We start from the raw sequence: 72089 nt of genomic DNA, 5'->3' as shown, positions 1-72089 counted from the left end.
CTGAAAGTTGACTTCAAAGCACACAATAAGACCTCACACAAGACCTGAGAGACACCAGTGAAGGGTCTCAGGTGGGTTGCATGAGGCCTGTTTGGTCCTGCAGGTAGCTCGGCTCAGCCTATACAGACATGACACGGCGTGTCAAACAGCACCCTCTCCTGATAACTTCTCCAGGATGGAACAGTGGCAACTATACTTGGGGACAAGGGGAAGATTGCTTGCTCTGCCATCTTGGGAATCCTTTTGAACTAAACCTGTTTCTTAGCTTAGTTGCTGGGAAGCACTCCTGTGTGAGTAGTCAAACCAAAGAAAATTAGAGGCTAGGCCTGGAGGGGCAGGATATACCGTTTCAATATTCTCTTCCTCTGGGCTGGTTCTGCAGTTAGAAGCAGAGCCAGGCCAACAATCAAGGTCTGAAGCCCAGTCTCATCTGCCTTGGTCTTCTTGGCAATCAGAGGGAACCACAGCAGGGAAAAAATGCGCCTGAAGAATGAGCAAGTGTGTGAGGGGAGTTTATTCAAGCCAGCAGAGCTCTTATTTTGTTGCCATCAGAATCACCCAGGGGCCTTTCAAACATCCTAATGACCAAGGCCATCCCTATGCTCTCTTGGGGTAAAGTTCAGACGTCTGTGTTTTTTAAAACCCTCCAGGTGATACCTGGGAGAAGGCAAGTTTGCAAACCAGCATCTCAGGACCTCTGGGTCCACTGGAAAGGCAGAGGCTGGAAGAAGACTTGGTGTCGGCCTCATCAGCTCCAGCCCTCTGGAAGCTAGCCAAGTCTATCAGCACCCCTCACCCCAAGGCTGACACGCATCTGTTGACACATATCCCACCTGTTTCTGTTGCCTAGGGGGTGGAATGCTCCTGGGAGTGATTTTCTAAGAGCACCAATTTCTCTATGCATTAACCAAAAGCCTATAGACATACCAGCCGAGGCTATTCTGTTTCGAGACAAAGGACTTCAGTAAGAAGAGTCTAGAATTAGTCTCTGCTCAGTTCACAAGGACAAAGAGCAACTGTTGCGCCACCATCAGTGTGATCCTTCCATGCCAACGGTCTGGTAAAGGCTGGGTTTAATTGTTTCTAAGGAGAACAGGAAATATTTATTTAGGATTAGTGGCAGCTGCTCCAGTGGTACAGCTGGGGACGGCGGAAGATATAATTAAGAAAATTGTGTGAGGGAGGTCTGGAAAGGCACCAGAAGGTACAGGAGCCTTGGTAGAGGTTGTTTGTATAGGCTTTTTGTGTGGGGGCATTTGAGTGTTAATAGGCACTTAGAAGAAAAAGATAAATACACAGTCTAATTAGCAGCTGACTTCAGGTTGCAAGATCAAATACAGGTATAATCCCATTATAGCCTACACCACAGGTCCTCAAAATTGTTTTGGTGAGTGAAATTGCATCATAACGAGCACATGTTGGAAACCATCATATCTCTCAGGTTTTCCTCACAGGGGTCCCTAGAATCACCTAGAATGTTCTTCTAAAACAGAAGCATTTGGGAAGGGAGTGGCAGGTGAGTTTACAATCACGGAAAAGACAGCAGAATTGTCCACAGTAAAAGAAGTGAGCCGTGTAAGTCATGAGCAGAAGTCATCATCCTATTTGTTCTCTAGAAGTGTAAATTTTGAATCGCTTTGGCATGATAAAAAGCAAGAACAATTACCCTGTGCAAATGTTCTGTGTCCTTAAGCCAGTGGGCTTGGTCAAAGCTCTAATTCCTCATTCTGTTGAAGGCCCCAGATTCTTCTTTCAGGCCTGAGTAGCCACATGCCACCCACCTTGCCCACATCCCTACGAAAGAACTGTCCTACTTTCGGGTTCCACCCCACATTGTACGGATACCACACATTTATTTCATTCTGTCCGGGGTCACGTAGAGTTTGTCTTACTTCCCTCCCTCCCCAACCAGGTTATAAGTAATAAAAAAGCAGAGAATTTGTTTTAGCCATCCGTCATGGGACTGTGTTCATAGCCAATAAAGACTGAGTGTTCATGAATTTCAATTGTTGTAGCCCAGATTCTCTCCAGAGAAAACATTTTTTCTAACTGTAAGATTGCCTCCCTCCTTAGTCTTTCAACAATGCTAGGATCAGAATGGCTTTTAGATGTGCCCACCAAGAAAAAGTTAGCTACGGAGGCACCTGGATGGCTCAGTCGGTTAAACGTCTCCCTTCAGCTCAGGTCATGATCTCAGGGTCCTGGGATCAAGCGCCACATCGGGCTCCCTGCGGGGAGTCTGCTTCGCTCTCTCCCCCCTGTTCTCACTCTCTTTTTCTCCCTCTCTTTCTCATGCTTTCACTCTCAAATAAACAAAATCTTTAAAAAAAAAAAAAAAGAAAAAGTTAGCTATAATATGCAAATGTGCTTCTTTTCAAAAGATGTTAGCATTTTATAGGACCTCAGCGAAAAATGGTCCAGTGCAGGTGAGTGAGTTGCTCAAGGAGTCACAGCAGGTTAGATCAGACGAGACCCACCACTGGGACTCAGATCCCAGGACCTCCAGCCTCTGCTAGGTGTCCTTTACCGAGGCTACCGGTTATGTCAGAGGCATTCTGCAAAGGCGCTCACTAGTATTCTGTTGCTCAGTAAATGCTTATGTGTCACTTGAGTTATATTTCAGAAAGAACTCATTCTCCATTCTAACTGAAATGTCATTATCATCGGTCTCTAACCTTTCAACTCTGTTAATCATCAACGGTAAGCTCTATCAGATGTACCAGAGCCCCTCCTCCTCTGATACAACCACTAACCACAGGCAGGCAATCCCAATTTACATTAATTACAATTAAATGAAATTTAAAATTTCATTCCTAAGTTGCCAAAGCCACATTCCAGTGGTCTATAGTTGCATGTGGCTAGTGGCTACCATGCTGGGCAGCACAGACATAGTATCCCATGAGCACAGAAAGTCACTAGTGGAGCGAGTCACTGAGAGGGACCCCATGATGAATGAAAGAAGGATCTTCATAATGTGAACAAACACCAACAAATCCATCTGCTTTAAGTCAGAATTCTGGTACTGGGGCACCCAGATGGCTCAGGCAATTGAGCATTGGACTCTTGATTTTGGATCAGGTCGTGATCTTAGGGACCTGAGATTGGGCCCTGCATTGGGTTCCATGCTCAGTATGGAGCCAGCCTGGGATTCTTTCTCTCCTTCTCCCTCTGCTCCTATTCTCATGTGCTCATGCTCTCTCTCTCAAAAATAAATAAAAATAAGTCAGAATTCTGCTACTGGGTTTTCTTCAACTTGGCAACTGTGTGCAGTTATCAGAGAATTTCTATAAAGTTAAATTTTAGGTTCAGCACATATCTGATATAGATCGAATTTTATCACTGGAAGACTTTGAGAGTTAACTAGCAAATGCTCAGAACTCTCCTTCGGTCTAGAAAACCATTATTCCTTGTCATCACCAAACACTCCATGAGACCAAAATAGGTACTTCCTGAAGCACTTGGCACAGGTTTTTGGTGTAAGGAGCCTCCCATTCCAAAGCTTTACAGCCAGGAAAAAGTTATTAGTCAAAGCCACTATTTTTTGACTTCTCTTTAAAGCCAGGTTCGTACAGGGTGCTTCACACTGTACGGCTTTTAATCCTCTCAGCAACTCCCTGAGATAAGCATTATCATCCATTTTTTATAGTAAAGACAGTGAGCTTGGGAGTGATTAAATTGCTTGCTCATTTTAGGGTTGACCAACCATCCCAGGGGGCAAAAGACTGGGATTTTCCAGTGTGCAAGTCTTCCAGTGCTATAACGGAGAAGTCCTTGATAAACTGAGATGGTTGGTCAGCCTATCAAGTTATAAAACTAGTAATCTCACAACAAAAATCAAGCTGAAGCCTGTCTAGATCTAAAATCCAAGTGCGGAGACACCTAGAAAAAATTTGCATGGGATTGTATGATAAAGATTTCCTTCTCTTGTCCCTCATATTCTTGTCCTAATTCCTTCCTCTGTTTCTACTTGGCATTGGATTAGAAAGCAATTTGAAATTTTAGTCCATGTGATCAGATTTTCTTTTTGTTAATTCCCAGTTTTCTTCCTACATAAATTAAGCTTTGTGTTGACATTCCAGTTATTAAAACAATCCCACAGAGTTTCGGGAGTTTGTTTACTGGCTTGGCACCTCCTCCGATACAATCTAACACATCTGATGCATTCCCTTATAGGATTTAAGAGAGTCCCTTTAAAAGAGTCTGGTGAACACATTTGACATTTCGCTTTTCCTCAAGAGTCTTTGCCTGTTCTGCCTCCAGGAAAAGATAAATGAGCTACCCCAGTGCTCCTCGAGGTATGGCCATCACCTGCATCACCTGCATCACATTTCTGAGCTCCACCCCAGACCTGGAGAATCAGAATCTCTAGGAGTGCAGACCAGCAATCTGTGTTTTAACAAGTTCTCCAGGAGATCCATATACCCTTTAAAGTTTGCGAATCACCAGGCTATACTAGATCAGTGGTTCTCAAATGTTACCTAACGTTAGAATCACCTGGAGAGCTTTTAAAATTGCTAATGCCCGTGCCACACCCAGACCAATAAAATCAGTCTGGGTTGGAAACCCAACAATAAGCATTTTTATTTTTTTAATTTTTTGTTTAAATTCAATTAACTAACGTGGAGTGTATTATTAGTTTCAGAGGTGGAGTTTAGTGATTCATCAGTTGCAGACAACACCCAGTGCTCATTCCATCAAGTGCCTTCCCTTTTTTTTATATATATATATAAAGATTTTATTTATTTATTCAGGAGAGACACAGAGAGAAAGGCAGAGATGTAGACAGAGGGAGACACAGGCTCCCTGCTCCCTAAGGGTAGCCTGATGCGGGACTCCATCCCAGGACCCTGGATCATGCCCTGAGCCGAAGGCAGATGCTCAACCACTGAGCCACCCAGGTGTCCCATCATCAAGTGCCCTCCTTAATGCCCATACCCAGTTACACCATCCCCCCACCCACCTCCCCTTCAGCAACTCTCAGTTTGTTTCCTAAAGTTAAAAGTCTCCGATGGTTTGTTTTCCTCTCTGATTTCATCCTATTTTATTTTTCCTTTTCCAGATGATTCCAATGTGCAGCCCAGGTTGAGAATCCACAAAGGGGGGGATGGAAGCACACTGCCTTCTGTAATTTTTAGAATAACTTCCTCCCTATGCAAAATAATACAGTGATACTTGGAATGATTTCTAACATTTTCTAAATACATCATTTTGGAGAATGATAATGAACAAAGAAACTAATAGCAAATTTTTTTTTTTTTTAATTTTGAATGGAAAAAAAAAATCTCCTTCAGGACTGGCTTGTGGTAAACGCCCAAACACAAATCGTGTATTCATGACAAGTTGCAGTCCTTTCAACAAGTGAATAAGCCAATACTGCCATAGGCAGGATTGTATTTTCTTCCTAAGGTCAAATGAGATGGCAAGAATAAGTTGGCAATCAAAGAAATGACTTTTTGATATCTGTTTTCTATTACTCTCATTATGGAAAGTGATGATAGTCCACTTGCTATTAACGTCTCTACAACTCTGTGATTTGTGGCCAAATACTGAAGTTTACTTGATGGTGTAGTGAGTCTTAGCATGGCCAAAATGATGGGAGATAAAGGAAAAGTGTTGACACGGGGCATTTTTGAACACTGGGAGCATGGCTCTCCTTTCTGGCAGCTGTAAGGGATGGTGTAACCCTGATAGCCCATGGCTGTGTTTGTAAGCCCAACCCCGTTCGTTCATCAGGATTTGGCTAATTTAGCACCTGGCCAATTTATTCATCCCATCCATTTGCCTGAAGTTAAATTTGATGAAAACGAATTTAATCAGATCTGCCCAATTGACCAGGTTGCTGTTGTTTTTACTCAAAAGATAATGTGTTTCTTATTATAACCTGAGGGATGATGCAAAAGTCACCAAAATGAAATGCCCTAATGGAGGAGGCACGCTCTATGGTAACACCGCCACCTCGCGATGGCCTTTGGATGAGAAAGCCGTTTTCATCTGGCAAACAAGTGGGAGTCATGGGCCTGGTCGCCTCTTTTAAAGACAAGAAGCTGTGGGAACCCTGTGAACTCCAGGCTGCTTTGACAAATGGTTCTTCTTGTCCTAGAACCAAAAGCTCTTGTTCATAAGAGGGGGTGGGGGGGGTATCCCACCAAAGGGGGTTAGATCAACTGGCAACAGAGGCAGAGCCGAGGTGCCCATGATCAGATAAAGTAAAGAAAAGCCATGAGAATTCAGCAATAATGCTCCAAAGAGAATAGCATGCTGTCCAGCTTTAAAGGCTACACGTTCCAAAACAGCCAGGGCAGTACCACATCCTATGACTTAATACTTCATAAATAGGAAAAGGAGTAATATAAGTGGCCTGGAGGTACTCTAACACATAGTGCTTCTTCTTTTCTTCTTGCCAAGGAAAGCTATCGTATTCTAGAGTGGTATGTACTTGCCCCTCTTGAGACCTCCTTCTATCCAGTGCTTTCCCAAGCACAGGATTTCTGCCACTGCTGGAACATAAGAGAATTTTAGGGACACCGCACTTTAAATATGAGCTCAGGATAAACCCTGGGAAGAAGTACATAGGCCCCCGGCTCACCTTCTTTGCCCACTTCAAGTCCTGTCCTACATTGATTGCAAGGGGTCTCTGGTCTGTGCGCCCCAAACCCCACATATCCAAGCACTAAATACATCCTTCCTACTGAACAGCTTTCCCTTGCTCATCCCACACACCCAGGGGCCAGTACATCAGCAGCAGCACAGCCCATGTTCAAGAGGACAAGCTTGGGTGTCTGGAGTGAGGAGTAAATGTCTGAAGATCTAGGAGAACTCGTCCCCAGGAGAACAGGGGCCACTATTCCCATGGGTTGAGCACAATTGGAGGAGCGCCAAGGCAGGGCCCTCTTACAAAATGGGGCCCAGAGCAGGGGCACTGTTGCTTTTGCCAAGGGTACACCCTCTGCTCTATCCTCATCAAGCAATCTTCAAGACCCTCATTGAGCATCTCAAAGGGCAGAGCGATCTTCACTTCCTAAAGTGCTTCGGTATTTAGTACGGATCACAATTTCAAAAAAGCTGCAAGAGCCAGGAAGTTAACATAAATGAGTGAAGGAGGCTGATGTAGGTCCAAAGAAGGTTGTGGGGAATGCGGTGAGCTGGAAAGAACAAGTTCTTTCCAAAGGAAACAGCCTCCAGCTGGGGCTGGGGGTGGGAGAGTTTGGGCTCCAAGTCTCTGAATCTTTCAGAGTTTCAGTAACAACAACAATAACAACAACAACAACAACAACAGGCCACCAATGTAAGATCTTGTACAACTCCTTGATCCTAAATGTTGGCAACCTATTCAGATTTTGTCTTAAACACTCTGGGGGGGGGTCCCACAAGCCACAAGCCACGTCTGCCTCGTGGTTTTTAATGGACGGGCTACTGGTTTGCCACCTCTGAATAAAAGCCTTCTTCATTAGATTGCATTGACATCTGCTTCCTGGGGGATCCCTGGGTGGCTCAGCGGTTTAGCACCTGCCTTCAGCCCAGGGTGTGATCCTGAAGTCCCAGGATCAAGGCCTACGTTGGGCTCTCTGCATGGAGCCTGCTTCTCTCTCTGCCTTTCTCTGTGTGTCTCATGAATAAATAAAATAAAATCTTAAAAAAAAAAAAAAGAAATCTTCTTCCTTGGGAAGCCATGATTTACCCTTGGCTTCCCAAGGAAGCAAGGCAGTGACCAAGATTTAGCCTTCTCCAAAGGCCATGTTTTGAAGCTAAACCTCACTTCCCCCAAATACCTCTTCTTTGTGCGACCACCTTCTGGGTCCCATGGAAGGCCACAGCCACCCACCTCTGGAAGCCCCGCCCTCCTCTGTTTACCTAAGTGGGCAACGCAGCAAGGGAAATGCTTCAACAACGGTTGCTTTTGCTTGCGAGTAACCATTTTTCTTAGGTTTGCACGCCTGGCTTCAGAAGAGGAAATGATGACTCAGTCCCTGAACTTCTTGTACAAGGCGGGTGATTTCAGTAAGTGGATGGAAGGCTGACACTGTTAACAGCATTCTTGATTAGTCGGAGAGTATAAAATGAGGTGTGTATTTGATCTACTGTCGGAGTAGCAGATGGAACACAGCAACCATGACATGGTCGAGGTAGGACTTAATGGATCATCCTGAAGTGCCTGGGACTGATTAGCCGTGGTACAGCTACATGCAGTTTTTAATTGATTGATTTGAGTTTGTGGTCAGAAAATGACTGTCGGCTCCAGCTTATCTATAATTATCGGTAATCAGAACCAGACTTCTCTCTCCTTAATAGGCCAGGGCTCCTCCAGCATGCTTGACTTTTCTACTTTTCAGACTACAAGCACTACCTAATAGCTTTCACTGCCATAACATGATACCTGCTGACCGTCAGGGAAAAAGACTCTGGGGGAATGAGCATAAAGGTAACAGGAACGCAGCTCATTCATTAGCTTCATAGCTTGACTATTTTGCGTTCAAGACAGTTTTAAATTAATGAGAGGTCTCTGATTCACAATTTAGCCAGTCTACTGGAGGCAAAACCAAGTGAAGGATTAAAACAAGAATTCCAGTAACTCTGGCCAAAATCTCATTTTTAACATAAAAAATTATCTTGATGCTAATTAGGGACTGGAACTATTTATAGGAGGCAGGGTCTCCCTATCCTGGATAGGGCACCACTAACTTTCCGACAGATCACCCAAATCAGAAACCTAGAAATGATTCTAGACCGCTTCTCCTGCTCACAGCCCCCAGCCCCCCAGTCCCACCCCCACCCCCGCCACAGCCCATCAATAATTAAGGCCATCGAATCTGCGTGACTTTAGAACACTTGTGTCTCAGAGCCACAGAGACCTCGGTTCAGGTTCTGACACTATCACTTATGAGTTACAAGGCCTTGAGCAAGTTATTCTCCCTTCTTGGCCACATTTCCCTCCAGTCTAATATAGAAATAATATACTTTCTTTAAGGGAGATTAATAATTAAATGAGGCGGTATATATACACCAAATGCTATGAATGTGTTTAATGCTCTATTTAAAATATTATTATTGACGTATTATGTCTATATCCCCACCAATACAATCTAAATCCTGGAGAGCAAATCTCATGCCTACATGAATGAAGAGGAGGGAGGGGAGGGGAAAAAGGAGGGGGTCGGGGAGGAGGGGATGGGAAACGGGGAGGGACGTGATCCTGGGGGGGGCGAGGAGGGGGCAGAGATGGGGACATTTGTGAAGGTGGTGCCCACCACCTTCATTGGCTCTGAAATTGTGAATTCCCCTTGCTTTGGTGCTGGGCCCAGCTGTTTAGGGGCAATATCTGCACCAGCGGTGCCACCACTTACGAAAGCTATGGGACGCCTCTGCTAAAGGCCCTGCTACTATCTGCTAAAGCAGAGCGATTAACCACTGTGCAAAATTAGTTTTTGCTTTTGATCTCTTAATGCTCTGTTACTTCGATCTCAAAGATGGAGTATCTAACTCTCTCCAAACCTCCCTGAAATTTTTGTGGGAAGACAGTTCCTTTGGCCTTTTCTGTCTTGTTTTGTTTTTACTTAGAAGGTGACTCTTCTACCACTCTAAGGGAAAGTCATTAACCCCGTTTTAGAAATGAGAAAACCCAGCCCAGGAGAGATTACAAAAAAAACTTGCTCCAAGTCACACAGCACAGCTAGGATTCCTTGACCTCAAAGGCCTAGTAATTTCACCATAGAAATGGTCCCTTCAGGGGCCCCTGGGTGGCTCAGTTGCTTAAGCATCTGCCTTCAGCTCAGGTCAGGGTCTGATCCCAGGGTCTTGGGATTGAGTCCTGCTTCTCCCTCTCCCTCTGCCCCTCTCCCTGCTCATTCTCTCTCTCTCTCTCTCTCTCAAATAAATAAATAAAAATCTAAAAAAAAAAAAGGAATTGTTTCTTCAATTCTTCCTTATGAATCCATCATTACAGATGCTGTTTTCTCTCTGTGTTATCTTATTCCTGAGGGAAGAAGAGCAAATGCTGGCATGACCTTCTGAGGAATCAGAAGGTAGATTCAATCATTCTACTCTCAGCAAGAGGCAAAAAAAGAGATTAATAGGAATGTCCACCATACCACTGGTACTTACTATATGCTCTTCCCTTTGAGTGGCTCTGAGGTGCTCAAAATGCAAGAAGAAAACAGCCTGGGCCCAGGACAAAGACATGAATTGGAGTTCTGGCTCCTTTCTTCCTTCCTATCATTCCATATCAAATTTTCCTTAGTGGGCCAGACCCTGTTTTAGACCTGGAGATAGAACAATAAACAGAGCAAAGTTTCCACTCTCAAGCAGCTCACATTCTTGTAGGAAAAGAGAGAAAATAAACAAAGGAAGAAATAGATAAATAAATGTCAGGTGGTAATAAATACCATGAAAAAAAAATAAAGCAGGGTAAAGGGTAAAGAGTTAAGGACTGTGCTATCATAAATAGGGTCGCCAGGGAAGGGTGGAGGGGAGGTGACATTTAAGCAAGAATGGGAATGAAGTGACAAATTCCAGGCGGAGTAGACATCTCAGGTGCAAAGGCCCTGAGGTTGGGACACTTTAGGTATGTGTGGAGAGTGGCACTGAGTACAGGGAACAAGGGAGAGAGATGGGGGAGAAGGAAGTGGAGTGGAAATTGGGGTGATTGGGAAAGTGGGGGCAGGGAGAAGCAGTAGATCACAGAAGGCCTTACAAGACATAGTGATTACATTGGATTTTCACTCAGAGGGATTTGTTGGTGAAGGGTTTAAGCAGCAGAATGCTTAACACAGTCTGCCTTATGTTTTTTAAAGGCTCACTTTGGCCACAATATAAGGACTAAGATTAGAGACTAGGGCAGCTCCAACAGAGGCGATGGCGATGGCCATCAAGTGATGGCCATGAAGGTGTCAATGGCTGGCTCTTCTTTGAAGAGAGTCATGGGGCAGCTGGACTAGCTTCAGTGAGATACTTAGCCTCTCCTGGCTTCAGCTCCCTCATCGGTAACATGAAGATAACAATACCAACCTCATGAAAGCACTATGCGGATGGAATACGATCATCTATAGAAGTGTATCTGCTGTTGGTTTCCTTTGTTATTTGGGACAAAGTCTGCAACATTATGGAAAACTCCATTGCCCAGATACTCAGCCCAAGACGTGAGATACAGCACCTTGTGTTCAGAGTAACAAAAACAATTTTGAGTCTCTAGCAAGATTATAGACACGTCTATCTCCTTCTTCAAATAAGAAAACAATGATTGCTATAAAGAGGTCTCCCAGGTTTTACAGTCCACGCTAGGACCATGGCACATGAAAAATTATAAAATGATGAGCCAAGTGAACAAGGAGAGAATCGTGAGAGTTTTATTCATGGAATAAAAACTGGAAATATTTGTGAAAATATCTTAATAGTGATTATACTTGGTAGTGACACTGCAGAGAATTTTTCATTTGCTTTGTGTTTTTCTGTGTTTTCCAAAACAACAGAGTCCGAAGGGTATTTTAAGAGCAATTGCTCCTATATCCAGTTAGTAAGAAGGGTTAGAATGTCGGAGATAAAAAGTGAGAAAAATAAGTTATGATGCAATTATAAGTGAGGGAAGGGCTCAAAAGAATGGACATTTTGTGGACATTAATTGTGCATGGGACACACCGAGTAGCTATTTAATTTATGTAAATTAATTTAATTATCTCTGTCCTGCCCTAATTACAGGCAGGATCAAAATGATATTGTTGCAGCACCTGGTGGCTCAGTCGGCTAAGCGTCTGCCTTTGGCTTAAGTCATGACTCCAGGGTCCTGGGATGGAGCCCCGCATCAGGCTCTCAGCAGGGAATCTGCTTCTCCCTCTTCCTTTGCCTGCTGCTCCCCCTGCTTGTGCTCTCTCTGTGTGTCAAATAAATAAAATCTTTAAAAAACAAAACAACACACCAAAATGACAAAGTTTAGGAATGTATGGTTGAGTACAGGAAAGGGATCCGATATAGTGCAGGATTCAAGTGAAGATACACATCCCAACAAGCTCTGGAGGAACCAGGCTTGGGCTCCAGTTGTCCTCCCTTAGGGAACAGAGCCAGGATGTGCTTCTTTCTAGATCAAGGACCACTGATGTGTGCATGGAACACACCCACACAGTGAACCCAAAGGGAGTCCCAGCCTGGACTTCGTATACCCTGCTGGTCACACAGGCTTAGTCCTGATGTGTGACCAGCCCATCCGCAGAGCCTTCAGGGCCTGACTGAGATCAGGGACAAATCATCAGTGTCACTGCTACCAAAAAAAAAATGCTGACAAGTGGGTACAAACTTTCCTGGGTGGCTCCTTAGGTATGTGGTTACAAGGCAGTGCTATTGATCTGATCATTTCATGCCTTGGCTCCCTGGAGTCCCACTTCTTCCCCTTGAAGGCAACATGCACCCCTGCGTTCCATCTGTTTCTCCCTCTGTGGATATGTCAGGATCATTAGATCCTGCACGTGTGAGGACAGGACAAAGAAAAGTGGTCGGCCCTGTAAAGGATCTGTAAGGTAAGCGTTGAGCCACTACTACGTTGGATCACTTCATACAGAAGTCTGGTCAGTATGACGCTAAGAGCCTCCACCTCTAACCTTTGCTGCCTTGCCAAATATCTCATCTGGTCATCATATCTTGGCATGAGGATGCTGCAGAGCAATAGAGAGGAGCAAACTATCCTGCCACACAAATAAGGAAGAGGAGACTGCGAAGGTTTAAGTGACCTGCCTCATTCCTGACCCTACTGAATTCTAACCTATTAAAGTCTTCTCTCCTTCTAGAACTTCCCATGTCTAATCTAAATCAAATGCATACATTTCACCACCTCTCTCTCTCTCGCTCTCTCTCTCTCTCTCCCTCTCTTTCACCCTCTGATTTCAAGACAATGACCAGGCCCCTGACCCACTCATACAACACTTTTGTGCAAATCATGGAAGTTATCCCATCCTCTCTGTAGATGAGGCCCCAGTGAGTCTGGAGCTCAGCCTCTGTTCAGCCGTGGGCGCGAAGCCCTGCTGCTGGTGATAGCCTGACCACGGTATCTGAGGTTCCTTCCCATGGCTGGATAACCCAGATGGCTCCCAGCAGGCCGAAATTTCCACCTAAATATCTTGTCGACATTTTAAATTAGGTATTATCCTCTTGCTTAAACCTTTTTCCATTTTGTCTGTTCCCATCAGCGGCGCTCTCAGACACCTCTGCTCTCAGCTTTGGAATCAATATTTATTCTAGCTGGCTTGTCTTCATCCTCACATCCAGGTTGACACCAAATCTTTCCAATTCTCTTTTGAAAAATAACTTAAGTATATTTTTTCCCTCCAACTACAACCCTCTGTTAGCCTGTGGATTTCATTCCTAGACTCCTGTAACAGATTCCCAGTCTGTTTTATATTTTAGCCTCTTACACGTCCAGATCTTCCAACACAGCAACAAGAATCATATTTCTTGGCCACCACTTTCAATCATGTTAATCCCTTTCTCAGAATACTGCATCTGCTAAAAATAAAATAAAAAATAAAAAATTCCCAGGCTTTTATAATGCTTGACTAGTTTTAACCCTACAAAAATGCCCCCAGTCATATAACACTGTAGCTTGGGTTGTCCAGCCACAGACCTGAGACCAAGTTTAGTGTTCTGTGTGTAGAGTGTTCCCTTGGGACCAACACCTGTAGAAGAGAGGGAGAGAGCGGGCTTGAGCACAAGGAGATACAAGTTGTGATCCAGACCCAGAGACCTGACAGGCTTAGCCAACCCCACAGGGAGCTCTGGAGCCTGTCAGACTTATCCTGCTCAGGGCTAAAATGGCTGGGCCTTTACCTCTTCCCTCCATCAGTCATTATCAGGGTCCACCTGAGGGATGGCTGACCCCTGAAGATGCTGAGACCTAGAGGCTATCTGCTGAAGATACCAACAGCTGGAGACAAAACCTCCCAGAAAGGAGCCTGGGGTGCACATCTCCATGTCCACCACAGCGTATCCTTTGTGCCACTTGGTTCCACTTCTTCATATACACTGAGAGAACAGTCTTCCCACTGTTCCACCAAGTGTCTCTTCCTGGGGAAAGCCAAGAAGAGGAGAGTCATTGGGATAAAGGATAGTCCCTGCTCCTGAATCTGGTCTTCAGATTGTCTTCTTTAGGTGCAACTGATGTTCATCATCTCTTTTCCTCTACCAGCCTAGATTCTTCTCTACCGAGGCCACACCTCTACTGGCATTATGGCTTATCCGGTGGCATGCCCTAGACCCTCATATCTGCCGGATCTGGACCCTCACTCACCATGCCCTCAACAGCCAAGGGCTGCTGCACTTCTCCACTTACCATCACACCTGGACATGGTACAGTAGACACCCAAGTAGAATCACCTGGGTGTCATCCTCCCTATAGCACTGCCCCCTATGCTGATCAGAGCCAGCTACTTTGCCAAGATGAGGACCCTACTTCTCATCCATTGGTCCCTGAAAACAAGGAACCCAAAGTGTCCAGATAGCAGCTGTAGAATATCACGAAATGAGACCCTTGCTGTACCCTCACAGAAGTGTCCCCTTTGGAAGAAAGGTACTTCTAACCCTTCAGAACATGGAAATATGGGTATGGAAAGCACAACGTAGCGGGACTTTCCTTCTCTACTGAAATGCTCACTTTAGTTCCCTGACTCACCACGGTTCATTCTCCATTGCAAACAAAAGTAGGTATTTACGCCTTCTGTTCCTGATTTACCTACCTTTGGGTGCTTCTATTTGATGTTTCTCCATTTTGAGCTACCTTTCTACATTCTTCATTCATTAACACTTCTCCCCCTTTCATTCATTATTACAATCGAGTCTTGAGCAACACGGATTCATACTGTGTGGGTCCAGTCACATGCTGACTTTTAAAAATAAATACAGTATAGTACAACTATTTTCTCTGCCTCATGATTTTCTTAATAATATCTTCTTTTCTTTATCTTACTTTAAGAATACTGTATATAACACATATACAAAAATAGGTGTTAATTTGTTGTTTATATTATTGGTAAGCTTCTGGTTTGACAGTAGACTATCAGTAGCTAAGTGTATTGGGAAACAAAAGTTATATGTAGATTTTCAACTACAAGGGTCACAGAGTCTGGTGCCCCAACCCCTGTGTTGTCCAAGGGTCGACTGTATTGTTATTATTGCTATATGAATGTGAGTGTGGAAAGTACAACATAACAGGACTTTTTCCTTCTCTACTAAAATGCTCACTTTAGTGCACTGACTCACTGACCACCATTATAGGACTTGGCCTTCTGCTCCTAGTGATGTGGTGGCTCTTCAAAGTTTTTGAGTGGTGGATGGTATGCTCTGACTTGTGTCCTGAAAGAACTACTCTGGCTGATATGGGAATTTTTGAAGATGGTCATCTTTAATAGGTACTGCTAATTGGATACCAGGAAAATATTCTAGTGAGATGTTTTACCTAGAGTTATCAGTCAATTTAATTGAAACAGTCAAAGTCGCTTTTGACCAGACTTTGGAGAAATATAAATAATGTCCTTTCAATATGAGATCTTTAGTTGATGCAGGACTGAATCTATACCCTCATAAATATGCCCTTAGAAATAGGCCCTTAGAAATGAACAAAAATCTATGTAACTGAGCACAGATCCTGGAAATGCCACCATCATCATCAGTGACTGTATGCCATCCTTGGTACCGAATGCAAGGTCTTTTTGGAGCTCAGTAAATACAATATGAGATCTGTGAAGAGCTATCTAGAATTCCCTTAATGGCTTAGCTCAGAGACATTAGGTTTTAGATGCTAGGAGAAAAAAAAACACAGAAGTGAAAGAAAAGTTGACTGCTGTTGAACCCTTTAAGAATTACTGAGGAGACACATTAAGTAAATGTTTCAAGCTTTCCTCTCCTATTTTATTCAGTCATTGAATATTTACTTAGTGCCTCCCTTGTACTAGGCATTATTTTAAATGCTAAGATTACAAGTGACCAAAACAATTAAAAAATCCCTGATTTCATGGAGCTGATATTTTAATTAGGGGAGGTACAGTAAAAATAAAATTGAAATAAGTATTTATGTTAGAGGTAATGAATGCTATGTAGAAAAATTAAAACAAAGAATAAGGAATGGGGGGAAGTTATAATTTTAAAAAGAGTGATCACCGAGAGAGGAAAATTTGAGAAAATACATGGGAGTGTTCATGGAACCCGCCAAACACACACACACACACACACACACACACGGAAAGAAGAAAAGGAAGGAAGGAAGGAAGAAGGAAGGAAGGAAGGAAGGAAGGAAGGAAGGAAGGAAGGAATCTGAGGGAAAAGAAATCCAGGAAGACAGGACAGAAAAGACAAAGGCACTGAATAGGTAATGTGCCTGGCTTGTCATGTCAAAAGCAATACCCAAGTCAACATGGCTGGAGCAGAGTGAGTGATGGGGAAAAGTATTAGGAGATAAAGTCAGGGAAGTTGTTGGGAGTCTGATAAGGTACTGCCTTGTGAACCATTACAGGACTTGGTCTTTTACTCCTAGTGATGTGGGAGCTCTTCAAGGTTTTTGAGTGCTGGATATAACCTCTGACTTGTGTGCTGGAAGGACTACTCTGACTGGTATACTGAGTACAGACTAAAGCTGGGAGACCAGGTAGGAGGCTGCTACTACAATCAAGTGAGAGGTGACATGTCTTGGTATTTGCAGCGAAGCTGATGAGAGATATATTCTGGATATATTTTGAAGGTAGAGACAAAGAGTATTTAGTAGATAGATTTTTATTTAGATAGTTTGAACACATGATATGATAATGAGAAGAGTCGGAAATGACTCCAGGATTTTTGGCCTGAGCATCCAGGAGAACGGTGTTGCTGTTTATTGAGATGGAAAACTGAAGAAAGAGTACATTTGGAGGTAAGATCAGGAGCTAAGTTTTGGACACATGTCTGAAATGTGTTAACCTTAAAAATAAAGCTGTCAGTTATTTTACCAGCAAAAAAAAATGGGTGTATTCAGGAATAACTGAGAACTGCAAACCAGAGCAAACAAACTACAGCAAGACCACAGGCAGTCCAGAGAACAAAGGAGAGGATCCCTTTTTTATAGAGGAAAGGGGGTGATTGTAAACTAAATGTCCATTGGAGTAAACTGGAAGTTGCAAGTATAGTAGCCTCTCATTGGCTGAGCTGTGACTGTCTCTCATTGGCTGGGCTGTTGCCAGGGCCAGAAGAAATCTTCCTTCCGCCTGCTGGGATAGTAAAGCAGTGTCCACCTGCAAGGTCTATATCTTTTGGATATGCGATTGACATCCAGTGCTGGACCTCAGAGCTCCCCCTGCTGGCCTTAGACTCTATTCTCAATGATGTTTCCTTTTATTAATTTTCACTGATGCCTAGTGGACATCCAGGTGGAAAGTTGAGTAAGTTCTGAGTTCAGGGGAGAAATTCTGAGCTGATCCTTTAAGTCTGTATTGTATCTCATCACTTCTTTACTCTAAACCCTCCAATTACTCCTCAGATATAAACTAGGGAATTAGTGTTGGGATGCTTTTTAAAGCCATGACAAAAAGATGAGATCACCAAGGGAATGAGAGTACCTAAAAATAGAGAGAAAGTCCAAGGATGGGGCCCAGGTGACTCCAACATGATCTCTTTCCAGTCCTTCCTTCGGGAAACTGAAAATATCCCCAGAAACAGGGCCCAGGCCATCTCGGGTTCATAATACTCTTGGGGGTCTGAGGAAACCGAGGGGCCACCTCCAGGATTTGTGTCCATATTGCTGGTATTCTGCAAGGCTGTGGGAGATGTCTACTGTCATAGCTGGGGGTTGGGTACTGGAGGAAGTACAATGAAAGGCTTTTAAATTAAGGGATGTAATAATGATGGGATAAACTAAAGATCTCAACCAAAGAGCGTTAAAGCTTCCTGCTAGAGAGCTAGAATTTTGCTCTGAAACTGGAATAAACTACAATGAGTTGCAGAGATGTTGAATTAGGTACTGCCCAGTGAAAAGGAAATTTAAGGATCTGTTTGACCATTAAATTCCTGCCCCATGTTCATGAGAGCATAATGTGACAGCTTTGACCAATGGGAAAGGAAATAAGCCAGTAACCAAAATGAATTGAGTTGCCTAGGACATAAAATAAGCAAATGCAGCTTGGCTGTGTGTAAAATATTTACCTTGCAAATTTGAATATTTTATCCAAAAATCGTCCAAAGCAGCAATTCTCTAGAGTCACTGTGCAAGGATTCTTATCCCAAGATGATGGTGTGATATGGGGAATAGGATCCAGGCTTTTGAGAAGCTGAAGCTTATACAGTTTGGGGTGGTGAAGCAGGGGACAATTTTAAGAAAAAGAATGCAAAACTAGGTATTGGGTCTTAGAATAGACCTACCCAAGTTGAAGGCCCTAGTTTCATTAGCTTTACAGAAAGTCCACTTCTGACTTTCAAACCAGATGACAGAAATCCTGGGAGCAGTAACTGATCACTTAATCCACTGTGATCGAGTTTTTCATGGAAATGCCAAGAAACATTCAGAATTCACTGGACATCATGGGGAAGATTCTTCTTGATGTCTATTTCCCACTCAAAGTCACCCAAATACAAGGAAACATATATTAAAGTCACATAGATGAAAGAAGGGATAGTAAGTATTCTTGTTACTTGGGACACAGTGGAGGAGGCCCACCTCAACAACCATAACACATCCAACAGTCTGAGCAATCTAGCTGCACACACTGAGGCTGGCACACTGTGCTGTGGTCTGAACCAAAGAACTGGTAATAGTATCAGAAATGATGCCACTGGCTATCCTACATGTAGAGTTGCCAGATACAATGCATGATGCCCATTTATGCATGAATTACAAATAAACAATAAATAATTTTCTACATAAATATGACCCCAACATACTTATACCAGAAAAGCACTTATTTATCTAAAATTCAAATTAACTGGCCATTCTATATTTTCATTTGCCAAATCTCGCAAAACTATCTGCACTGATCTCTGGGATTTTGAACAAGATGGGAATTTGGAGAGCCCTACTAAGCAGCAAATCCAAGGAACGCACTACCAATATTGTATTGGTAAGTCAAACCGTTACTCCCACACTTGTCCCAAGAAGTATCATTACTCATATAATGCTCAGTTGTGTTTTCAGAATTTGTAGGAAGAGAACTGAGGACTTTGCAGAATTTGTGCACATTTGTCGGGTGAACTGAAGGACTAGTAAAGGCTACTCCCATTGAACTGATGGAAAGGATGAAAACATTGCTGTGTAATAGACAGCATTATTGCAAACAAAATATTCCACTGTATCCCCAACCTCCCAGAGGGATAAGACATTTTGTAATTGCTGGAGTATAATAACAAGTCAAAATGCATAAACCAAGTCTAATTGTGAAGAGTAAATCATGAGTACTTGTCCAACTGAATAAAACTCACTCATTTTCTCTTAAGACAGAAATTAGAATTAAATATAAGACCTAAGTCTCAGCTCATGGAGATGCTTATCAATACTATGTCCAAATACTTGGTATGCCTTACAATCATTTTAGTTATAGGTCTCTGAATAACTAATATTTTAGTACTTTAGAGTCTTAAAGTATATATAAACTTGTGTATGTTCTCGTATTCCATCATCATAAAATCTAAAAGAAAATATCATCACCTCATTTAAAAATTACTTATTCATTTGACAAATATTTATTCATTATATGCTCAGAATAGTGAACAAGACAAAGTCCATCCTTATGGAACTTACCTTCTAGTAAGGAAGAAGTAATATTTTTAAAAATAATAACATTTCAGTCTTGCCATGAAGAAAATAAAACAGGGCAAGAGGATTGAGAGATACCAAGCTATTTTAGACAGGGTGGGAAAAACCTTTTCAAGATGGTAGCACTTGAGCTAGCCATAGAGTTTATGTAGTAAGATGGCAGGCCTGTGGAAATGGAGTAAGAAGATCCCCTGAGAAAGAAATGAGTCTAACAAGCTTCTAGTCATGGATGACTGCAGTGGAGTGAGTAAAGTTTGGAAGGAAAGGAGGATCAGATGTGACCAGAGATGGGGGCAGACAGGGGCAAGTTTTCAGGGAGCTATGAAGGTCATGGAGAAGAGGTTGTGTGGTATTCCAATGCAATGGGCAGGAACCGGAGGGTCAGAGTAGGGAAGTAGTATAATCCAATGCACACTTAAAGGATCAATCTGGTATTCATCCAAGAAGAGGGCAAGACAAAAGTAGTAGTTCAGAGGCTAATGGTTTAAGCAAGAGATGTTGGTGCTTTGGATTTAGTAGTAACTGTGAAAGGGAGAGAAGTGTTCACATCTATTTGAAAGTACAGCCAACAAAGGTATCTGGGTGGTTCAGTCAATTAAGTGTCTGACTCTTGATTTTGGCTCAGGTCATGATCTCATGGTGGTGAGATCGAGCTCCACATCAGGCTCCCTGCTCAGTGTGGTGTCTACTTGAGGCTCTCTCTCCCTCTCCCTCTGCCCCTCCCAGCTCGTGTTCTCTCTCTCTCTCTGAAATAAATAAATAAATCTACCAATAGAAAGAAAGAAAGAAAAGAAAGGAAGAAAGGAAGAAAGTAGAGCCAACAGGACTTACTGCTAAATAGGAGGTAAGGTATCAGGAACATGACAGGGATGTCCACTCACACCACTGCTATTTGACATAGTACTAGAAGTCCTAGCCTCAGCAATCAGGGAAAAAAAAAAAAAAGAAAAAAAAAGAAAAAGAAAAAGAAATAAAAGGTATTCAAATTGGCAAAGAAGAAGTCAAACTCTCCCTCTTCACAGGTGACATGATACTGTACATAGAAAACCCAAAAGACTCCCCCCCAAGATTGCTAGAACTCATATACCAATTCGGCAGTGTGACAGGATACAAAATCAATGCCCAGAAATCAGTGGCATTTCTATACACTAACAATGAGACAGAAGAAAGAGAAATTAAGAAGTCAATCCCATTTACAATTGCACCCAAAAGCATAAGATACCTGGGAATAAATCTAACCAAAGAGGTAAAGGATCTATACCCTAAAAACTATAGAACACTTCTGAAAGAAATTGAAGAAGACACAAAGAGATGGAAAAATATTCCATGTTCATGGATTGGCAGAATTAATATTGTGAAAATGTCAATGCTACCCAGGGCAATTTACACATTTAATGCAATCCCTATCAAAATACCATGGATTTTCTTCAGAGTTGGAACAAATCATCTTAAGATTTGTGTGGAATCAGGGATCCCTGGGTGGCTCAGTGGTTTGGCGCCTGCCTTTGGCCCAGCGCGCGATCCTGGAGTCCCGGGATCGAGTCCCGCATCAGGCTCCTGGCATGGAGCCTGCTTCTCCCTCCTCTGTGTCTCTGCCTCTCTCTCTCTCTCTCTCTCTCTGTCTATCATAAATAAATAAATAAATCTTAAAAAAAAAAGATTTGTGTGGAATCAAAAAAGACCCCAAATAGCCAGGGGAATATTAAAAAAGAAAACCATAGCTGGGGGCATCACAATGCCATATTTCAGGTTGTACTACAAAGCTGTGGTCATCAAGATAGTGTGGTACTGGCACAAAAACAGACACATAGATCAATGGAACAGAATAGAGAATCCAGAAGTGGACCCTCAATTCTATGATCAACTAACATTCGACAAAACAGAAAAAAACTATCCACTGGAAGGACAGTCTCTTCAATAAATGATGCTGGAAAAATTGGACAGCCACATGCAGAAGAATGAAACTAGACTATTCTCTTACACCAGACACAAAGATAAATTCAAAATGGATGAAAGATCTAAATGTGAGACAAGAATCCATCAGAATCCTAGAGGAGAACACAGGCAACACCCTTTTTGAACTTGGCCACAGCAACTTCTTGCAAGATACATCAATGAAAGCAAAGGAAACAAAAGCAAAAATGAATTATTGGGACTTCATCAAGATAAAAAGCTTCTACACAGCAAAAGAAACAGTCAACAAGCCTAAAAGACAACCTACAGAATGGGAGAAGGTATTTGCAAATGACGTATCAGATAAAGGGCTAGTTTCCAAGATCTATAAAGAACTTATTAAACTCAACAACAAAGAAACAAACAATCCAATCATGAAATGGTCAAAAGACATGAACAGAAATCTCACAGAGGAAGACATAGACATGGCCAACAAGCACATGAGAAAATGCTCTGCATCACTTGCCATCAGGGAAATACAAATCAAAACCACAATGAGACACCACCTCACACCAGTGAGAATGGGGAAAATTAACAAGGCAGGAAACCATAAATGTTGGAGAGGATGTGGAGAAAGCAGAACTCTCTTGCACTGTTGGTGGGAATGTGAACTGGTGCAGCCACTCTGAAAAACTGTGTGGAGGTTCCTCAAAGAGTTAAAAATAGACCTGCCCTATGACCCAGCAATTGCACTGCTGGGGATTTACCACAAAGATACAGATGCAGTGAAACGCCAGGACACCTGCAACCCCGATGTTTCTAGCAGCAATGTCCACAATAGCCAAACTGTGGAAGGAGCCTCGGTGTCCATCGACAGATGAATGGATAAAGAAGATGTGGTTTATGTATACAATGGAATATTCCTCAGCCATTAGAAATGACAAATACCCACCATTTGCTTCGACGTGGATGGACCTGGAGGGTATAATGCTGAGTGAAGTAAGTCAATCGGAGAAAGACAAACACTATATGGTCTCATTCATTTGGGGAATATAAAAAATAGTGAAAGGGGAAAGGAGAGAAAATGAGTGAAAATATCAGTGAGAGAGACAGACCATGAGAGACTCCTAACTCTGGGAAATGAACAAGGGGTAGTGGAAAGGGAGGTGGGCGGGGGGGTTGGGGTGACTGGGTGATGGGCATGGAGGGGGACACTAGACAGGATGAGCACTGGGTGTTATGCTATATATTGGCAAATTGAACTCCAATGAAAATAAATAAATAAATAAATAAATAAATAAATAAATAAATAAATAAATAAGAGATAAAGGGTGAGGGAAAATGAGACAGGATAGATAATCCCTAGGATTTCTACCTGAAAGGTTTAATGCTATTACCTGAGATAGAACTGAAGCCCATTAAAATGAAAATATATATAATCCTAAAATCACATTTTATGTAACAGAGCGAAGATTCAAATTTAGATTTTTCTAGTGCTCCAATACTTTTGGACTGGCAAATTAAGTCTACTAATTTGTCTACTTATTTAAAAGCCTACCCTCTTACACTATGAGCTCCTTTGTGACCCAGATCTGGAAATATCTGATACCTAACCATAGCAGTCAAAGGCACATTAGTGATTTTTTGATGGTGAGAACATTTGTAAGAAGATATGACATGTCTATTAGCTCCCATGTCTCCCATCATCCTTGACTAATTCATCAATCTGTTTCTTTTAGAAGGCTTTATGTGCTTCCTATCTCATTGGCTTCAGATTCCGCTATGGCAGTACTAATATTATTTCAGAGGCCAGGAAACTTTCTCCTCCTAAAAAACTTGTATGGGTGCAATTGCAAACATATGTTCATGGAGATAAAAACACATGTTATTGTCCTACAGGCAAAATTGTCTTGATGGAATCACCAAGAGCCTTTATTTATTTGAGAAAATCAAAAATAAGATCTCATCAGCTATCTTATAGCATTCTGTATTTGATTACTAGCTGTAAACTCTAAACTCTGTATTAGTTTCCTGTAAATTTTTTAGAAACCTTCAGTTTCCAATATCAATACAATTCTCAGTAAATCTTGACATGATTTTGATCTTTTTGTAAATCATTAGGAGGCACAAAGTTCCACTTATTTACAAATAATGCTTCTAGACAATATTTAAGCTTGACCTATCAAAGCTTTGATTAACCCAAACACTATTATGTTATTCAACTTGTTTTTCAGTCTCGAGTCTTCAACATCTTTTTCAGAAAAATCAAAGGAAATTTTCCATCACACTTCATGTAATCATCTTAGTTTGTGTGTAATATTAAGACTTGAGGCCCTGGGGCACCTGGGTGGCTCAGGGCATGATCCCAAGGTCCTGGGATCAAGTCCCACATCAGGCTCCCCACAGGGAGCCTGTTTTTCCCTCTGCCTATGTCTCTGCCTCTCTTTCTGTGTCTCTCATGAATAGATAAATAAAATCTTTAAAAAAAAAAAAAAAAAAAAAGACTTCAGGCCCTCCTCAAAGTTATCCTGAACTAATTTACAAAAAAAAAAAAAAAAAAAAAAATCACTAGTTATCAACTTGCCTATTTCAATGACAAGATATAATTCAAACTGAATTATTCAATCAATTACAGTTTTTCTAAGTACCTTTCAGAGAAAATTCAAAAGTCTAGAAGTAAGGGAGTTAGAACAGGAAACACATTCCCTCTGGCATTTATTCTTGAAACATTGAACTGCGCCCGGAGTATCTACTTAAATCTGAGGTATTTGGCATTCCTGATAAATAGAGGGAAATTTTTCTGATAAGGACCATAAAAACAGAGATCTTTCTCACTCCAAATACTGATCAACTTAAAACACCTTCACTCAAATCCCTTTCTGATAAATACCAAGACCTTGCCATGTGACTAAGAAGCTTACTGATAAAGTACTAAAAAAAAAAAAAAAAAATGCCCACTGAGACATCCCTAAGTGTGCAACTTTTTGGAAAGTTACCTGGGGGGTCTGTTGGGCAACATCAAATATGGCAATGTTCCTCATTCTTACGATTTTATGCCCCCCAAATGAGAGGAGAACAATTTTTGCCCTACACACTAAATTTGAAAACTGAATTCCTGCCCTAACCACCAAAGCCATGGCCTCAGAAAAATACCTCCTACTAATTTAGGGGAGGAGAGGTGATAATAGTGAGCAGAGGAGGACTGATGTTTGTATACCACATTAAAATATTCCAAGCGATTGTCGATGTATTTGAGAATAAATGAATTGGAGCTCCCCAGAATTACTAAGAGAAATTGAAGAAGGAAACATTGATCATTCTGAATAGAAATATTTTTGGAGCATATTTAGGGAACTACCACTTCTGAATATGATCGAATAACTGATATCAAATTTGTCATCCTGCTATAAGCGATTAGGAAACTGAATATGTGAAGCAAGTGTTTTGGGACCTTGAAAAAAAAAGACAGAGAACAGCATTGTGAGTTGTGACAACAGGGAGAGAAATGAAGTACATCCTAGGATCAACATGGCTTTCTGGCTAGAGGCAGCTACTCCCCAGACGGCAACAAAAGGAAGTGGAACCCGAGCAGAGCACAGCCATTTCTCTGAATTTAGGAGACAGAGATCAGAGTTCAAGGAGGCCAAGAAAGCTGAAACATAAGGGATGGAGTACCGGAGAAAAAGAGCTCCAGAAATATGTCTAAGAGTTACCTTGAGTACTTTGTCGAATATCTACTGTTCATGGAGAAGGTGAAACTCTGAGAGGCCAGATTTCTGGGCTCTGTGAAGCAGCAGTTGAGTTGTGAGCAGCTGGAATGGAGAGACTTTGCTGAAGCCCCTGAATATTTACCAGAGCCTCCTGAGGGGACATGCTTTCAGAGGTGAATTAAATTAGCCATAGAGGAAAGCATACTTCAGACTCACCCTAAGAAAGCTTCAAAACAAGCCTCATCAGGACCAGGTTGAACTGCAAATCACTTAACTCTCTGCCAAAACAAGATTCAACTTTCAAAAGGAAGACTAGTAAATCCAGACATTCAACGGGATCCTGTGTACAAGACCCGGCATCCTAATAAAAATTCTTTAAAATGAAAAGAAGCAGGAAGATACGACCCATAACCAGAAGAAAAATAAGTCTGTACAAACAGGTACACGACAACAGAGATCATGGAATTAGCAGACAAGAACTTTAAAACAGCTTTTACAGAAATGCTCAGTTTTAAAGGAAAATGTGAACATAAGATGGAAATGGAACAAACATGTACACGTTCACACACACACACACACAAAGGAAAAGGTGGCTCATTGAAAAAAAATCAATAAAACTGACAAATCTTCAGCAAGACTGCAAAAGAGAGAGAGAGAGAGAGAGAAGATATAAGTTACCAATATCAGGAAGGGAACAAGAGGGTATTACTACAGACACTGAAGACATCAAAAGGATAATGAGGCGAATGAACAATTAAAATGTAATATAGCCATAGGATGAAAGGTTGCCCAGCAACAAAAATTACAACACAATAACACATTACAAGATAGGAGACCATGGATGAATCTCAAAAACATTTGTAGAGTCAAAGAAGCAACACATGCACGAATCCATCCTAGATAATTCTAGTGATAGAACATTCTAGATTAGACATAACTAAGCTATAGTGAGAGAAGATCAGTACCTGCTTAAAGTTAAGGTGGGAACAGGTGGCGACTGACCACAAAGAGACCCAAGGGAAGTTCAGGGTGACAGAAATGTACCGTTATAGGGATTATGGTGGGATTGGTTACATAGAACACAGGTGTCAAAACTCCAACTGGAACATGTTTTCTATGTAAGTTTTGCATCAGTAAGTTTCATGAAAAATAAAATCTGAAACAGCAAATATATATATACCTACTAACATACTGTTGTTGCAAGACCAAGTACATTTTGTAATATTCATATGTCAGAGCACCTAAGGATTAATTTTAAGAGTACGATGTGCCTGATTCTTCACTATGCCATCCTACTTCGTAGAAAATAAAACATAAATTCAGAATCGTTTAAATGAGACCTCGTTGTTTATAAACTTCATATGGCAGAAAGGAAGGGGGAAGGTGTTCACCAGCCAGAGGCTGGGGATTACCAATTCTTTAATTCATGAAAATTACAGGTTTGCTCTCATCCAAGACTTCAAATTAAGACCCTTCCAAGAATTTTTGTGCGTGTGGTCAAGAGGGGAGGAGGTTCCTCCCCGAGTCAGGTAGCAAGGGGAGATCTCATGATTCTCCGCAGGGGTGAGAGGAGAGACCAGACTGGTAGTCCCAAGGGAGGAAGTTTGGGAAGAGGCCATTTTAAAAGGGAGATTGGTAATGCACACTGCAGGGAGCTCAGAGCATTTGACCATAAAACACCAAGATCTATAAAAAAGAGGCACCCCATTTGACAAGGGATGCAAGACATTGACAACCTCTTTGAGGTTGAGACTTTACCTTTCTTGGTAACTACAGGCATGCAGCACAATCTTATTATGGACGGGCCAATTACCTCCTTTCTTGGTGGGTCTGAGGCCATCAACCCACACATTATGGTCAAAAACATTTTCAGTAACCAATCTTTGTTTTCTTGCAGAGAAAAGGCAGAAAAGAAACATTACAAAAGAAACATGACAAAAAGAAAACATTACAAAATGTTAAACCTGGTCGCCTTTCAATGCCAAAAATATGGATATATTTTCATGGACTTTCTGTATTTCCAGATATTGTTTTCTAAGTATTACTTTTGCAATGGAAAAAAATAGTAAACATGTCATTATGGTCTGCATTTATTGGTAATGAAAAAAAAAAACTTTCAGGGACAACAAATTGTTCTGCTGAAGTCTTCTAGCTTCTATAAATTTCTGTTACTTTTGCAAGAAAATTACTGCATATTCTGGTCTTTTCTATTAATACACAAAATGTGCCTTCCTATACCACAAACAATTTTACCCCTGTTGGTTCTTTTTTCCACTGCATGTGTCCAATACGTCAACATTCCCTCCTACACACCGCAAGCCACAGACCACGCATGGCCACCTGGGGAAAGCAGGAGTCTCCTCTGATTTTGTCCACTTCGGGAAGGAGGTCATTCCATTTCATCTCAGACTAGTTCGGTAGCTAACAGGCTCAAAGCATTAACAAATGAGGTGTTTTTACTCAGGAAGAAAAATCAATTATCCCAAATAAATTCAGGAAACATAATTAAAGAATTGCATACCATTATCAAAATGCCCCCCCTTCCCAGATTAGGATTATTTTTGAAACTGGTGACAATTTAAAATGGTTCTCGATTATCACACAAAGGTGCTGAACGATGAAGGCAAAATTTGCAGCCCTTTGCTGGAAAACAAGGTTTTTCTAGATCTCTTTACATCTACTTAAAGATTAATGAGCTTCGGCCAATGCCAATACGCTGCTGGGCCAGAATTCAAACAACTGTGTTCAGCCCTGGAAGTTAGGTTTGGGGTTTGAAAATATTTTTGTCCTTCCTCTCTCAATAGATCATCATGGAAAACTTGTCAAAGGTATAGCTGGTTTATGGATTTAGGCCATCGTGTGAGTGGTCGTGAGCCGACTCCATGATTTCTATAACCATCTAATTTCTTTAAAAATACTCTCAAGAACATCTTTTAAACTCTGTTGGCAAGCCCGCCACTGATTTCTTTGCTCAATGAAGATAAAGCAGTTGCTTAGGAACCTGGAACTAGGCACGCCCTCTGATCTGGGTAATTTTTCTCATATTAGTGTTGCTGGAGCCATATTACTGAGAGCCAGAATTCAAACACTACTAGATTCTTCTCTCAAGTGCATTCAAAGAAGACCCTATGCAGGGTTTGTGTGTGGGTGTCTTTTTAATGTGTATTTTATGTTATCTCTGACTCTGTGCCAAATAACAAGTTGAGTAAATTAATAGTAGATCCTAAAATCAAATGGAAAGCTGGGCAAACAGGCGAACAGAAAGGAGAAGGAAACTGATATTTATTGAATGTCTACTTGTGAACAAAACATTTGACAAGCATTGTGCTCTTGCAGTTCGTGGTAACCCCTCAAACCAGCAGCATCAGCAGCACCTGGGAGCTTCTTGGAGATTTGGAATCTCAGGCACCATCCAGGCTTGCATTTTAACAGATCTTCAACATCCCTTTATCTTATTCCTTCTAAAATTGTGGGTAAATATGGTATTACCTCTATTTTATATCAGGAGAGTAAAGATCAGAAAGGTTAAGAAATTGACATAAAGTCAGAACATAGTAATAAAAAAAAGCTGGATTGGGGCCCATTTTAAAACTTCTCATATTTCCACTCTACTAGGCAAAGTCCTAAACCGGCCTTAAACTGTAAGACTTGGGTTTCAATCCAGACTCCACCATTAATATCTTTTTGGGCTCATATACGCCAGTTAATCTATCTGGGTGTCACTTTTTTTATTGGTCCTGCTTATTTCATGGAATTGCTACAAAACAAATGAAATTAATATATGTGAAAACACTCCGCAAAGTAAATTGCACTAGCCAACATTAACCTGCTAATGGAATCTTACAAACGACTCTTTCTCACTTCATTTTTGCCAAGGAAGAAAGACCAAGAGAAAAACAGCAGATGCCAAGTATCTCCACATCACATGGTGAGGAATCTGACTGCCTAGGTGGTTTTGAAGCTGGCTAGGTCAGCCCTCATCCATTACCCAACCTCAAGGGTGTAAAAAGTTTGAAAGGAAGAAAAGAGAGGCTTTCTCTGAAAAGCATTTTTATTGGAGAACGGGGCAAGGGTAAGATCATTTTTCCCACATCTCAATCCTACAGAAAGGGGCTCTAAGCAGCCCACACAGAGAGCTTGCTATTTGTCCCCTAAAAAAAAAGACAACTTGATCTGGAAGGAGAGAAGTGCCATAAACCTTTCTTTCCCCTACAGGCTTTCCAGACTAAAGCAATACTATGTTTTAGTATTGCCATGATGACTTGAACTGGATAACAAATTTTAATTAAGTATCTTTGGGCTAAAAGTGACTAGTGGATTTTTTGTTATTTAGAAGTATCTGAAATGTTTTCAGGAGAGATTTCAACCAAAAAAAAAAAAAATCCAATCCACAGGTTTAATTTAAAGAAGCAATGTGAGGGGCACCTAAGTAGCTTATTGGTTAAGTGTTGGACTCTTGATTTCAGCTCAGGTTGTGATCTCAGAGTCATGAGATCAAGCCCCACATTGGGCTCCACGCTCAGCATGGAGCCTGCTTAAGGTTCTCTCTCTCCCTCTCCTTCTGCCCCTCCCCTTGCTCTCTCTCTCCCCCTCTGTCTCTCTTTTCTCTCTGTAAAATAAATAAAATAAATCCTAAACAAAAATAAGAGAACAATATGAAAAAAGTAATATGATTTGCTGCTTATATCCTATGAGAACTGCTTTTCCAACACCCTAGTTCCTATTATTAGCACCTTAAAAACCACATAAGATCAATAGGAGTAGTGTTTCCAAAGCAGAAATCTATTTTTACAGATAAAGGTAATGGGAGAGAGATGAAACAAGCAAGTAGGCTTTCCCCAAATTATCTTTTATCCTAAATCCAAAACTAAAGGACATTCCTAGTCCTAGCCTACACTCTTACAGCTGCTCATCACACAGAGGTAGGTGAAGCTTCCTACCATGTGGGAGACCTAACTCCACTTTCCTGTAGGAAACCACAGAAGCTTAGAAAAGTAAAAAATGATTCTACTAGCTCTGCATGTGAGATAGGATGGGAAGAGAGCAGTTGCCTGGTCACTCCCTCGCAGGCATGGCTATTGAGAATTGAGGTCCCAATCAGACTCGTGAAGGTAGGGAAAGCTAGGTGCAGAAGTTTAGGCCAACCCAGAAAGCTGAGCAGGAGCTGGACCTGAATATGAGAGCTAGGCCACACACAGTTGATTTGAGACAAAATCACACATGGAAAGCTGAGACACCAAGAGAGCAACATATGTGTTGGGAAAACGAAACTGAAAAGATCCAAAATGACCAACATGTGCAATTTCCGTGTCTGTCAAGATGACTTCAAATTCACACCTCCATCCCAAATGTTTATAAACATTATATATAAAAACATAGTCTTGGGATCCCTGGTTGGTGCAGCGGTTTGGCGCCTGCCTTTGGCCCAGGGCGCGATCCTGGAGACCCCGGATCGAATCCCACGTCGGGCTCCCGGTGCATGGAGCCTGCTTCTCCCTCTGCCTGTGTCTCTGCCTCTCTGTCTCTCTCTGTGTGACTATCATGAATAAATAAATAAAATCTTAAAAAAAAAAAACCATAGTCTTTCTCTTTCTATCCTCTAACTCCATCTGCCCCAACCCCTACCTCTCTCCTGACCTTCCAAATGTCAAAGAGAGGACATTTAAAAATTGTCATTTTGTTGTCCCCCAGAAAGATCTTTTGCTGCTTCCCATAACCTTTAGATAAAGTCAAGGGTCCTTAGCTGGCACCTGAGTTATCTCGTGACCTGGATCCTGCTTACTTTCCAACACACCTCTCACCAGCTCCCATCCAGCAACCCACAATCCAACCAGATGGAACTTCTTAGTTTCCAAACACATATCTCACACTGCAGAGTTTTCCAAACTTGCTGATGATAAGAATCACCTGCAAGCTTGTTAAAATGCAAATTTCCAGGTCTTACTCCAGACCTACTGATTCGGACATGCCAAGGACAGGATCTGGAAATCTGTGTTTTTAAAAACCTTCCAGGTAAAACTTATCATCTAGAAACTCTAGTGAAAGCTCTGTGAGGGCAAGGACTCTGCCCTTTTTCATAGTGTCATATCCAAAATTCAGAGTAAGTGCTATTCCCTTTGCCTACAATACCTGCCCTCCACTCTACTTTTGACTTGGATAATTCCTGTTTTGTTCACACAACACCAGTACCATTCATGTAACATGATAAGCAGTTGATACATACTGAATAAGCAAAGAAATTAATAAGAAAATGAGTGAGTGCATCAATTGAGTAGAGCAGGAAATCTGGGGGGTAGATGGAAGGTTACAAATGGTGGGCAAAAACAAATGTCCCTGTGCTGGGACCGCATGTAGAAGGCCTGAGCATAGGGATCCTGGATTCAGAAAAAATAAATCCAGGTGCTGGTACCGAGGCTACCAGATAAGTATCTGGTCACTAAAAGGACCAATGTCACAATGCAGAAATCTTATCAATAGCAATGAGGAAGAGCAAAGAAATTTGTCCACTGGAGAGGTAACTAGAAACAGAGACTCAGCCATACTGGGCCTTCGAAACAAGATGGGAACCCAGTAACTGGGTAGATGATTGCTAAAATTTGAGTGAGAGCAGCCACAAGACATTCTTACTAATGAATTACTAAGGGCCCCTTAGAAGACACAATGGGGCTGGTCTGGAACATTGCGGCATATACAAGAGGGTGTTGCAAGCCAGTTCAGAAGCTTAGGAAGAGGTACAGGGTCCGAGAGCCTGTAGCTACTCCCGTCTGCTGCCCTCCTCCCTCCCCAGGGCAAAAGAGATCATTAAATTTACTGAGGTTTTTCTTCCTCCTTATCAACCAAGACAGTACTTTTCTAGGGTTGTAAGTTATAAAAGGAAATAGCAGAGTTGATTTAATTATATGTGGGAGTATGTGAGGACAGAGAGATTTTAAAAATGTCCAGAAAAATCTGGAAGCTGGACAAATAGGGAAATGAAAAAGAAATGGAGAAAACCTCAGACTGTGCTCTTTTGACATCAGACCCACCTGGTGAAGCTGGGCATGTTTATTAGTTTTCCACAGCCACATTTATTTATGTAATAAAAACTCATCCATAAAGTCTTCAATGGTGGCAAGAAGAAAGCCAGGTGTAGTTGAGGTTTTGTGAAGCTCTCAATCTCTCCCTTGTCCTTTGCAGAGGGAAGGGAAGAGGCTCGAAGACTCAGAAAGAGAGAAAGCCATGAAATTTACAAGATGTAACCACTTTTCCATCCGTGTTTAAACCATGTATACTTGAGCAGAAATGTAACCCATGTGATCCTGATTCATTTACACTATAATCATCAAAATATTGTTTTCCAGGAGCAATTTAGTCTCCACAAAGATTTTTTGAATCTTTTCAGAAATATTTTTAATCCATTTTCCCCATAAAAACAGGAAGTTGCATTTGCCAACTGTCAACTGACTCAATCATGAGGAAAATGTTCAGATTCCCTTCAGATTTTCAAGGCTATGAATTTTAGCAGATTTTCATTGGGTCCCACCGGATTTCCAAAGCCCACCAGGAAAGGACAGCGCTTGCCCAGGTGGGTGGATTGATTTCCTACAGGTGTCCTCATCAGAAGTCGACTTCCCCCAGCAGGTAGGGTTCCTGCCCAACCTATATGGCATCTGTGTTCTTTGCTTTTCTATGGTGATCTTGCTCCTTCTTCCTCCTGGCCTTTATTCTTTCCCTTTTCATTTTTATTTCCACAATGAACTATAATTAATATTTAGTTTATGTCAGGTTCTATTCTACTCAATACTGTTATCAATGACTCAGATGAGGACAGCTCAACTGCTTAGAAAGTATGTGATAATATCAAGATAAAAGGACAAACTAATCAACTAGATGATAGAGATGCCTGATTGTAATAAAATCATGAGTTACAAGGAAAAATGAAAGTACTATCTTTAGATATAAAATATCTGCACACAGATAAATAAACTCACAGCAGAGGGTGCATTTAAGGAGTCGGAGTTTAAGAGGAACCTCTCAGCAAACCAAAGTGGTTTTCAGTGGAAAGAAATCTAGATGGGAAAGAATCCAAATAATTCGATGGTATAGGAATTGAACCATTTAGCCTAAAGATAAAAAGACTCTGGGAGTATAAGACCACTCTTGAAACAAATTAGAAGACAGATAAACAACCACCAATACATTTTAATCAGATCCACACAGAAATCAATGAACTAGATGATTCTTAAAATGCTCCTAGATCTGAGATTCTGTGTTTTCCCCCATCAAGGCTCATGCATCTCTTCACCTTCAGGATGTCTCTGCTAGTTTAGAAATGTACAAATACCAATGACTCTTTCAGAAAGTTCCAATATAAAGTTTTCGACTTCAAAAATGTCACTGGCTTTTTTACTTGCTTTTTGTTTTCTCAGGCTCTCCTGTAAAGAGATGCCCTAGCATAGAGGAGTTACCCTCCCTAAGATTAAAAAACATCACAAAATCCATGCTTGAACTCGAACTATCTCATCAATTCATAATCAGCTCCCTTTTGCATAGGCACAAAGACTCTCCAAGTCTTTCTGAAAATATCTAAGATCCAATCCATGCTCTCTTTTCAGGATTTTCAATTATTGAACTGAGCACCCAGAAGTAGCAAATATATTTGATAATGGAAGAAAAATAATAGTCATGATTTCTTATTACATTTAAGAAAACAGGAAAAGAGGATAAACTTTTTCTATGTAACTATTCCAGATATTGGGTATTTGGTCACATTTTTTTTCCCCATATAACCATTAATAGTTGTGATGGAAAGAGTTCCAGAACCCAAGACAGGCATTTGAATGATAAGCTAAAGGAGTCTGGTATGAGCATTCTCTATGTGCTCCATCCAACATATTTCATTCAGGAAAACTAAGACAAGAAAATCAATTAATTTTACAAGAAAAAAAGGGGGAAAAAAAGTCGTCCATTTCTCTCTACGTTTACACTGTGAGAATTGAAGAGACTCCACTTCCAAGAAAACTATTAATTTTTACAGTGTCAGCAGCATGCCTTTTTTGCAAACTGCATTTTTATGATACCATTCTCAGTGTTGGAAATCTTTTATACTCGAGAGGAAAGTCGAAGCTTTCACAAAGTGGAGGAACAGTATCATATTTAAACCGTTTGATCTATTTTTAAAAACGCTATATTTAAGCCTACAGAACAACATCTTTTAAAGTCTTCTAAATAGTCTTTTGTAAGACATCTCATAAGCATTGTAATCTTGCTCTGTCTCTTGTCTTACCCCCTGCCATACTCTGCATGTCCTGGGAATATATGTTGTCCATGAAGCCAGATTGCTGGGTGTCACATGCACAGCCCACATATCAATAGAGATTCCTCATGCCCCAGCATGAATTAATCTGCTGCCTCCTCTTTTGGCAAGAGACAAACAGTCAATGTGATTAAAGGGATAAGAAAGAGTTGCTGCATGAAAAGGTTAAAGGAACCAGAAGGGTTTAGAAGAGAGAGACTTGAGTACAGCAATTCATTGAGATTTCTTTTATAAGCATGATAAATAATTAAATAAATGATTATGCTCATGTCCACAGAGAACCAACAAAAGGAAACATGTTTAAGTTATAGCCAGAGAGCTTGCCATTGGATAAAAGAAGGGCTCTTCAAGGTTTGAGTGATAAAGCACTGAGAAGAGCTCCTTTGGGATGTCATGGAGCCTCTTTCCCTATGGAGATTTCATATGAAAAGCGCAGTCCCTTTGTCTTGGATGGTTCAAACAAAGAACATCTGTGGTTAAATTGCAGAAATGGAGCCTTGTGGCCCAATAACACCAGAAAGAAAGATGAATCCATCCTGTTATAAAGGCCTTTGGGAAAGTATTTCCAGAACTTGCCTTGGTAACCAAGTCTAGTACTAAACAACCTTCCCTGTCAGCGAGTTCCTCTTCATAGGTTCAAAATCCATAAGCTGGGCAGCCTTGGTGGCTCAGCCTTTTGGCACCACCTTCGGCCCGGGACATGATCCTGAGATCCGGGATTGAGTCCCATATCGGGCTCCCCACATGAAGCCTGCTTCTCCCTCTGCCTGTATCTCTCCCTCCCTCTCTATCTGTGTCTCTCATAAATAAATAAATAAAATTTTTAAAAAATCCATAAGCTAAATTCAGATATTTCTCCATGGGATTGAGAACATACAACACAGCCTTGAGCAGTCCTTGATTTCCTTGCTGATAAAGGGCCGGCTTGCACCCTGTTATCATGGAATTCTATCTGGGCTCTTCCCTAATGTGCCCATCATAGAGCCATGAACAGAAGAGCTCTTCAAAGAGCACCCACATAATTCTTCCGACAGTGGACAAAAGAGGCACATGTTCCCCTTGGTGGTCTCAGAAGACATCTGCAGCAAATTCAGTTGAACTCAATAAGTCCATGTTCAATGGTTCTCTTTGCCCAGCTCTAAGCTAAGTGCTAGGTAGGAACACAATAAAAGTATGTCATGATATCTGCCTTGAGTCACTAGAATATTTTAGGTAAAAAGTGAAGCATATTCCTATGAAAGAAATAGAGTGGGATAGCTTTTGTTAAATGATAAGGTGGTAAAGAAACCAGAAATGACAGGGGTATCTGTGGGCTAGAGAAGCTAGGAAAGCCTTCGTGTTGGAGATGCAATAAAGGTTGGAAATCTGAATAGATCTCTTAGCTAATTTTTCCATCAAAGTACTTCCCAGATTGATTTACAGCATTTTCTCCCTGTGAAGCATACTGGTACCCACTAAGAGCTGATCACTCTTGCTTTATACAAGACATGTCTTATTTCTAAATGTGAACCTTATATATCAGACAAATTTGTTTTTACTTAGTATTTTTAGTGTTTCAGTTTTAGTGTTTTTACATGGAAATCCAACTGGAAAGTGTGGCTTATATAAAGAAGGCAATATGACCTCTAATCTCTAGGCTCATACTCAGAAAAAATAAATTAGCATGGCCATACTTCGTTTTAAGTTATTCAAATATGTTCACTTGTATATTTTTAAGATAAAAGAAAATGTTAATGCTAAAATATATGTACTATCATTTTTACTGATTCTCTGCTTTAAATGATTTAATTAATCAGTCAACTATTTATCCCACAGCATTGGACAGTAGGGCTTTTCCTGCCAAAACTGGTATAAGAATCACTGGAACAAAAGGAAAAAGAAATGAATTCTAGCTTTTACTCTCCTTTGGAACTTGGTCAAGACCATTCCTTCCCTGGCCCCAGTTTTTAATTCCATAAAAGAACTGAGGTAAAGTAGGTCTCTCATTGGCCCCTTCCAGCCTTAGCATTCCGTGAATCAATGATCCCAGCTTTCATGAGCTCTCTGTGCATTGTAGGCCCATAATAAATATTTGTTAGCCAATAATCATTTGTACTTTTTACTGTCCCAACATAACATATCTCTAAATGTTCCAGAGCTCCAGTACCTCAAAGCTGATCCTCTTTCTGCATGTGACTCCTTTTTCTTAGTAGGAAATGTGGTATCTTAATCTGATCTGCATTGGGTTTGAAACAGAATAGAAAGCAAGGTGTAAAAAAAATAAAAAATAAAAAATAAAAAAAAAGTAAGGTGTGTGAGAAAAAGACACTTCCTACAAATGGAAAAATATGGGAAAGATATATTTGGGAGCATTAACTTTGGGGCAAAAACAAACCCTGGATGATTTTGGCATATCCTCAAAAAAAGACATGAGAAATACAGTAAATTCTCACCACACAAAGATAGGATGTGCCCTTCCCAACAAAGAAGCATTATGACACCCTCATTTGGGAAAAAAAAGAAAAGGACCTGAAAAGGCAAATAAACTGAGAAAGATACTAAATGCGATTTGATATCCTGGATTGGAGCCTGAAAACAAATAGGATATTAGTGGAAAAAGTGGTGAAATCTAAATAAATGCTATAATCTAATTAATAGTAGTATACTCAGGTTAATTTCTTAGTTTTGATAAGTGTATGATGGCGACATAAGGGAAGCTGAGTGTAGGACATGCAATCTCTCTACTATCTTTGCAATTTTCCTATAAATCTAAAATTATTCCAAAATAAGAAAGTTTCTACAAAAAAAGATAAAGAAATGAGAGGCACAAAAAACAACAGAGACCTATAGAGAAAGTTTCGTGGAAAGAGACAAAGAGGTAAAGGGACAGAAAGGGAGACAGAAAGAGAGAAAGAAGAGAAACTGGTAAGCGACAAGTTGATTACAAAGAGGTGCAGCTCAATCTTAGTTTTTATTTATCTCCTTTGTGGTCTCATCATTCTGTGCCTCTAGTGTCCTGCAGCATTAGTCTACAGGGAGTAGCATATGAGTGTTGAATAATTTTCTGCTAAAATCCTCCCTTGCCCACTTACTGCTGACTCAAGTACTACCAGGATGGGAAGAGAATTCTACAATTCATACTCTGTTTGCACAAAAACAGGGTTTAGTAATCAAGGGTAACCCATGGTGTGGGTTGCCCAAACTCTCAACAAGGAAAATTATTTTTCCAGCACAACTGGAAATCTCCCTGGGTCACTCTCACTCCCCAGCTCTAATACTGAGTTTCTCTGAAAGATGCCATTTTTGGCTTATAAGCCTGTTACCCTTACATTTGGAGACTACCACCCTGCAGCCCAGGGGAAAGAATGTTCAGCCCATTCTCCTACTGACAAGGACCGGAACCCTATAACTGCTGTAACTTTTTGCTATCCTTTTACTGGAATGACTCCCTTCCAGGATTACAGTTAGGCCCAAAAGACATTCCTGGGGGTCATCAAAGCCAAATTTTGGGCACAAAATATTTGCCAAAGCTTGCAGAGTGGCATGGCCATCAGCCCAGGAAGGCAGTGACCAAGTAACTCACACGTATGAAAATTATAGGATACATATTTTCCACTGAAGAGGAAAGAGATATTCACAGATGAATTTTTTTAAGGGCTCTTTAGTTACCTTCTCCCTTTATGTCCTGGTGTCTCCTTCCATCAAGGACCAGTAGAGCCAACGTGATAGGAGTATGAAAGAGAAGAAAAGTCTGTCTTGGAAAATACACTCTTAAGTGTTTCCAGAGGAAGTATGGCTTCTTTAGGAATTATTACTCATAAAAAAAAAAGGAATTATTACTCATCTTTATGTTCCGGAATTTTGAACATAATCACATCATATATTCTGTGATATTGGTTTAATTGAATCAAACAGAATCAGATAAATACAGAATTTTAGTGCTAGAGTTTATCCTCTCATCCAATACTTTCATCAGTTGACCACTTAACCATAAAAATACAATGAGAAGGATGAGTACGTTCCAGTCACTGTGGTCAGCAGGGGCATAACACTCTTCTCATGGCCATTACCATCTACAAATGAATAGTGACCATGGACTACAGAGCCTGGGAAAATGAGCAGAGAACTGGACAGACGGACTGGTCCATGGTGAGAGTGCCAAGCAGCTGTGTCAGTGATTATCGGAGGTAAGGCAGCCATGGGCCAGAAAGATAGGCAATACCACCCTCTTGGAAAACCTCGAGTGAGCCACAGCCAGCAGTACCATTTTATATTCTAAAATATTGATTTAATGTCACTTAGCTCTCAGAACGTTCACTTCAAAGGGACAGCGAAAGCCTACACGGTTCAAATTCTAAATTGAAATATGAATAAAGACTTTTACAACTCTTCTGGTGGCACGTGAGCTGCAAAACAAATGGTCTATTGCTGCCCTCTCTGTGTCTTTGATATAATAGTTTCTTCATTGGAAATGAAAAAGTGATTAATGGAATGGAATGATCATATGTTACCAGGCCCCAGAGAGTCATGAGAAGGGAAGAGGAATGAGAGAGAGAGAAAAAGCAAAACCTCCCTTTTCCCAACACTCTCAGAACTATGCTCTTCCCCAGGGGAAGCTCTGACTGTAAAGGGGGCTTCTGTGGCAGCAGGCATCCAGAGGTGTGCACACCTGCTTCAAGAAGCTCACCAGGGACAGCTTAATGAGTTACTGACCTCCTAAAAGCATCTGGAGTTGAGGGGGCAATCCTCAGGGTTAATCTCATCCCTAAGGGCAAAATAAAAATAAGAGGCGATCACTCAACTACAGAGAGTAGAGACAAGTCCTCTGTTGCCAGTGTGGGTAGAATCCAAGCATTATAGGCTGGAAGCAGATCTGGAAATACAATATAGTCTATTCTTTGTTCTCCTTGAAGACCTTTGAAGGAAAAAATAATGTGTGTTCCTCAAGTTTCACACCTCTCAGAAAATAGCCCTCTGTGTTAGGAACATCGTTGTTCAAAAAGCACCCTTGAGATCCATGCCCAAGAAGCAACACTACCTTATAATGAGGTATTGCTGGCCTTTTGGGTTCTGACCTTTCTTGAATTGTGTCCAAGATCAGTCTGTCTCTAATTGGATCCCATTCAATATTCAGAGCTTATGGTGAGGTTGTGACATGTGTTTAAAAGTCAAAGGAAAAGCAGCCAGCCTAGTAACATTTTATCATTTTCATCATGTATAACTAGGAAGCAACTTCTTTTCAGGATGTGCAGCTATTTAAATCAATATATTCAACTAGAAAAGCTGAAATCATTATTGGACCTAGCTTAGAATCTAAAGAGAAAAATTCCTTCTCGTATCAAATAGCAGAAAGTTTGGTACAATTCAGGGACCAGGAATCTATGATGCAGGATCTTGTCCACTACCTATTTTTGAAACCAAGTTTAATTGGGAAACATGAAAGCCCATTCATTGACTCCATTCATAATACAATGGCAAAATTGAGTAGTAATCACAGAAAATATATAGTCCACAAAACCAAAACTACACAGTATCTGGTCCTTTGTGGAGAAAATTTGCAGAACCTTGGGTGAGCCATAGCTTGCTCTTCGAAATAGCATTACCTTGATTCTGGAACAGAGAAAGATATCCCTTAACAGACAAAACAATCTCTGAATGGTCATGGATGGAAATATATTTCCAGAGGTATGTGCATTATTCTGCCTAATAGAATCAATTCTCAGTATTCTCAGTATTTGCTTTCCCTCTGGTAGAAGCCTATTATGTTGCCATATCAGAGCCAGGGCAAAGTCATGAAGGCACTCAGTGTTGCATACTGTAAATAAAATTTAGCTCTACAATGGCTTTTGTTCAAAGAATATTTAAAAGCACTGTGGCTTGCTTTCATGGGTTTGTGTTTTTCTTCAAAACTAAGTAAAAATCTCATGAAATGATTTTCATTTACTTAGGAATTATCTGAAGATTGTGGAAAGGCCATCATGGTTTTCAATGATTTTTTTTTTTTTTTAATTTCAAGCAGTCCCTCCTGACTTCCTTTTTATTTTCAAAAGGGAACGTAAAAAGAATTAGACTCTAGCCCTCTCAACATAATTCCCTGAAGATTTAAATGATCAAGTTGACTCTCTTTTTGACTCAAGAACATTTTATGTGTCTCTCTATATTATCTGTTCATCTAAAAGAGACTGATGAAAAAAATGAATAAAATTCATGCTATTCCAGTTCAATAGTTTCTTTTCAGTTGTTTTTATTTTGCCTAACCAAGTCACTTGGCCTCAGTTACCCCGGTCATGGGAGCTTTGCTCGTACTGGATACCCTTCACTCTAATCCCCAAAGCCTCATATCCTGTTTTTCACTTTCTCTTGATTTTAGCAGATGTTGCCTATTAATGTGTCTGAGAGCTTGGGATGTTCCAATTATTGACTGAAGAAACAGGCTATTTTCACTCTGTGTGCTTCCCCACAGTTACTATCCATGTGTCACTTGCAAGAGTGTGACCATCAGGGTAAATCAATCACAAGTTAGAATATGTGGAATGACCAGGCCATGAAGATTCAGATTCTGGGGATCAGAAAGCAGAAATGCTAAAGTTGTCCCACCCATTTGACTATCACAACTTATAAACCCCCCACTTGTCTAAATTGATCCAGGCAAAGCTTCCTTGTTTTTTCAAAATCTGCCACTCCATCTGACCCTCCTTGTTTGGGTGTCAAACAGTATAAATCAAGAGCTGAGCTCTGAGCTCTGAATGTGTACTGAGTGTAGTCTGGTTGGGTGAATGTAAGTTCACTGGGAAAGCTGGTGGAAGCTGAAGCTAAAAAAGATGGAGTGAACCCTGTTCATCTTGTTAAAGCATTTGGTGCTCATTCTCAAGTCCACAGAGAGCCAGTAAAAATGTTTAACTAGTAAGAACAATCGGGTTCTGGAGCTCCATTCATTGCTCACTGGCCGATTGACTGGAGACATTTTTTTTATTGTTTTTTTTTTATTGGAGTTCAATTTGCCAACATTTAACATAACACCCAGTGCTCATCCTGCCAAGTGCCCCCCTCAGTGCCCATCACCCAGTCACCCCAACCCCCCGCCCACCTCCCCTTCCACTACCCCTTGTTCATTTCCCAGAGTTAGGTGTCTCTCATGTTTTGTCACCCTCACTGATATTTTCACTCATTTTCTCTCCTTTCTCTTTATTCCCTTTCAATAATTTTTATATTCCCCAAATGAACAAGACCATATAATGTTTGTCCTTCTCCGATTGACTTACTTCACTCAGCATTATACCCTCCAGTTCCATCCACGTCGAAGCAAATGGTGGGTATTTGTCGTTTCTAATGGCTGAGGAATATTCCATTGTATACATAGACCACATCTTCTTTATCCATTCATCTTTTTATGGACACCGAGGCTGATTGGAGACATTTGGTCAGTTTGTTTTCAAGTTTTACCAGCAGCTGAAGAAGGAAAGTAAAAACTACTTTGTGTAGCTCATAACATGGATCAGAGGAGTAAATGAGGTATGCTCGCAAAATGTATATAATGATAAGGTTTTACAATTATCGTATTCATCATAATGGCCCAAGTTATCTAATGAATTCAACTCACTGAAACTAGTTTAGCAGAGTAGACCCAGAATGCCTGGGCTTGAATCCTGGCGCTATTTACTATGTGGCTTACCTAAGCCTCAACTTTCTCTTTCAAAGAAACAAACATTATAATAAGAGGACCTACTTCACAACCTACTAAACAACAAAATATTTAGGGTGAGAATTAAATGTGATAATTCATGTAAAACGTTTATGACAAGGCTTGACACATGATAAGAGATAAGGGTTTTCTTTACCGACATCTTCATTAATAGCTCACAGTAGAAATATTAGGTGGGTGTGAGGAACAGACCTACTTTACCCCACATCACTAAGGGTTGTGTACAGAGTCCTGCAGGGAAGAAATTTTACCCAGTTTATAGGTGTCTTTTCTTAGATTGGTGCACAATGCACCTAGTAGCTGCTCAACAAACATTAGATCCTTCATCCAGTAGGCATTCAACAAACATGTGTTGAGGACCTAATTCATGCCATGCAGTGTGAAATATAACTGAGCAAGACAAACTAGAGTTTGGATTTTACTAGCCAAGCAACACACTGTGCTAAATTCAGGGTGCCGAAGGAGTTCACTGCAGAGCCACTTAATCCAGTCCAGCGAGACTGGAAAGGGCTTTTTAAAGGAAATAATGTCTAAGTCAAGACGGAGCAGGAAAAGGAATTGGCCACAAAAAAGCAACATGGGGCCGGAAGAATATTTCACCAGAGGCAACGAGATGTGGGAAGTCTCAGAGGTAAGAGAGATCATGGCAATCCATAGACTGAAAGAAAATTAACACGGCTGGAGAGTAGAATATTATGGGGAAATGTGGCAGAGGTATTGAGTGTAGGTTATGCATCTGGACATCATCCAAAGGCACCAGAACACAGAGGGTTTCAAACAACAGAGTATGATATAAGCATCTTTGCATTTGAAAAAAAATTGAAATAAATGAGCCTGTATGCATAGAGAGTGAAGTTGTTAAGCTGAGAGATAGTGACGACTTCTACTTTCAATCCTTACCAATCAGCCATTAAAGGTCAGTGGCAGGTAGGTTTGAGATAACCAAGGAAATGGGGACTGGTGAGGAAATGAAGATTAGCCACAGTTCCTATAAGTGGAGGAGGTCCTCATTCTTAGCTCTGAGTTTCAGTTGTGCTCAGTGATTAAGAACCATAGTGCTCCAACTTCTAACTACTGCACGTGATGAGGATAAAAAAAAAAAATTACATAAATGTATGTGCTTGCCATCCTGCCTATCTCCCACACCCTCACCTGCCTTTGAAGAAGAATAGATCCTTGCTTTTGTGTTCAGTTTTTATATCCTTCTGTGCTGCAAAGAATGCAGGAAAAAAGCTCCAGCATAAAAATTGAAAGGTACTGAGAGACCAAACTGATTTACCTAATAAATAATTGATCCAGAAAGAGGCAAGAAATATCACTGTGTTTCCCACAAAAGTTTGGGAAAGCTTGACATGGTTGCAGAGAGAGATTTCAGGGTGCAGTAAAGGGTAGGAGATATTAGGAATGAGATAAATGAGGAAAAGCATGTTAACAAGTTTTCCTTTCTTATAAATGATGTAACCGCATAGAAGTACAGTAAGATGTAAATTGTTTTTCAATTATTCTGAATGCAAGACAGGCATTTCTTTGATTGCAACACCATGCTAAAGTGGGGTCACAAGACTCCTAAGTTAGGTAAAGCTTACCTATATAATGAGGAGGCTTCCCCAAAATTTAGAGATCTATTTCCAAAAAAGGTCTGCTTAGAATTATCACTAAGAAGGAAAGATCAAAGGAAAAAAATAGCCGATTTTTTTACACATCCAAATGCATAGGATGTAAGGAATTTTGGCACACAGCGGTTTTTTTTTCCCTTCCAGTTTATGCTCGCTTAATAGTGTTTAATAAGAAAGGTCTTAGGAAAGATGAATGAAAAAGAAGCTCTAAAGAAAAAAGAAATGTAACCCTGGAATACCACTCTGAGCCGCTGTATAGGGAAGGGAAGAGAGTTGGTGGTATAATCATTATCTGCTCAGAACAGAGTAGGGACTTGTGTTCTTTTGCTGCTTAAAACATTTCACAAATGAATCAACCAAAGAGTGGAACCTAAATCAAACAATTTAACAGACAAGAATACGATATCTAAGACCACAGAAATGAGAGAAAAATACGGCTTTAATTGACAAAACTTTAGCTGTGATGTATCAGGGATCCAAAAGTATTTTCACCTTTTGTTATCAGAAAGCAATTATCCCAGGCACACAATTGTTCTGTTTGAGAGCCAGGAGTGTTTGGGAGTTTAAGAAAGCACAGAGCCCAAGGCATTTAAAGGCATAGGGTAAGAACAAGGCTTTTCTTTGCAAAATTATGCCTTTGAATCTAAAGTTTCAATTTACATTGTTTACATTGGAGGATGAAGGCTTGGGATGTTTTGTTATTTTCATTCTAAAAACAATAATGAGCTTGTCTCTGAACAAACATTTTATCTAGTCTGTTGTACAGGAAACAGAAAATTGGGTGTAATTGAGAACGTTGCATACAGCCTTCACACAGCCACCAAATGGCTAAAAGCCTGCATTTTCATTTTAGACCCAGAAAGGGGGAAATTTATGGGAAAAGGGAAATTGCCTGTGTATATTTGGATACTGGATCTTCATTCACCATCCACATTTATGGAAAAGCTGAGATATTCTATTTTTAAACCTTGACATTCAGCTCTAAAGGAAAATCAATTTTGAACGTGCATCATTGGAATAGAGTTTCTTCAATTTGTTCCATACGCTAAGAACTAATTACCAGCTCCGTGCTGTTTGGCAGCCCCTATCAGAATGCCACAGCAAGACACATACACTATTCTACAAATATCAAAACAATAGAGTGTGTGGTCTTACCTAATCAGCAGGATATGCCAATACATGAACACACAGGGAACTCTTTCTCCCCACAGTCCCCAAAGAAGGATGGAAAAATTAGGATCTAATCCCTGCATGATCACAACCCTGGAAACCAAGCGAGCTGTCAGAATGAAGAATGCTGGAGCCATTACCGATGACTTAATCCAGGCATCACCAAAAGGAGATACAGATGGTTATTAATCTGTATGTGCTAAAGACACACAATGCTTTCCCTCCCATCCCCTGCTGCCCACAAAAGAGAATCAGAATCAACAATAGGGTCATAGAGAGTTGTCATTTCAGTCCGCTTTTATTTGTGCAGTTGTGTACACATATATGTAAACTGAGTAAGGTAAGCTGCCCTTCCACAAATTTCCTAGACTATCAATGAGCACTCAAAAGCAGAAGTCCAAATTCCCAGTCCAGTGTTTACGCCTTTAGATTGTGGAGTTTCTTATGGCAACACCTCCAAAAAAGGGCTAGAGCAGTATTACACTATCATAAACCCAGTGTTACACCATGATAAGCCCCTATTAGAGTTCTACTACAGTTTAGAAGTGAGTTAAATCATTGCTTTGGTGGTCATTAAGCAATACAGGGGATCCCCTTCATACAAACACAGGTATTACTTTAAGCCCAATAGCAACTATACATGGATCATCTACTTGTCTGTTAGAAGCTGTGAAAGTGTACATCACCTCATAATCAAGCACTTGGCATTACTTTTTCACTTGGCATTTCGTAGACATTCTCAAAATATCACCATCCTGTCATACTGTACTAGGTGTGGATGAAGTAGGACCTGGGAGCATTTTAAGGAACCATTAAGTTCCGGGAACCTCTAGATTAACAGAGATACCACCCAGGAAAAGTTGGATTATTCTAAAGCCAGAGCATATTTATAAGTACCCGCCAAAGCCAAATGTAAATTCTAAGTCAGTGAGCCTAAACACGTTCTATAGTTCATAAATCTCTTAATAATTATCTTCCTGGACCTGGATCCCTCATGCAGTTAGAAAGGGCTTTCCATAATAGATGAGTTATGGAAAGTTACCCCATACAGTTCTCCATTTAGAATAATTTAAGGCTGAATTTTACAGTCTCTGCAAAATTGGGCCAGACTTACCGAAGATCACTAAAACAGGAATATTACTGCTCTATCTGTCATTTGGACCATATTTACATGAAGATACTAGGTGGAGCCTATAGTGGTGCTCTTCTCTCATTAAAAGACATCTTCATTACAGACATAAGAATGTAAGAAATACCACTTTAAGTTGGAGTCAAGATTCTTCCAGGAACACCACCACCATAGCACGTACAACGGGAGACAGGCGTTGTTTCTTCAAGCAATGATTGTGTGAGGATTGTATGCATACAAATTGAATATTTTAAGAATTACTCAAAACTATGAAATCTTGATTTGAAATGGAGTCATTCATTAAGAAACTGAAGTTCTGTTCTTCCTGGAACACTTATTCCAAGGCGAGAAATTTTCTGAGGTTGCAAATCAGGGCAGATGAACACTTTTCTGAGAAGTACTGGGGCAAATTGTCTTTATTTATATAATGCCTTTAAATATAATATCCTCCTCTGAATGACTACTCTGTGCAAATTCTTCTCCATTCCTGGAAAAATGATGCTAGGTGACAACACAGAATCACACTGGAAAGGACTATTTCCCTTGGATATATAGACACAGTCCTCAGTGATCATCAGTAAGAAAGTATTCATCTATCTTTCTGAAATAGCTCAGAGCTGTGACCGCAGAACTGAACAAATGGCCAGAAATTTTAAGTGTTATCACTATGTCCACCATGACGAGCTAAATATTGGAGTCAAATACTGGGATTAAACAATATCAAACGATAATTCCAAAGAGCCTCTTCAGCTTGTGCAGGATAGAAATTATAATGGATGATTCCAAACCTAAAACAACAAAATGTTCCAGTTGGTGAACCTAGAAATTATTGGCTTATAAAAAAAGATTACAGTTTTGGTCTATTACACTGAAAAGTCTGGGCCTGAGGGAAAAGAAAAGATAAAATGTATTTGTAACATAGGAAATGTAGTGTTTCTGTGACATAGCAAAATAGTTTCAACCTATCCTCAAACAGATGTCACTTTGCTAATAAACATGTCGCAACCAGATTGGCAAAGATAGGATGAGAAATCTCCTAATCTTGCCTGGTTTTATATGTTAAATTGTTCTCCTTCATAGAGAAGAACAGTGGATACAAAACCATGGGAATTCAGTTGGTGTTGGACATTTGCCTTGAGCACATTTTGCAAAGAAAAGCCGCTTGTGTATGGAAAAACAATAATCTAGTCAGGAGCAAGCCCCTGTGTGTTTTGCAATCAAAGGGATAGTTGCGGAGCTCTCACTTGCTTGCCAATGTTACAGGGAGTCTTTGAAAAGTTAAAACAGCAGAGATTATAAAGTCCATATGTTGGCTGACCTGTTTGTTCCTTGTCCTTTTTGGAAGAGCAATGGGAGTTAAAGGTAGGCAGAAGGGCGGGGAATAGGAGGTGGGTCACGGGTATTGGATTTACATTTGGTTGTTTTTCGTACTTCCATTAAATGAGAACTGATGGAATCCCTAGGATAATACTGGAAACATCTTTCTGGCACCTCTAAATAGGAGTCATTTGACTAAGAACTATCCCATGACACACGCATGAAATAGCAATAAGATCCAGGTACCCAAACATGAAGTACAGTAAAACCTTGAATATAAAGATTAATTAGAACTGGTTATAATAGAAATACGGCCATCAACCAGAGCAATATTTTGGGATCCTTCTTCTTCAGAGGGAAGAGGAGAAATCATTCATCCGCACAACTAAAGATCTGAAGGAATCATATATTAGGTGAGACAGAACAATGAAACACCTGTTCTCCAAAGATTGGCTTCACAAGACACAGATTATCCCTGAAGAGACACAGTATCAGATCTCTATTGCTGTATAACAAACCAAGGCCAAACTCAGTGGAGTAAAAAACAATATATTATTTCTCATGATCCTGGGGGTGGATGGGGCTACACTGGGCAGATCCTCTCGGCCTGGTAGATCTAAGGTCACTCATGTGGCTTCATTCATCTGGGCCATTAGCTGTGGCTGGAATGTCCGAATGGGCTCTCATGTTGCACAGCCTCCCGCCATATGGTCTCTCATTCAGTAGACTAGCCTGAGCTTCTTTCCAACATGGTGATTCGCTTCCAAGAGGAAGACTTGCAAGTTGACCAGCCCCACCATGCAAGCGCTTTACCAGTCTGTGCTTGTGCTGTGTTTGCTAACATCCCATAGGCCGAAGTGATTCACGTGGCTAAGCCCATGCTTTGTGGGAAGAGGTTACAGAAAGGCGTGAAGACTAGGAGGCACGATTCATTAGGACCACACATGTATAACAGTCTATAAGACTCATAGGGAATTTGCACCCTATTACGTCATATCACATTATTTATTTTATATTATATCAGTACCACATTATATTTGTGGTACTGCATTGACTGAGAAATTCAAAATCAAAATGTGACTTTATTAGGCTACAATAACTGGTTGGAAAAATCCTTATAACTCCTGGGAATTTTTGGTTTATCAAATATCAGTTTGACCTCATTCCCTCCCACCTCCACTAAGGTAATCTCCTCTTTTTACATCACTGAAGGCTGCATTTTGAAGAAAGGATACCAACCAATGGAGAAGATAAAATATCCAAATTATTTTATCATGTTTGTATTTTATTACTATGATTTAATTACTGGAATATGTACACTTGCTTCCATTTTCTAACCCATTTATGAAACCCAAAAGTCATTTGGGCCCCCTTGGCTGTTTTACAAACCAAGGCAGTCCCCATCCTGAGTTAGATCCCTACCTGAAACCAGGCCAAATGTTAATGCCTTAGTCAATTTTGGCACCAAAACACTATGTGCCAAAGTCAGACACTTGAGACTAATCATTTCCAACCAGCCTCTCATCTCTTCAGTCAATGAGAAACAACTTTGCCTCCACCTCATCCCTACCCTTTATCTTCTCAGTCTCTTCATTCTTCATTCCTTGGGCTTCCCCACTACTTACTCCCCACCCCCTATTGATTTACCACTGACATCACCCTCTGCTAACCACCTAACACCTCCTTGAGGTTGTAAATATAGCTTTAATAATCTCTTCACTGAATTCTATACCTACCTACCTCTCCGGTGGAGTACAAAAGGCTGAGATTTCCCTGCCTTCTCATTTCTGCTTTGAAATATCACTCTTCTACTCTCATGTAAAAGTTCACGTTTCTGTGAGATTTGAACCATTTGGCAAAGTCACTCTCAAACCCTGCAATGGCCATCTACAACTTGAATTAGAACTGGTTATAATAGAAATATAGACATCATTTCCAAAGTCTATTTCTCCAGTCACATCCTGTCCAGGCCCAAGACTTCAGACTTACAGTTACAACTCTGATGCTAGAAATCACCACCTGTTTATACCAAAGGCGTCTTAACCTCAATAGTTTGAAACCAGCCCCACCATCTTCCCTTATTTTTTTAAAGATTTTATTTTATTTATTTATTCATGAGAGGCATGGCACAGAGAGAGAGAGAGGCAGAGACACAGGCAGAGGGAGAAGCAGGCTCCATGCAGGGAGCCTGGCGTGGGACTCGATCCCGGGTCTCCAGGATCACGCCCTGGGCCAAAGGCAGGCGCTAAACCGCTGGGCCATTGGGGCTGCCCACCATCGTCCCTTAAATTTTTCCTTACTTCATTACTATCTGTATCAGTATCACTCATAATCAGGTAAGTTTAAAAAAAAAAAAACTCCCTGATTAAAAAATCAGGTAAGTCATCCTTGATGCTTTCTTCTTCTTTACTCTTTGTGTCCATCAGTCCTTGAATCCTATTGATTTCCAGTTGAAATATTTTTAGAATCTTCCTCCCTCTTTCCATCCATGACAACCTATTTCAGCCTTCAGCATCTTATCCACACTACTGATGCCATATCTTACCCAGCTTACCTGATTCCAATTTTGTTGTCCTTAAGTCCTTCCTTCCTCTGCACAGCCACCAGCATGAGAAATTGACAAATCCAATATTGTCATTACTTAACTTAAAAAACTTTGATGGGTCCCTATTCATTTCTTTTGCAAAGTGTTGAACATTTTCTGTGTGCCAGGCACTGTTCAAGTGCTGGGGGACAAGAGTGAATCAAATAGACCAAGTTTTAATCTTCTTAGAACCACATTCTGTGGGAAAATACAATAGCAAAGTAATTTTAGGATAGATGTGTAATATTATGCCAGGAAATGATAGGTGCTCTAAAAAAGGAAGAGGAAGAAGAAGAAGGAGAAGGAGGAGGAGGAGGAGGAGGAGGAGGAGAAGGAGAAGGAGAAGGAGAAGGAGAAGGAGAAGAAGAAAAGGTAAAGGAATAGAAGTTGTCAAGAAGTACCACTGAAGATAGCTTGTTCAGGGATGGACTTTCAGGGAAAGTAGCACAAGAAAGGGAGCCAAGGGGATACACAGGGGAAGAGTTCCCCACCAACTTCAGGATATAGTTTGAAACACCACACACAAGACAGTGTGCACTGACTTCCGCAACCTTTTCCCTCTCTTTACCATCTCTCACCTTCCACCAGCAACATGAAGCTGTCTTCAGTTCTCCATAGCCGCCATCCATTTCTTACTTTTATTCCTTTTCTCACATTTGCCCTCTGCCCAAGATATCCTCCCCATTGGTCTGTCCCTCCACTTCAAACTTTACCAGCTTCAGGCAGTTTTTCCTGATTGTCTCATCTACCTGCAGACACACACACACACGCGCGCGCGCGCACACCCCCCCTCCCAAACATCTGGAATTTACTTGTTATTGCCCTCATATTGTTTTATGTGATAATAACATTAGACAGTAATTTGCAACATGTGAGTTTAAGAATGCTGTAATTGAAAATATTAGTAAAGTTTTATTTCATGCAACCAAATTGAAATAATGCACATCATCAAATTTTTTAAGTCATTAGGAGTTGTTTCATTTGAGAGGCAGCACTGTGTATTTCTGCCATTAACAAACGGTAATGCCACTTTGACTAGTAAAGAGAAAGGGCTGCCATCTTTGGCCAATTGTATGAGGAAATGTGTCTTGAATTTTGTTTTTTGGTTTTTTGGGTTGTTTTGGATTTTTTGTGTGTCCCTATCAGATTTTTGCACTGTATTTTTAGTCCCTCCAAGTCGAAGTGCAATTTATCAATTAGGGGTCATTTTTCCCATAGCAGTATTCCCTGGAAACATAAGAAAAATGCCATTTTGTGAGGATGTTAGAGGAACAGAGCTAGGAAGTCAGCTGAAAGGTATAAAAGATATAATTGACCTACAACTAACTACAGGTTCCTATAATATAAAATTTTGTAAATTTTGATAAATGTATATGTATCCATCAAACCATCACCACATCAAGATAATGAATATATTTATCACCCCCAAATGTTTCCTCGTGCTCCTTCTGTACCTTCCCCCACACCATCTCTAGGAAAACACCCACATGCTTTCTGTTAAGATACATTAGTTTGTATTTTCTAAAATTGTGCATATATGAAATAATATACTATATACTTTTTTGGAGGAGGGAGGAAAGACTGGTTTCTTTCACTGAACGTAATTAGTTTCAGATTCCTCCGTGTTTTTGTGTGAACCAATAATTCATCCCTTTTTACTGCTGAACACCATTCCACTGTAAGGCTTTGCCACCATTTATTGATCCATTCACCCATTTGTTGTCCATTTGAGTTGTTTTAGTTGTGGGCTATTAATTTTGTTGCTGTTGTTACAGTTTTTACAGTATAGTCATTTGGAGCAATTTGACTTCATAACTCTCTAATTACTACTGCATTTCATAGCTGGAATACATCTGTAAAGAGAAACTTGCCCTCATCAGCATTTTGGTTACACTAAAATATACTTTGCACTCTAAGGAAAGTGCTTATGTTTGACTGCACTGAGCTTCAGATGAGAATATCTTCTTTCCCACAGGATCCGGTTGGTGATTTGGATTAGGACTCTAGAGCTGAGCTTTAATTCAGCTGAGCAACAGAAGCAAGAGGAGCAGGCTCCGGGACATCTCTGATCTCTGGCTGTGTACTGTAGTCCCTTGAATTCTCATGCCTTAAATTATGAAAGCTCATTTGGAAGGCATCCCTCACAATCTCATTTTATACACTTGTTTCCCCCCTAGTCTGTGAGGTCTTTGAGGATACAGATTGGGTCCCACAAAGCTGTATATCTACAGCATCTAACATAGTGCCAGACACATAGTAAGTTCCCCGTAACTGTTTTCTGAAGGAACAGAAATGCTGAGTTAAAATCTATTGCAAGACTGCCAAATCTGGTGTTAAAAGAGCTGAAGCTCTGATTCTCAATAACACATTAGCAACTAGGAGGAAGAGATTGAACTCATCTGGAAAAGGAGACAAATTTTGTGTCCATTCTGCCTCTGGCCCCATTCCTCATTTTACTTCCAAGTCCCTCTGTTGGTAGATTGCTATTTTGTTTTTGAGCTTATTAAGAATTTTTAAAAGCTAGCTATACTTTGAATTTAGGGATGGACAGCTGGAGATTAATTGTGATATTACTACTTGATGGCAGTTTAGATAGATAAATCAATAGATGATAGATCATTATATGATAGAGATGGAATCTAGTCAGACAGCTAGAACACATGTCTTCTTCCTTCCTGTCTCCTTGATAAACAGCCTATCCTCACACAGTGACTCATGGTTGACAGGGTGCCCCAAAGTATTATTGTGCAAGGGTCACTTGATGCAGAAAATTAATTGTGTCTAGAATAATTTGCTAACTTCACTGTATTCAGAATAATTTAAAAAACAACAACAATAAAAAGCCAACATGGGCATTGGAGGGAAGCAAAGCAGGATATGAATTAGCATCAGTCCCACCCATTGTAGGTGCCTTTGAGTACGACTTAACCTATCCGTCCTTCATTTTCTTTATCTATAAAATAGTAAAAAAACTTATGTTCAGATTTTTTGTGGGGATGATAAATGAAATATGTAAAATGCTTCATGTAGTGTTTAGTAAATGATAGCAACTATCTTGACAAAGCACAAAAAGCATGATTCTATACAGGACAGGGTTTGGAAGGCCAAGTCCTATGCTAGAGAAAGCCTAAGTTTTAGAGTCTGACAATTGGGATTCAAACTTTGATAATTTTTTATCTCTTTGTCACCATTGGTAACTTAATCTCACTGAACCTCAGGTTCTTCCTCTGTGAAATGGTAACAATAAGACACCCTATATGTTAGTTGAGAGAAGCAAATGAAATAATGTTTGCACAGGACTTGGCATGTAGCAGGAATACCATAAATTTTATCTCTCCCTTTTCCCCATTTTTGGCAATGATGTTTAATACTTTTCACCTATATTCTATATATACAGAAAGCCTCTTAACTCTATAAACATGTGTAATTGTTATTTGCTAGAAGTAAAACTTGCACAATGGGTCCAGTCGGGATTATCATCTGAGAAGTGAGTCATAGCTACCCATGTATTCAATTCTTACATCCATCCAGGGAGCACAGATCTCATTCCTGGGGCCAAACCATACTTTCTTTAAGTAATGATCTCATTCAGAGCTTCCCTCTCATTTCTCTCTGACTACTCTCCTGCAGAGCTCATCTATTTCTATTATCCTGAATGCCTTGGCATCCACGGAGCCAGCCCTACTTTAGTCATCTGCAGACCTGGAATTTGCTCTTCCCCCAAAATATTTATTTTGTTAAAAGGATTCAACCAAAGGATTCACAAGTTCACCCAAACAGCAGGTGTCTGTTTTTGCCAGGAATGCTCCTTTCATTTTAAGGACATTGTTTCAGGCACCAGGAATATAAATGATGGAAAAGCTGAGGGCAGGTCTGTGTGGTTCCATTGGGTCTAGGTTGCCACTGGACACCGAGAAAAGAGCAAGGAACTGGGTGATTTATTAACCCTCCCCACTCGTAATACTGGCTGTAAAGAAGGCTTTAGCTCAAGAAGACTGGAAGTTTAGAACTATACTCCTTACTCTGTGTGACTGCTGTGGGACTTTTGCATGAAAAATTTAGGATTCAAGTGGCAATTCCAGAGTTAAAAAATAAAAATAGAGAGGGAAGGGGTACCTTGGTGGCTCAGTTGGTTAAGCTTCTGACTCTTGATTTCTGCTCAGGTCATGATCTCAGAATCATGAGATCAATCCAGCCCCCACCGAGAACTCCCAGCCCAGCTGGGAGTCTGCTTGTCCCTCTCCCTTCCCCTCTCCCTCTGCTCCTCCCCGCATGAGCATGTGCTCTGTCTCTCCCTCTTTAAAGTGAATAAAATAAATCTTTTTAAAAAATGAATAAAGAGGGAAAACCAAGAAGCAATTTTTCAAATGACATTGAAGTAATGGACACAAAAAATTTGCCATTTATTCAAAGTGTAAAGTTCTACAGAGAAGCTGAGCCAGAAATCCAAGAGGACATAGACTACATTGTGAACAGCACCTACTGGTTGCTTAGACTTCTGAGCTGAGATGCAAAATTAAAGGGGATTATTTTTTAAATGCACAGAAAGCTTGGGGGGAAAATTCTCTGAAGGTTTCTTTATACAGCTCTGTTAATTGAACAATCTTTGAATATTTAGTGACCATCTCTTGCTCCTAATCATTTCCTGTATCCTGGCTCCCTAATTAGAAAGGAGTAAGACCTGAAAAACATTGTCACCTCATTTCTTCTTGCATCCTCTACATTACCTCCACGATGATTCCTGGAGTACGTTGTGGAATGGAAGAATAAATGAATGAGCAATTGATAATATTATATTAATATCCTAAAATACAACATGTGTTTGTGTTATAATAATGATGACTGATAACTTCTAATGTTCATATGATATTTTGAAAAGTTAGCACAATTCTCCAGTAAAAATGAGAGCTGAATTACCAATCAGGATGGTGTAAAAGTTATAAGAAAACTTTAGAATAAGACAACCTATTTTTATCTCCTTTACCTTGTTCCAAAGAGGACAGTAGGCAGGTGAGTTTCATATTCTCAATCTTTTAAATTGCCAGCTAATACCACATTGCATTTGTAAGAATTTCACAGTTTAGGAAGTCCTTTCCTATCTCTTATTTCATTTAGATGTTTGAGCGACTCTAGGAGGAAGATATTATCATGCTTATTTTACTGATCTAAAAAAAAAAAAATAGATACAGAGAAACAACTGCCCTTCACAAGTCCACAGAATAGGTGAGTTTGGGAACAAGACTCACATCCAGTTTCCTCACCCAGGTTCTCAGCTTCCCCTGATGTCCAGAAGAAGTTAATTCCAGACTTTGGGAGAGGTCATATAGATAGTACGGTCCAGGCAGAGAGAGATATCGCCTTTGAGACATGTGACAAACAGCAGCCTGAGCTGGAAGTGACTAAGAAAACACAGTAAGAGCTTGAGAATCTAGACAAATACCCAAGATTTTCAAGAATCCTCAAAATTCAAGAATAGCATATAATTTTCCTCATAAAAAATTCCCATGGTGATGAACAAAGAACAGTCGAGTCCATTGAGAGGCTGATGCTGGGCAGTAAGCTGAGCTCCCTCACCAGCTACGTGGCTAACAGCAGAGAGACCAGCATTCCTGCTTCACCAAAACCCCGTGCCACAGGTCTCCTAGAGCTCATAATTTCAGACTGTCAGGTCAAAATGTCTCCCTGTTTTATGAACTAACCGAATGACCTTCTCAGATAGCACTGATAATTTCATGGATATATTTACCTATTTACACTTTGGGGAAACCTCGACCAAAAGTTAAGGTGGATTTGCCCAAATGTGTATAGCATCTGAGACAGTAATGCAAATTGTTGTAAAAAATAATCCTTATGGGCTATGCTAGATCTCTTATCTGACACAGCACAGGAGAATATGTATTCAGTACCTAAAAGTTTCTCTTCATAATATGGGATCAGCCACGATGCCCTGAAAGTTGCCAACTCTGCTCTATTTGAGTTGAGAGTTCTATCTCTAACCACATAGTTAAGTGAAGTCAGCTGTCAGGGCCAATACAGACGTCATCTCTCTGAAAATAGGGAAAGACCAATGCTTAGTGCTGGGAAGAACAGGAAAAGATGAAAAAAAAAAAATCTAGTTCATGGAATAAGAACTCAGAAGGTGGGTAGGCCAGGACAAGGGTGTGAGATCAGCTCAGCATAGCAGCCCATATTCATAACTGATATCGCAGCAGAGCAGAGGGAGGGAGGAGCAGACACTAGTGCAAGCATCAGGTCAGCTGCAAGAGAGACCCATGGAAGGGTCCCCTATATCAATTTTAAAGCCTCAGCTCTCTACAAGCATAGAGCCCAACACTAAGGAGGGATTCTCCTTGAGGACAGGAGCCAAACTTCTATGAATAAGAGGGATCTATGAATACCAATTGTTCCTAATGAATTTAAAAACATGAAGAGAATCTACTGCCTAAAGATGCTACCAATGTGACTGAGAAACACTTGATTTCAGAGAGAAAAATATATATTTATTTTTTAGAATTTCTGCTTTCTAAGGAGACTGCACCTAAAGTGGGGATTTCCTAACAAGATGATGGCTGAAGGTAAAGATGGGAGAAACTAAGAGAAGATTCCATGGCTTTATATGGGAAAGCAGTCATGGACATTCTGGGAGCCAAGTAAAGGTGGCTTTGATGAGACTGTCTAGGCTACAGGCTAGGGGCATCACTGAGTGAAAAGAAGCAGCTGATGACTGAGGTACTGGAGGGGGAAAGTTTTTTGATTGAGATTTTTACTTAGTTTTGCTATATGGTATTAACATCTCCTCTCTCATCTGTAACATCTTCAGTAAAATTCACATTATTCTCTAATGCTCCATAGAACTGGACTGACTTTTGGAGATTTGACAAAGTGATAAGCCCAACTGAAACGAGAGAGAAAGGGGCAATGATATAAGCCAATCCTGGGGGACAGAGGCACATTTGGAATATGCAATAAAGCTCTTTTATTCTTTAGTCACAATCATAGGGGACGCTGTTCCCAGAGAGTTCCGAACATTGTATAGTCCGACTGTAAATGATCTGGGAAAAACTGAAATCACTATTTCATAGGTAGCCTCAAAATTGCAGAGGACCAACATAAAAAGGATGATATCACCCTCAAACCTCATTATTTTGATATTAAATGATACAGTCTGAATTTGAGACAAGAATTAGAGCATTTAGTTTTAATAATACTCCAAAGATTGTCAAAAAGACCCATCTCTGTTATTAAGCAGCAATTTGATCTTAAGCCAGCCTTGTGTCAACTCAGGTCCCAACTGTATCCAGATAAAAGGGGAAGGTGAAGGATTAGGGAGCCCTCATGGCCGAGGTGGCACAAGTCCAACCCCATCTCACTTGGACTCCATGACATCAGTCTCACAGATTAAGTCAGATTCCAGTCATTGGTCTCACCCATCAGAAACATGAGCAACCTTAATAAGTCGGATTGTAGGCCCTCGAGGATGTATAACTAGCATATTGAACAGGCTCATCTCAGTGGGAGTTTCAATTCATCATTTTTTTGCTTTATTCACCAATTACTGCATTCAACACTGCTCTGTTGAAGCTCTCGTTCTAGTCCCCAAATGATGCCTTCAGAAATTTTCACAATTTTCCTGTGATTTAATTTTCAGGATCAATCTAAGTTTCAAACTCAGAGCTTCTCATCCATTATAGCATGTGGTCAAGAAGGCCTGGTCAGCATTTTTAGTTCTCCCTCACAGCTTCTTAGTGTGGGGGAAGTGCCGTCTGGGTTTAGCAACTCTCTTCCTTCTCCCTTACTAAGATTTTACTCCATTGGTGTCGAGGGTTGGAAAGATAAATGGGTAAGAAACACCTGCCTCTTAGTTATCAATAGTGGTCTCCTCTCTGCTGCCATCTTTCTTCTGTTGGGATCTGCCACAAGTATGCCCGTCATTGATCAGCATCGATGCCCTCTGAGTGATCACACATTCAATATTGACTGTTTCATGGAACATGTGTGGATGTTCTTTGGAGCATCTTCAAGACCATCCCTACCGCACAATTCTCTGAAGTGAGATTTTTGGTCCTGGAAAAGCATCCCACAGCCTCTTGATACTAGACCCCTTCAGCTTATGGCCCACCCTCATAAACGGGGAGCTGGTAAGTGACTTCGGTACAACTTTCTCCGAGTCCATGGGTCCCAAAAGATCCCACATCTTTTTTTCCCCTTGTATCTTTGACTTTCCAATCAGTGTCACTTCCTCTCTTTGCCCTGCCGTCACTCTTACATAACTGTCTCTTACATGCTTAGTTATGCACAAGGAGAACTTCAGTACATGTTTCCTAGACGGGTAACCAATCAGGAACAGCCTCCCCTTCTTTAAGGTACCCTTAATCTCTACAAGCGAATCCTTAGTTCCACCATTCACTTGGCTTTGAAAAGGGAAGGGAAGCCATGGCACTTCCAAATATGCCATGGCTCTTGCTGTAACTATTGATTCTTGCAAATTTTCACATATTCCTCTCTATTTCTCAGGCTCTTTGTAGTGAAGCTAACCATGTGGCTAATTGTCACCCACAGAATATGAGTGGAACTGACATGTGTTGCCAGGATGGCCTTGGAAACGCAAGATAGTAGACACACAAGATGGAGGCAGCACCATCCAGAAGTCCTAAATGAGGTTTCTGGCCCCAGCTTTTGGTTTTCCTTTTTAGAAGGTGAAATGCTTAATGTCTGTTTGTCCTCAGCTTTGAACCCTATTTGCAGGAAAGAGGAAAAGTCATCCTACAAACGTTACTACCTTTGGCACCTCATAGGGTCATCTGAACAGAAGACCAAAGATGCCAAAAAAAAGCCCTGTAAGGTAGTAACCAAATGTGTATGTACGTTTCCTAATGACCATGCTCTTCAATTCAACCTCTCTGTTCTCTCTCTAAAAGGTTTGAGTCATTGTAAGAGCTCCAGCCTGGACTGGATCTCACAGTCACAAAGGTTGATATTTAACTCCTTACTAACTGAAATACACAGAGCAAGAAACATTTGGCAATGACTGCAGTGTAGAAGGGTTGCTTGAGCAATAAGCTCCCTTCATGTTTCACCAGTTCAGCATCACATCTGCTGGATCAAAATAAACAAATATTTTTCATTGAACTTAACAAGGAAGTACATGACCTTAACATTCATTTTTATCAAAGAGCTGGAGCCAATGAGATCCCCTGGTGTTTTCAGTCATGTGCCACCTCACTTTCTGTTTCCTCTTTGCTTTACTTCTTACAATCTCATGAAGTACCACTGTAAGAGCCTACAGTGTGTGTGCTCGGAGGAAGGGACATTTGCCGGAGTTTCTCGGAGTGTTTTTCTTTAAGCGAGGTTTCCAAGCACAAAACCATATAAAGGACAAATGCCAACTTATAACAATTTCACCCACAAACTATATTTAAGCACGGCATAGTTCCCAAATAAAATAAGACTACAGAAACAGTTTTACTGCTTAGGGGGAAAAAAATGTATGTTTTTAGAACAGTTAACCCACAATAGCACAGCTGACAACTTCAAATAAAGGCCACAATCCTGTGAGCCTGTAACTCAATTTTACATAGGCTGGGTGTAGTGTTTCATGTCATGGATAGAGTTTCTTTACTGCTTTTAATGGTGGATGTTAGAAGCCTTCTTCCTGCAATTAGTATAATGGAGGATATAAGAGTGGAAATAGAAGCCTTTTCCCCTGTTCACCTAGGCAATGAAAAAGTTTAAAATCATAAATAGTCCCAAGGTTAAAAAGAGGTCACATAGATTATCTCCCCCCTCCCCCCGACTCCGTAACTGTGCTCATGTTTTGAGAGAATTTCCTGCTTAAAAATTATTCTGGTTAAATGGCATCTTAAGGAGATAGACCTGGTCCCTCATCCACCCACAAAGTGGCCCCAGAGGAAATTCTTAGCTGTGGAGGATATACTCAGCACGGCCTGTGCAGCCTTCTCATCCCAGCAGGAGGCAGTGGACTTTCTAAAGACTGTGATGGTCACCACTGGCCCCTCACTAGCCTCCCTTTTGGTCATGCCCATTTTGCCTCCAGGTTATCACTGCATTTGAGATTCCTTGCTGCCCTGTCTAACCCTAAACTGGGAGCTCCCTGCACGAGGACTATGCTTCAAGCCTTTTTTTTTTAATTTAGATTATTTATTTATTTATTTATTTATTTATTTGAGAGAGAGAGTATGGGCGAGTGAGAGACCATGAACAGGTAGGAGAGGGAGAAGCAGACACCCTGCTGAGCAGGGAGCCCAATGTGGGGCTCTATCCTGGGACTCCAGGATCATGACCTAAGCCAAAGGCAGACACTCAACCAACTGAGCCACCCAGGCAGCCCTCCTATGGGCTTTCTTGGTAAGTAACTAGTGTGATACATTATTTAATCTTAAAGTTCTGATGATTTCATAGATGATATGTTTCACGCATTAGCTACCACTGGTGAATTTAATTTCAAGAAAACTGGTAAGATCCTAGTGCCTTGATAAGATTTCCATGTGTTGCCAAGGCCTGGCATTCTCATTCCACATTTTATTTCTTTGTGGATAGATTTGGTATCTGATAATAATTAAATTCTCAGGAAGTTTAGCATACCAAGTTATTATCACTTATAAAAGCATGAATAAAGAATCTTGAAGAAAAAAAAAAGAATCTTGAAGAAAGTAGGTATGGTGGCAACATGGTTTGGAAACAGGACTTCTGAGGAGAAGAGTGCAATGAAAAGTGGGGAAGAGGCAGAGAATTTAAAGTTTAAGGGCACAGAGGAACTTAATCCATTTTCTTTAATGAGTAGTATTTCTGCCCTGGTATTCCAGAGAGCCTCAATTTTCATCTAAAATTAAGTTCATTTTTTAACAGCCTTTTGGAAACATACTTGGGAAGAAGAGGACTTTTTAGAGCATATCTTAAAAAACAAATATATGGTTTTTTTATTTTTTATATTTTTTAATTGTTTTTTTTAAGATTTTATTCATTTATTCATGATAGAGAGAGAGAGGCAGAGACACAGGCAGAGGGAGAAGCAGGCTCCATGCAGGGAACCCGACATGGGACTCGATCCCAGGACCCCAGGATCGCGCCCTGGGCTAAAGGCAGGCGCCAAACCACTGAGCCACCCAGGGATCCCTTAAAAAACAAATATAGTCTACACTGAGCACCTACCATGTCCTAGAGATTTTACACATTTATTCTCACTTAATTCTCAAACAACTCAATATCAAGAGCTCCCATTTTACAGATGAAGAATCAAAGGCTCAAAGAGACTAAACAACAATGGGAAAAACAGAGATTCCAACCACATCACCCACTGGACCACCTACCACCCACACCACCAGCATCAACATCACCCCCAACAAGCAAGTCCTCCCAAATATAACACTATACATGTGATCAAAAATATAATTCTGTGTGGTTCTGATCCACCGAAGCACTTTGCCATACTGCTCCTGGTCCTGACTCAGTAATGCCATGAAACTACATACTGCACTGGCCTGGCACAGAACTCTTTCTCAGAAGAGACCCAAATAGAAAGTAGCATTAATATTAATAGAAATAACTATTTTTTTAAAACTCAGAAAGCCAGATCTAAGAGGTAGCCAAATGCTTGCACTAAATCTGACTTGTGGTGCTTAGCACATTCATGCTTAATGACCTAAGCAATTCACAGTCCCCGCTCCCCGTTGGTGCAACCCATTCCCAGCAGCCTACATCAAGCTGGTGGTGAGTATCCAGTCATCAGAGCTGGAAATGGACTCAGCACCTACTATGAGCCAAATTATGACTTCATGCAAGGGCTTTTTTTGGTTTGTTTGTTTCTGTAGCTGTAATGATGAATTAAGGAGGAAAAAATTAATGTCAACTTTGAGTTCAACAACCATCTTTTTTTTTTTTGTAAATTTATTTTTTATTGGTGTTCAATTTGCCAACATATAGAATAACACCCAGTGCTCATCCCATCAAGTGCCCACCTCAGTGCCCGTCACCCAGTCATCCCCACCTCCCCTTTCCCCCACCCCTAGTTCATCTTTGAGTGCCTCTTATTGCAACGGCCCCTGCGCAAAGCAGGCACTGAAGGGACAGATAGATTTCCACATGTGCTCTCAAGGAACTCATCTGATCATTGGCACGGATATTTAAGGGAAAATAGGCCATCCTGGCCTTCCAGAATGAGACTTTGCCATATTCCACCTCTTGAGTGGAAGAGAAAATGCTTATCCAGATTGAAATAATGTCTTGCTCTTCTCCTGAAGCATAATACACTTTTCTTTATTTGGCAAAATGCACTCCTTTTCCACTCACGCCTGCGGTGTGGGGAGCCCCTACCAGGAGTGGAGAGGTTTCTGTTAGCTGCTGGCTGAGAGAGTTCTTGCTAGATCTCCCCTCACATGCTGCCTCTCCATGTCTTTGCACCCTTCATTTGAATACAACGAGCACATGTACAATTTTAGGATTAATTGAATATCTACATCCCATACCTCTGCTTTATCAGGACTTTATCTCAATCATTACATCTGTCCACCTATTCCACTCAAAGTACAATCCTGCCTGTCACTGAGACAGATTAATGTGATACAAATTGACATTTCCCTCCTCATCCCAGTGGGCAACCTGGTCCTCATTAGAGTCAACAAAATTAAAACATCCCTGAAAAAGTGTATTTAAATTTTACTCTGAGAACAAAGGAGGAAATGCAAGTACAATCTGTCAGTTTACCACACAAAATTTTGTTGGGTTTACTTAATGAATAAATTGCTGTTAACTCATAAATAAGCCATTAGCAAAACAAAACTGCCAAACAAAACATTATCTCCTAATCTGCTCATCTCTCTTCAGACCACCATGGAAAAAGTGGATAAACCTGTTGATCAATCCACCACAGAGATGGAAGTAAAACACTGAGGACTTATAATCAGGTTGTTCAGAATCTAGAAGAAAAAGAAATGGCACTTGTGCCTCAATTACCTTAAGATCTTGCACTAAAAGTCTTGCTTTGGAGTTGGTGTTTTGGGTTTACTGTTTCACCTCTCACTTTTTTTAAAAAAAGATTTTATTTATTTATTCATGAGAGACACAGAGTGAGAGAGAAAGGCAGAGACACAGGCAGAGGGAGAAGCAGACCCCACACAGGGCACCTGATGTGGGACTCGATCCCGGAACCCCAGGATCTCGACCTTTGACCAAAGGCAGGTGCTAAACCACTGAGCCACCCAGGCGTCCCTTTCTTTTTTTTTTTTTTAAAGTCACCTCTCACTTCTTATTTTATGAACACACATAACCTCAGTGCTTAGAGACTAGTCCTATTTCCTCATTTTGGAGAAATGAGGAACAGGAGCCCAGGGAGGTTACTGGAGGCCCCTGCGGGTAGGGCTGTGCTGAGAACCAGGTGTCCTCACTTCAGCTCCTTCCAAGACCTGAGTATCTTCTCTGCACTACCAATAAAAGGGGGGAGAGAGGAGGTGAGGAGGCCCCCCCTGCTTCACAGAGGAGGGGGAAGTGCTTCCGTTACCACTACCATGGACGGTACTGAAAAAGTATTATTTCTGCAGTGTGATGACATCAGAGTGGGTCAAGGGTCTTCGAAGGGAAGTCTATGGGTGCTGTTAAATCTGACCAAATCACACAAGACAAAGATAGAGGTGGTGTGGAGAGATGGAGATATGATTGGAGAAGAGGAGGAGACCCCAGGCCAGGCCAAATGCAAAATGACTGACATCCAGAATGGGGCTCTGTGACATCAAGATTCCTTTCCCAAGCGCCCTGAAGGTTTTTCTCTTTTTAAAGATCTTCAGCTGCGGCCATTTGGTTCTCTGGTGCCCTTTGTTTTCTGGCTGGTGATCCTTTTCTTTTTCCTTCCCTACACTTAAGAAAGAAAAGGAAAAGAAGGGGCTGGGATGGGGTAACTGTTCCCAGGCCTACAAGCCACGGCCCTGTGCAGCCAGTCTTAGAGCTCCCCCTGCTGGTCCCAGCAGGGCGCTTTGCCTTAAGCAACCCTACTGGGTCTCACACCCCAACTAGCTAAAGAGCTTAGACCCTATGCTGAGTTCAGCTGATAAACAGGTTACAGCAATATCTCTGCTGACACTGTGCTTCTGTATGCTCAATAGGAAAAACTTGGGAAAAAAAGGCAAAATTGAGTTTATAAAAATTGTTTCCTGCAGGAGTGCCTCCTAATTCAAGCAGAATGTCACTCACCAGTGGGGTTCAATAAACCCTTAATCTTAACCATCCACTTTATCATGAAAATGGCACTGTTTATTCCACTGGTAATATCTTGTGTCGAAATCTGAACAGTATTTCTTCTCTAATGGGAGTGAGACAGAAAACCCTGCCAATCAAACGGGAAAGAGAAGCCCGCATCAGACAGCAGGCCTCTGTTTTCAGGGATAAAAACCCATATTCATTCGCACAGGACCACTGCAACTTTAAAAAACAATATCAAAAGGAAAAAAAGTTAGAATTGCAGAGGAATGTTCTCTGGGTGCTTCTATTTTTTCATCTCTTTTCTCTCCCACTTTCTCCCCGTAAGGAAAAAAATTAAAGCTGGTTTGATTTCTTGTTTGCTTAAAGGCTAATGTATATTTACAGAAGCATCTAAGGCACGGATTGCTTTGAATTTAGTGGTCCTTCGATATACAATAGGGCTACTGTGTTTCAAAGGATTTGGCCACCCATCATGACCCATGACTCAGTCTGTCCATTAATCTAAACACAGGCTCTCTCAGATATATCCAGATGCCCAAAAATCTTTTACATTTTTTGATATGGACTTCTTGTTTCTGTATCTAAGGGGAATTGTTGCTGATATTCCACTGTGTCCCCAAAGGGTTTCTAAGCAAGTTCCCATCCACTTGTCATAAGCACAGAAGAATAGGTTTTCTTCTCCCTAAGCGAGAATCATACCCCTAGGCCAACAAGCCACAACAGTTTTCTTCTCCCTTGCCAAGTATCCATTCTCATATCAGGTAGACACCAATTGTTGCTAAAAGGTGATAATGGTAACAATGGAGCGACCCATGGTGAGGGAGAGTCTTCCCATTACAGTGAAATCTGATAAGGATTTGGTATGACCTTGCAACTCTTTTTTAGAGCAGTTTTGGTATGACCATGCAACTCTTTCTTTAGAGCAGTCTGTAATTAGCAGAAATAAAGTTTCTGTTAATATTGCAATAAGCCAACATTATCAATGGAACTTTACAAGAATGACAATTTTAAAAAGAAAGAAAAAAGAAAGCTGACTCTCAGATGTCTATGCCAAGTAGCCAGTTTCCAGCTATGTTTTGGTTCCTTCCCCTTGCCTTACCAACAGCTCCATGTTACCAGGCAGGTTTCCAAAAAAACTCCCTTCTCTTTCTCCTGTTGGATCAGATGATTCATGGAATCCACCAAAGAGTTACAATAAAAATTTCATTCTACCATGAAGCAATGGGTTTCACATGGAAATGTCTTCCTGCTTGATTTCACTTGTGAAGTCCTCTTGATCTAACATCATGCAAGGAGAAAATCACTCATTCTGCCGGAAATTTACTTATTTATTTGTATTGTAGGATCATTGCCTCCTCTACGATATTCATAATTTTATTTAGGTTAACAAGGAAAAACAAGAGCGTTGTGTTCCCTAAGATTCCTTCTCATTTTATGGAGTAAAAGAAGTTTTGAGGTATGACCCAATTACTCTCCAAACATCCAGGTATCCAAATCTAAAACATCTAAAATATCCAAAATATCTAAAAACCTCAAATGGGTGAAAGCCTACTTTGTTTGGAAGATATCCACAAGAAGAGAGAGAAAGACCTAGGAGCCTTATTTTAAGTCACTACTAAAGCCTAAATATCCCCTACTACCACAGCCTAAGCTGCATTCCTCCTGAAAATGCTCAACACTGGTTATCAGAGCAGAATTAGATCCTTTGTGGAGCCCAGTCATGATGGTTTCCATTTACCAATGCCATGGCTAATTTGCAAAATTAAATTTCTATCAAATTCTCATTTACATCCAAATGATGTCAGAAAACAATCTGACCCAGTTAGTCACTGAAATTCTTTCGCTGTGGCCAGGTGCTCTGGAGAAATTCTGTTCTCTCTGTAACTTCCTCACCCACAACTTTCAGCCAATCATTCAACATTTTAACGGCCTCCAATGACATGGAAAAGTTAATGACCCAAAAATACCACAATGATCCATAACCGTGCATCTATACACATGCTGTTGTTCTTGCTGCATGTTGAGCTTCCACCCATCCTTCAAAACCCATAGTCCATACCATAACCTCTATTATGAAGCCTCTCCTTACTTCTAAACAAAGGCTTATCCTGCTTCCTTAATGTTGCTTCTGCTTCCAGCATGACAGTCTCCTCCAAGCGTGGGCCATGAACACCCTGCATCAGAATTACCCAGGACTAGTGTTAAAATTTGCATGATCCCAAACTCCACCCAGACCTGCTAAATAATCAGAAACTCTGGGGTGGACACCCAAGAATATGCATTTACTAAATTCCTTGTCCCCTCTCCTGGTTAGTCTGATGCAAATACAAACATGTATTTTATTGCCCACATAATTCTGAGTAGCAGTTCATATTTATTGAGCTCCTATGTTATGCCAGGCACTGTTCTAAGCACTTTATACATATATTACCTCATTTAATTATCACAATAACTGTAGAAGAAGAAACCATTTTTATCTCCATTTACATGTTAATTAACTTCTCTGAGATAATGTGAAATTAGAAACTCTCCCAAGAGCACATACTAATAAATGGCAGAAAAAAGATTCAGGACCAGGAAATCTTATTCCTGGGTGCCTGTCCCTAAATCACTGGGTTTTACAGTCTCAAAAATAATTGTTTGTCTTCTGCCTCTTTTACTAGGCTGTGAATTCATCTAGAGCAGCAATTGGATCTTTCCATCTTGGTAACAGCAGCACTTCTCATAGTGCCTGATGTACTCAATAAATGTTTATTAAACTGTTTAAAATGTAGAATAAACCAAGGTATCATCTTTTTGTCTGTGGGTAATAATATCAGTGAGGTAAAAAAAATTTTAAAAGCCAAAACATGGAAGAAGAAGAGAAGATGGCGGAAGAGTAGGGTCCCCAACTCACCTGTCCCCACCAAATTACCTAGATAACCTTCAAACCATGCTGAAAATCTACGAATTCGGCCTGAGATTTAAAAAGAGAACAGCTGGAATGCTACAGTGAGAAGAGTTCACGCTTCTATCAAGGGATAAATTTGTAAACATTTATCTCTAGAATAAATCCCACTTGATTGTGAAAAAAATAAAAATAAAATAAAAGCCAAAACTCTCATGGACCACAAAAAAAAAAAATAATAAACAGGTAAATATGGCAATGCTTTGGTGAGACATAGTAAAATTATGCCTGGTTTTCATAAAAAATATATAAGTAATGTAACAAATATAAATAAATTAATTTTATACCGGAAACCAAAGTCTCTCTACAGTGTCACATCATAAACTTCATACTGCAGAAAGCAAGCCTGGGGACAGTGAAGCAGTCCCCAGGAAATTACTAGGAACTTTCCAAACCATATTTTCACATCTCTTCATCTAGATGTAACTTCAAACAATAAGAAAAAAAATACATCAGGTTATGAAGCTGTTTCATTTTGAGGAATGGTATAGAACTCTACTGCTTCCTTATCAAATACCTAGAAACTTCAGCCAAACAGCTTGAAGAAGTAAATTTTTCAAAATCTTTGAAGAAAGATCCAGCTCTACAGGGTGGTAGCACCTTTTAAGTCTGGCTCTGCTCCCAAGAAGGCGTATCACATGCATTCATTCCTTTCACCAACATGGTATATTGACAGGCAGGCCCAAGTGCATTAGAAATGCCACAGATGTTACCGGCCACTTCCCAAGAAGAAAAAAGGCCTGGACTCTGACCTGTTAAAAACTGGCATGTTATTTATACAAGTGATATCAGAACCTACATGCTGTGTCTACACTTAGCCTAAGAACCCAATGAAAACTGAGAATGTCATAAACCATTCAGCCAGAAATCTACGCATTATATACATGGATAACAAATGAGAGGGGGTTTTTCCTATTTTTTTAATCCAGATATTTTGATGCTGTGTATACAAACATACATACACACACAAATGATTCCAGTCTCCATTTCTAACCTGTCGCCTCACCTCTCACGTCTTCCGAGTTTGGGCTATCAGCCAGGGGCACAAGTACCCACCAGCAGGTACACACGCCCCCATACAATGTGGGTCCCAGTGGGAGTTTTAGATGAGCTTCGTGGATCTCACATCTGAGTCAATGCAAAACCCCATCAAAAGAAACCTCCAATCCCCAGAAATAAACTCCCTCCTCGCTTCCAGACGTGCTGAGAAAACATTTTTCTCTCTTTTAAGAAACTGTATACATAATACCCTGCAAGAGCACATGTCATCTCAACTATTCAAGTGTAAAGGGACAGTTTGCTGGTGGTGACTTAGAAGTTCAGAACGGACGAACACTCAGCACAAATATAATATTTAAAGACAAGCTATTTCCAGACACGTGTGTGGCCGCATGTTGCCCAGGGCTGCCCCGCTCTAGACAGCTTGCATTACATGCCTACACCTCCAGAATGTTCCAGCATTTAGGTGACGTGGGGCTCACCAAATTTCAGACAGGGTAAGAAGTGGCCTTGCTTGCACTAGAGCAGCAGGGTCATCAGCATCCTCGTGACTTGTAGTGGTGGAACATTTCCCTCCCTTTCATTTCCAAGAGTTAGTAGTGGTGAAGGATGTAGCTATTGTCAGCTCCTCCAGGACCTACAACAAAAAGCAGAGATCTCATCACCAAAAGTACGATTTTATATGATTTCTGTTTCCTTCTGTGAGTTGCCTACAGATTCTCCTGCCAAGGAATGCAACAGCTTTATAAACAGTGACATGAGGACATAGCTGGACTTTCCAATCTAAGTCAGAAGTGGTTTGGTTTGGACTCGCTAAGGGGAAGCATTCTGTGTTCAGCCTGATTGGTTCTCTCAACTCTCCTTCTAAGGAAGTCTTGTCCTCCAACTGTCAGAACCGCAAAATACAAAACCATTCATCTCTCGCTTTAGAACCTTGCCTGAGCCACTCAACACCCCTGAGGCATGCGTCTCTCCAATCAGGAGCGCTTGCTTCCCAGAGCCAAGTACATTTCTATAAATGCTTCACGTGGGAAGGAACAAAACCAATAAGTCAGAAAGCTGACTCAGAAATGAGCGGAAGTGTTTCCTTTCCTCCTCCCAGCAGATTGGTTGTTCTGTGGTGATGCTCTGGTGTGACCACTATGCAAGGCTTGGCGGCCTGTCAGCACAGGACAAAGTATTTGGCCACCAACATCATGACTTCTACATTTGGGGCAATTGCTTGGAACAAATACAAAAGTACCAGTGAACAGACCTAGAGTGTACAAATTATGCTCCACAGCAATAAGTTCAAAGGGACAAATGCTCCAGATGTTCGGGAACCTGTGGCTGGGTCTCATTTACATTTCTCAGCAATGGAAGCCAACTGTAAGGGCCATAGCTTTGGAAGCCTGGGATCTACCACCCGTTAGAGACTGGACAATAGCCAGCGGAATTCAGGGCAGTTGGGCCCTGGATACTGGGCAAATCAAACAATCAATACTTATTGATCACTTATGCCTGGATCAAAAGGCACCACATTTTTTACGTGAAAGAGCCATCACTAATAACCACCTTTGCATTTAGAAAATAGTGCAGCATAAAAGCACTTTTGAATACATTATGTTCTTTCAGTCCAGACAACAGACAGCCTCATTAGTGATTAGCCTCACTCTGTCTTTATTGACAGAGGAAAAAGCCATCTCAGGGGAGGTAGACGCTGTGCCCCGAATCACAAAGCCAGGGAGTTCAAAGCCACACTTAGGCCTAGTCTCTTTCCACTACTGCTCAGCTGTGAACAGTAACCAGAAATTCAGTCCTGGTACCTTCCTCAGAAGAGTCCTATAGCCCCAAGAGTGTCACAAAGTTCCTTGGGAAATCACACAGCCCAGAGGCTACAGGCAGGAGCTGTCCCCGCACTTACCTGCTGGCCCAAAGGCAGCCCGGCCTCTCTGCTGCAGCTCTTCCAGAATCTGCCACCAGGTAGATCCTTCTTGGTTCTTTCTTGATTAGCTCTCCTCCTCAAGAAGATGGGAAGGTGAGTCAAGACTTGTGTTCACAAAAAAAAAAAAAAAAAAAAGACTTGTGTTCACCACAGAGTGCTTAGTACAAAAGCTCTGGAGTCAGAGACCATCTTGGCAGGGGGCCTCAGTCAGTTAAGCATCTGCCTTCCACTCAGATCATGATCCCAGGGCCCTGGGATGGAGCCTCGCATCTCTTGAGCAGAGAGCCTGCTTCTCCTTCTCTCTCTCTCTCTTTCTCTCTCTCTTTCTCCGTCAAATGAATAAATAAAATCTTAAAAACCAAAAACAAAACGAGAGACCAGCTTGGAAGAACCTACTTCAAAGGGTCATTATAAGAATTAAATAATACTGAAAACAAAGCCTTGTATCAGCAAGCACTCCATGATCGCTATTCATATTTTTATCATCCTTAATTTTATATTTATAAAATGTAAATGAGCATATTTATAAAATATAAATGAGTATGTTTCCTGTATGAAGACAGCCTAACAAGCATTAGTAGAGCACCTGGCACTAGGCTGGGCCCCAGGGACTGGATGAGGCATTGGATACAGTCTCTTCAGTAGAGAAAGGAACTCCACTCTAGGAGGAACTTGACTTATGGAAAGAGGAAGTAGACACTAGTTTGAACTAAGAATTCTTTTAATTATTCAAAATTTGGAAAAGGGAGTTTTTTGCAGGTCAATGCATGCATGCACTACCTGCACCCGGTACCTCCAACCCTCACGGTTCTTGATCCTTTACCTTCCCACACACACACACACACACATAATGCCTTGCTTCTAGCCCATTCTCTTGGGCTTTTGCTAAGTAGCTATTTAGCTTGGAGGAGGGACAAAAATCACAGTGAAATATTAGTGATTTAAGTTTACTACTCCTGGAAAATAAATTCGAATTGGATTGGAATACTAGAATCTCTCCCCATGAGGAGCTTCAAATAATGCTGTTTCTAAGGAGTGGCTATCTGGGGTTCACCAGATGGAAATTCATTCACTCACTTATGTAGCCAGCCAATCAGCCAGCCAGCCAGTTATTCAACAAATATGTCAGGTTGTAGGTACCCTGACTGCGCTGGACTTCTTCTAGTCTAGCATGAGTGACAAGCATTATACAAGTGAACTAAAAAAGAAATAATTAACAAATCATGGTAAGAGCCAAAGAATAAAAGGTAAGATGATAAAGGAGGGGGCAGAGGTATATATACAGAGAGATAGCTGGAAAGACTTATTTAAATGAAGTCTACAGATGGATATTTGATTTGAGGCATTAAAGAGCCAACCCAATTACTTTGTAATATAAACAAGTACTGAATCGTTATGTTGTACACCTGAAATTAATACATTATATGCCGATTATACCTCTTTTTAAAAAAAAAAAAAAAAACTTTTTTTTTAAATAGGAGCCAGCCCTACCAAGAGGGACAGAACTGGGAGTAGGTAAAATGGCAGTGCAAAGCCCAAGGCAGAAAATGACCCAGAGTCTAGGACTCAGACAAGAATAACACTGACAGCTTGGGATGGAAAGCCAGGGAGAGATCATACATCGCCTTGTAGATCCTGGAAGGAGTTTGGTTTTTACTGAAGGACTCCACCAGAAAAGCCTTCCAGATCCCTTACATGTGTTTGATTCTTTAATATATATATTTTTATTTCAAGGAAATGTAAATTCATTTTTAATTTAGGACAAAATCTTTGCTCTCTTAATTCTTGGCCAGCACCTTCTTACTTCTCTGTAATTCCAGATTCTTGCTCCCACCCAGTGTGCTATGCTGGGAGGAGCACAGGCCCCCACTTGCT

At 40.8% G+C, this 72089-nt stretch overlaps 1 long non-coding RNA gene across 1 annotated transcript; it reads right to left on the bottom strand.

Annotated features, from left to right (window-relative positions):
* Nucleotides 1-41731: 41731 nt before the first annotated feature.
* Nucleotides 41732-70808, bottom strand: LOC144307212 (uncharacterized). The gene is made up of 3 exons (XR_013374146.1): nt 70194-70808; nt 68773-68927; nt 41732-42067 (listed from the first exon to the last, which is right to left on the bottom strand). It is a non-coding gene; the product is annotated as an uncharacterized LOC144307212 (long non-coding RNA).
* Nucleotides 70809-72089: the final 1281 nt, after the last annotated feature.

Source organism: Canis aureus, chromosome 38, assembly GCF_053574225.1.
Source record: "Canis aureus isolate CA01 chromosome 38, VMU_Caureus_v.1.0, whole genome shotgun sequence".
NCBI classification, from domain to species: Eukaryota; Metazoa; Chordata; class Mammalia; order Carnivora; family Canidae; genus Canis; species Canis aureus.
The sequence above is the reverse complement of the archived record's forward strand: the minus strand, read 5'-3'. Positions and strand labels throughout refer to the sequence as shown.